Raw genomic sequence first — 56,082 nt, 5'->3', positions numbered from 1 at the left:
TTGTTTCTTGATTTTGTAAAAAACATGAGTGTGTGGTATTGCACCTTCAAGAAGCTGAGTATGTAGCCTATGATATGGTTGCTACTTTGGGGTCTTAGATGAGTCACTTCTGATTTAAAATTAGATACTTCAAATAAACAAGATCAAATCTTTTGTGATAAGAGAGCTACAATAAACTTGACTAATACTAGAGATGATGTTTTAAAAGCAAACATATTGAGGTGAAGTACTAATATGTCTATGATATGATAAAAACCTGAGGTAGCCTCAGTTGATTATTTACCTTCGTTGGATATGGTAGTTAATTCAATTGACAAAGGCAGTTTTTATAAATGGCTTTGCAAGACATTTATGTCAAATGGGATTCAAATATGTATAGTTTATGATGAGGAAATAGTTTACTTGAGGTGTGAAATTTTCTTATAATGTTCATATGATTCGTTGTATGCGTGAATAAAATACAAGTGTACAAATGCCAAAAGCCCGAGTTAATGAAACTGATCCTTGTGGCACATTATGTCCCTTATGGGCAAATAGGAGATGTAAGGATCATATGGTTATAAGGTCATTAAAGAAATCTTAAGAACGATTAAGGTAAAATTACTGTCAGCAATCCTGTTTATGGAAATGAATCCAGGACTGTTAAAGAAGGGCAACCTTTACGGCTTGGGGTCCAACGGCCCTGGTCCACCTCTCATGCGCATGATCAAATGTGTTGTGCATAGGTTAGAAATAACGACTAATTGAAATATATTAAGTTGAATATGATTAACCAGAATCCATTACATGCACAAATGTATGGATAGTTGCAAATACGAGAAAAGTTTTCCACCAAGATCCTTGGCACAAATGCAGGTCCAGGTACTATGAGCAGAAAGTTGAAAAGAAAAAAAAAATCAAAGAGAAGGTTCATTGTCAAATCAGCATAGTAGGTGGTGCATGCCAAAGGTGATGAGTCTCCTCCTAGCAAGTTTTTATGGACCAAGTTTCATTCTCTATAACTAAGAAGCTGCTCACTTTTGATAGATTGCAACGTGTGGGGTTGGTTCTAGCTAACAAATGTAGATTGTGCAAAAAGACAGCTAAAAATTATACGGCATGTCTTTATTGATCATTTGATTGTAGACTTTAGCTATGCGATTTACGGCTTCTTTGGTGGGGAAGAGTTGAGTTTGAGGGGAAAATGATCACGAGAAGCTTGGATAATTTGTTTTGAACTAGCTGTCTATTTTATCTAGGAATGTAGGAAGAGGGGTCGTATTTGATGGTGAGCATCACATTCTCACCCAGATGATTAATGACTAATGACTGTCTTAATACCATCAGAGAATTGGATAATTCTTATTTCAAAGGTATGGATCGCCAGATTGCACTTGCCTTGATTTTTGCCAGTAGATGGATGCCGCCACCTGCAACTTGGGTCAAGGTGCCTACTTTTTGTAAACTTCGGTCCTTCTGGTCGATTGGCTTTGTAATCCTCTATCGTCAAGGTAAATTTATAGAGGCTGGTTGGCTGATACAACTGTATATTGAGGGATATAGTGAGATTAATTGGTGGATAGATGTCATTAATCACACTAATCCTAACTCATGCCAGTTGACAGTGAAAACTTGGAACAAGCAAACTGTACATCGTGTGCGGCAGCTGCGTCGGACGGAAGAGGCGTCCAGAGATCGTTACAGAAAATGTTAAAATTTCTGGGGTGCTACTCGTAGTCGGTGCTCTAGATATCAACAGTATCAAGTAACTGCCTCAGTTAGAGGGAAGATCAGGTGGAATGTGATGGAACACTTTTAGTGTGCAGCTGCACCTGATCACCCACCATCTTTGGGGTACAGCCTGTCAGCTGTGGGCCCCAACAGAAGATGGAAGGTGATCAGATGCAGTAGCACACCAAAAGTGTGCAATCACATTGCACTTGATCTTCCATGATGACTCTGGCTTGATTTTTAATAATAATAATAATAATCTGCAAATGTTATTCTAGATCTTCCTCCTATTAAGGGACCTGCATTAAACACAAAAACTTCTCTCTTCAAATGTGTCTAGGTACCCCTCCGAAAGTGGGAATGCACTAATCAAGAACAGCAAAAAGCAGGTAAATTGGCCATGTTCCTATCAATCAGACCGAAGGAGAAATAAAAAATTTGAAAAAAATATTACAAACAAAAATGATTACAGCATGCGAGCATTGATGGAAACTCATCTTCCAGCAAGCCTAGGTGGACATGCAACAAGTTTGCTTCTTCACATCAGGTGCCGGCTCCTGACCAGGAACAATGATCTTCGTTCCTTCGAGCAAAGAAGCATTGCCACCTCCCTCACCATCCTCGTTGGCTACAAGTGCTTTCTTACTAATAATCCTGTAGATCTCTGTCAATACAGTAAGAAATGCCGTTTCTACATTGATGGCCTCCAAAGCCGAGGTCTCCATGAAGAACAGGTTCTCTCTCTCCGCAAACTCCTTGGCGTCCTCAGTAGGGACAGCCCGCAGGCTTCCCAGGTCACACTTGTTACCGATCAGCATGATGACAATGTTTTTGGCGGCATGGCCTCGGAGTTCCTCAAGCCACCTAGCCACATGATCAAAAGACTGGCGCTTTGTCATGTCATACACTAGCATGGCTCCAACGGCACCTCTGTAGTAAGCACTTGTGACAGCCCGGTATCTGCACATGCAATATCAGCAATGAATGAGTTTTGTGATAGCACCACACAAAAGAAATTTTTGCATAACCGTTCTTTTCAACTTTTCTGATAATCTCCACTAGTCGTATTTTGTTAAAATGTAAACTTATATATATATATATAATATTTTTTCTTTTTCTGTATTTTTTCTTTTTCTGTTTTTTGTTTTTTGTCATCTAGTTCAATTTGAACTAGAATGACATAACTAGTCAAGTCTTGAGACTTGACTAGCAAGAGTCGTTGGACTCTAGTCTAACGGCTCTATTTAGAGCCGTTGGACTGAGTCCAACGACTCTATTGAGTCCCTCATTCTCTCCCTCTCTCATACTGTGTATATATAGGGGTACAGCCCCTCTTGTAATGTAAGTAAAATGCTTCTTAAGCATTGCTTTCTCCTTGTTCAATAAAAGAATATTTTTATTCCTTTTTGTTTCCTTTTATACCCTTTTTAAGGGTTATGCTTAATTAAATGTCTTGTTAAGACATCATTTCGAATCTCAGTTCGTGTTTGGAAGATCATCATCTCATTTCATGGTATCAGAGCTGCGGAAGTATTAGACCCTAAAGAAAAGCTGCATCGGTTTTCATGCCCGTTTGCAAAAGTGTTCGCCACTTGAAGAGAAGTGTTTTATCACTTCGTTGGGAAAGATTCCACATCTTATTGTATTGTATCTCTTTCTTTTTCTCACTTCTCTTCTTGTTTCTCTTCTATCCCTATTCTTTCTCTCTCCTTGTAATCGATGGATGACAATGATAAAGACACCATCATGTCTATGAAATTGAACGATACAAACTATGTAACATGGGTTTCAATCATGAAGCACCACATATGGGGAAAAGGCCTATGGGGGATTGTGGATGGTTCCGATTCGGAACCTAAGCTATCTTTTACTAAAAAGAAGGAAGATAAAGAGGTTCTTTATGTTTGTTTAGATGTATATATATATATATATATAACTGATAATATTGTGTTTCAATTATATTATATATTTTTTATTTCAGCTATTATAATATTATATTATATATATTTTGTGTTTGCATGTTTTATTTATATATATATTTCTGTGTGTGTAATTCATATATAATTTGTTTGACTGTTCTAAGTTATATTTATGGTTGACTGTTTCTAAGTTATGTTTCTAAGTGATATTTCTGGGTTATATAACTTATATTTCTAGTTGACTGTTTATGAGTTATATATACCTGTGTATGTAATTCATATATAATTTTTTTTCCTATTTTTTTCCCAGTTCACACACATGCACACAGACAGATGCTATGCGTGAGCATGCGCGCGCGCACACACACACACACACACACACACACACACACACACACACACATATATATATATATATATATATATGTTTCAGAGTTAGTTGTATGGTTTGTTGATTCAATTGTTCATTTATTCTTAAGTTTTTTTAGTAGGTTATTTAATATAATTGTTTTACAGTATTAGTATTCGACGACGTGTGTTTTGTCTATTGCTTATTGTTGATTGATTTTATGCTGTATACATGTTTGTTATTAATTTTTAGCAGTTTGTTTACAATTTTATATATTTTGTGTATTTTTTAAAAAAATTTAATTGGGGTACCGGTAGTCCGCCTAGCCTAGTCTTTTTAGGGCTCACCGCCTAGGATCCACCTACCGCCTTTGACAACTAAGTAGGCACCTTAGCTTGACCTTAACAGATCCTGAAGTGTCCACAGGGTATTGACGACATGATTTTTGTCATACTAATGGAAGTAAAGGATGTTAATCATGTAATAAAACCGAATAGAGGTATCGACTGGAAGGAGATGACAATGTAAGAAAAATAACAAGCTAAACCTTTATTGCTTTATAAGGATGTTCTCTACAATAACTCTAAGAAATTGCACTCCCCAATTCAAAAAAATTGCCACCAAGCAGGTTTCCAAAAATTGTTCAACCAGCAAACTCCCAGCATCAAATAGCACAGAGCTTTAGTTCATACATTGAATAAAATCTGATCCTTATCAAATATTAGCTTCGCCTAGCCAACCTACCAATAAAAATCGCTTAAGAGAAACAGAATCTCCAGGATCCTAATTAACCTTTAACTCCATCATGCTAGTGAAATACACAGTGGTTAAAACTAGTATATCAGACCCAAAAGATAAATACAAAGCTTCATAAACTACCGAAGCTGAGAAGATGGTTCTTCAAGAACGAGCTAAAGGGTACTTCTACTTCAGCTCTGGTATTCCTAATAAATCACTGTAGCAATGTGGAAATCACTTAAAGAGGCCGTGACAGAAAGTAATGCATAAGAAGCAAGAAGAAGACTGAGGCACCAATATTTTGCTTCGCAATCCATGTTAATGGAATGGTAACAGATAACAGCATTGTGTACAGGAGACAATAGAATGGAGAAAGATTAAAAGCCATAAAATCAGAGGAATCACCAAAACAATTGATCAGTGTTGTAAGTATCGTAGCATATCACACAATATGCTATATGTATCGTATCTATTAGGTGTCCCAATACGATACACACCTGTATCTCAACATGAGTGTTTATCTAACTGTACCGGGTGTACCTTACAATATGTATGGAAAAAATATATGCCCATATATCTTACAATACATCCCAATATGAGGCACATCTTATGATACACTAACTGCAATTTAAGTTGCAGTTATTTTGATTTTTGTTTAACATATAAGGCCCCTTGAGGCAAATTTAAGAGTGATTTGGGAGATTTCTTGCAAAAAAAAAAAGATGATGATAATCATGACTGATATTATCTAGATCAAGTTTGTTTGAATTTTAAAAAACTTGATTACGTACAAATTGTAAGTATTGAAAAACAATTTATGATATTGTATTTGTTTATGTAATCACATACTATTATAACTCTTGTGGCTTGTTAGCTTAGTTTCATTGTTATATATATATATATATATATATATATATATATATATATAGTTTGCATTTTTCTTGTAAGATATGCATGCCATTCATAGCATATAATTGTTTTGATATGTGATATTATAGTTTTATCTTATCAAATTCATCATTGTTTCTTGTGTTATGATTTTTTTTGAATTCTCCTGATTTTTTTGGACTTTTTAGATGTTTTAACTAAAACATATGATTTTTTACGATATGATACTTATCTTTGGTCCTGGCCGATATGGGTTATACAATTTTTACAACCTTGATTTTGAGTGTTGAGAAGTCTTCATCTTCTATGCCTACTATCAAAATTAGAGCATGCATCTTTTGCAATGTCTACATTTCATGTATCTTGTAATGGTTTTTGCAACAATGTTTGTTGAAGCTAGTGTCCACATTATCTGCCAATAGTTAATCCAATATCGCAGAACCTGGAGAATTTAAGAAAATAATAGGTTTGTCCACTTCTTTATGCCCTTTCTTTTCTCTTACCATTAGTGCCGAAAGAACTAAATTTGCCACATTTAATGAAATGCCTGCCTCTACTTCTAACTCTACCATGGCTAGATTTGTCTACAAAGTGACGCCCCTGGTCGTATAGTGATGTAGGCATGCAGCTCGTTTTCATGATTAGAGTGAGATTGGAACTCTCACTGGGCCCACAATTCTTCTTTTCTTTGGGGATTCATTTCACAAGGACACCAACAACAACAACAACAACAACAACTACGCCTTCATCCCAAAACAATTGGGGTCGGCGATATGAACCAAAAAAGAAAATCATTCTGGGTCTTCCACATGAATCCTTCTCCTCCAATCATTTTTATCCAATGTCATGTCCTCAGTGAGGTTCAAAGCATTCATATCCTTTCCTATCATCTCCATCCATGTCTTTCTAAGCCTACCCCGACCTCTTTTAACTAATATATTTTCCCATTTCTCCATCCTTCTAACTGGAGCATCATTAGGCCTTCGCCGAATATGTCCAAACCACCGCAAACGATTCTCTCTCATCTTATTTTCAATGGGTGCAACGCCTACCTTCTTACGTATCTCCTCGTTCTGAATCTTATCTTTTATTGTATTTCCACACATCCATACGCATTTCAGCTACACTCATTTTTTGAATATGATGTCTCTTGGCAGCCCAACATTCCGTACCATATAGTAAAGCGGGCCTAATAGTCGTCCTATAAAACTTTCCCATTAACCATCCTTCCGCTAATTTCTCTTAAATTCCTAAAAATGTGGACAAAAGTAGACCTCTGCCACTGTAACTCCATTAACCATCCATAGAGGTGTTAGCATAACTCCTGAAAATATGCATCAGCCCATAAGTTTTTCTTCTCCTATGCAGTCACGTGATTCACATTTTACTCCATTGAGAATTCAAATTTACCTAGTCAACCCAATGTTCATATGCATCCTCAATCTGAATTGCCGGTTGTTTATTTGACTGAGGAGTATCAATCTTAAGTGTGTCTTTTCCTAACAATGAGTGTTCGTTGCATGATCTGAAGGCAAAGAAAATATTTGTCAAGTGTATAAAAAGGAGAATATCGCCATATCAAACACAATATCTATCTCCCAGCGCATATACTTTACCTCCTATTTCAACGAAAATGAGACTTGGTGACATTGGCATTTTCAACTTTCATCACTCCCTTATATCCTATCATCTTCAATTATGTTCTATCATTCTGCTTGTTGTGGTGGCCCGAACAAAAGCTTCAAAGAAGTATCATGTGAGAGCTTAGATTCATCCAAATATTCAATTCTCCCTTCAGGTTTAAATACACTATTCACCTACATGTTTGGATCAGTTGAAACCTATGTCACAGGGATTCGGCCAGACAGGTGCCGCACCCGCGTCGACGCGACGCGATGCGGGTGCGGCACCGGGTGCGGTCAACCCGACCCTGGGTGCGTTGACCGCACCCAGGGTCATTTTGGTCCAATTTTTTGATTTTTTTTTTAAATTTGCCCTGTGAAATGGGCTGCGGAATTTTAAAAAAAAAAATTTGCTGACAGCTGACCGCGCAGCGTGACCTGCCCCTTGCTGGATTTTGATTTTGATTTTGGCCTTGATAGCTTCGGTCTCTTTAGAGTTGCCTATTCCCTGACGAGGACTTTCAGATTCTTCACCTCTCCCCACCCCTTGCTTGATCCCTGCAGGTAGTGATGAGAGAATGAAAGGATGGAACAACCAATGCCTGCTTGCTGTTGCTGCTCTTGTTTTATAAAGGGGGCACTAGTATCCACAACATCTGACGAGCTTTGTTGGCATCCCATGCTATTTCTGCCTCCAAACAATGAATTCGCAGCGTTGGTTAACTTGGAAATGATGATCCATCTTCCTCAAAAATTAAAACCAAAATTCAAGAGCCTTTTGAAGTCTTTATCCTTCAACCATCCAGATCTTTCTTCGTCAAGGATTTTCTCTCTCCATAATAAATGATAATGGTGGTGGTAGCCTTGGTGGCTATTAGTATTCACTTTTCTCTTGACGAGATGGGTGCTCTAGCCGTAGCCTGGTGTAGACCTCTCTTTTCCACATGTCAAATCCAATAAATTTCTTTTAGCTGTCATCCAGAGTCCAGACTGGAGATCTGAGATGGGTGCTCTAGCCGTAGCCTGGTGTAGACCTCTCTTTTCCACATGTCAAATCCAATAAATTTCTTTTAGCTGTCATCCAGAGTCTAGACTGGAGATCTGTGTGCAACTGTATATAAAATGAAATTTGAAGAACCCTAGGCAGTGGCGTGGCAGTGGCAGTGGAGTCGTAGGCCTCGTGAAGACTCTCTCTCCAACAAACCACATCAAACCTTTCGCTTATATTTTTTTTCGTGAAGACCAGGGAGTTTCAGACATGATTGAATCATGACAGTTAGCAGAACGCAGCAGGCTGGGTCGATCAGATTGCCAATCCTTTCGGTTCATCAATTTTGTCCCGTTGCGCCAAAGTACACAACAAGCAGAACGTGGGTTACAAGTCTTCAAACAAACACACCAGCAAAAAAAAAAAACTGGTTATTATATATATATATATATATATATATATATATATATATATATATATTTTTTTTTTTGCCGCACCCCCACACCCAAGTTTTTTGGAAGTGCCGCATCCCCACACCCGCACCCATGTGACATAGGTTGAAACAATTCTGTAACTTGCTGTAGTGTACCCCAACAGTCATGAAAGAATGAAATTAGAAATGCATTATGAAAAAACACAACACATATATATATATATATATATATATATATATATATATATATATATATATATATATATATATATCTGACTGACATGAAAATGGAGAAGAAAGAATTAACTTGAATATTTACAGAGAAGTAACTCTGCTGGATCTAGAACATGGAAAGAACAGCTATATAGTCCACTCTATTGTAGAACATGGTTCACACGAAAGTACTCACATTGAGAAAAATGTTACAAAACTGCTTCATGACTTGAACTATTTTGATTAAACAGTAAGTTCAAAATAAACCCAACCATTGGGTCAACCTGGACAACCATGTGCATGTGCCCGTGTGTGTTTACGAACAATAATGCAGGCAATTTTTTGGAGAGGCAGTTATTTGTGAGGACATCAGAAGAAATGTCTTTCTTAGGATCTTGGCAACTTTAAAGAAGGAAAATTGAAAAAGAAGAAAAAGGAAGATTTGATGCTTTCTGCAATAATATAATATTAGGGAAATCCTTAAACCTTTTAAACACAATGAAGTAGACAAATTTATCATTTAAACTGGAACTTTTTTTATGATAATCCTGCAGTACATAGCAAATGGCAGATATTTTCTGGATTAACCATAGAATAGCTTAAATATCATTTTGTGAAAAGCTTCCAACAATGTTGCAATGTTTTGAATGTGTGTGTATATGTATGTGTGTGCATGTGTCTACATGCACATGCACCAAACGAAGACCGTCAAGTGGTCTACACTTCACTCCACAGGTATGCACCTCTCCTTTCTGGTCCTGCTTGTGAACTGATAGAAGTCGCATCAGGTTAGAGGCCTATAGAGTCTTATACCTGGGTGCAGATCAGTGGAAGTTGGTAGCACCACTGATAAATAAAGATGGAATAATCTGTATAACCTAAATAAAAGCCATAGAGGTGATTGGTGAATCATGCAGTCTGTATAAGAGTTTAAGAGATTCTTATAAAATGGATTTGTTTACTATTTTCTTAGTTATTTCTCAAGCAAATAAAAACCAAAAAGATAAGATTAAATAAGTGAAAAGGAAAACATAATTACATATTCAGGATTTGACCATCTCGCAACAACCAGTTCACCTGTATATGTCGAAATGTTCATTTAAGACAGTTCACAATGTTTTCTCAAACCAGGGGAAGGATTGTGTTCATGACCTTGTTTGCAGTTGACCATTCAATCAGCCCAGCCAGGTCAAGTCAAACACTTTGCTTTTAAGTCTTCAAAAGTATAGTTACATACACTGTTAACAAAAGAAGATCCAGTACTCTGCTCAATGAAATGCATGCCATACATCCATTTATGAGAACCCCCTCCCCAATGAATGGATGTGTCACATCCAGTGATTGGACCGAGTACCTTGCAATGTAGAAGGGTACTCAGTCCATGGTTTTAAAACTCGTTGACTCATCACTCGGCTCGTCCTTGAGTGACCCGTGACTCAGCCGGGTCATGTTAACTTTATATTTTATATAAAATATATAAATATATGTATATACTACGTATATTTTATAGTATTTTATCAATATATTATATATAATATGCATTATATGATATTTTATAATATATTTAATGTATAATTTTATTAATATACGTATAACCATATTTTTATATATAATATACATATATTTATATTATATTTCATATAATATATGTAATTATATATAAAATATATTATATATGTATATATATGCATGACTCGCCCATGACTTGCTCATGACTCGGCCAGGTCAACTCAGTGACTCGACCCGGTCAACTCGGTAACTCGGCCGAGTTTTGTACAAAACAAGTTTGTACTCGTTTTTGACATAGTGACTGGGCAATCCTGGCCGAGTCAACCAAGTCACTGGGTTGACCCAGCGAGTTTTTAAACTATGACTCAGTCCATTCGCTAGATCTCCCTTCGCTGTTACCCTTGAACATCCACATAATAAAATGGTCCAATTTTTCTTCATGGGTAATTTAACATTCCCTTTCTTTGGCAATCTATAAATTGACAATCTTCCAGATGAAGAACAGAAAGCCTTATATGGGGGCTCTCTTATCAGGTAATCCAAAACAAGAAAAATTAAATAATACCATGATTACAAATTTTAACAACTCAATGCAGAGATCAATGTCATATACGATCCTTAAATTATTCATAGTGACATTAATGTTGCTTTAAATGATAATGACCAATATTTTTGACACACATTAGATCCACAAACAGACCCTGGAAATTCAAACCTCCTTACTTTTTCATGCTTATTTGAATTATCAAACACTGAATTTGGTTAAGAAAATATTTTCTTTTCAGTTTTCCATTCAAAGCACCCAGTGTTAACGGTATCAAATAAATACCAGACCTACATCAAAGCCTCATTCCACATAGCTTCCAACAATCACAGCAAATGAAGTCACCTTTAAACTTCTCATATATTTCTGCCAACATTCCAAACAGGCTGTCGTCCACTTATCACCTTTAAACATGTGCCGGTCTGCCAAACAAACTCCAAGAAATATTTTAAATTTTCTGGATAGAAGACCGGCATTCAGAAATCTTTCTGGCTACCACTCCGAGAATGGAGCATTTCAGCACATTGTTAGACTGGGCCATGTGCATGAGAAATACTTAACCCTTGTCGAAATGATAACACAAGACCAAGAAAGGGCTCACACATTAACCAACCATAGAAAATATTGGCTGTACTCAATTGCACTTTGCTCTCTGGTAGAAACCAAAGTTTTTCGAGAAAGAGGGAGTGGGCGAGAGCTCTTGGGGGGTGGCCCTCCCTTAAGGCTTTTTCTCCCTCTTTCCTTGAGAGAGAAGAGGTTGCTCATGCTCATGTCCATGTTACAGAATCCCTTTCTCATGATGGACATCTGATGAAGGTTAAATCGTGGGTTCAGATTGTTGGTGCACCTTTGATCCCCCCTCCCAATAGAGATCTGACTCCTCCTTTGGATAACAAAGGTATGAAATCTAATTCACATACCACAACAGTTTTGAGGGAAAAAAGAGATGTTTCTCCTTTTCTTTGGTATGTAAGTGGGACTCGAGGCCAATGGAACGTGACTTTGAACTATTGAAGTTATGGAAACTTTATTCCAATCTATATTTCTCATATTTGCCAAGTTTTTGGTGGTTTTCGAGGAACGTGAAGATTTATTATTTGTGCTCTCTAGAGGCCTTTGGGTTGTGGCTGGTAGGACTCTCTTAATGGAGACTTGGGATGGGTCTGGCCATCCTAAGTTTCATGGTCTTAAATCCTTACTAGTTTCGTTCCGTGAGCATTGTTTACCTCCCGCCTTATGGGTTCATGATGTATACTGGTTGATAGCAGTCTTTGGAGGCTAAGTTGATCTCTGTTGATGATTGAACTAGAGCAGAGGTGAGATATGATTATGCAAGATTACTTCTTGAATTTCCAGTCAACATGGAGATGATGGATCAGATTCCTATTCATCTTGGTGAGGAGTTTATAAATGATCTTAAGATTGAATTTGAGTCATCTACTTGTATCTGCTCATTTTGTCAAGTTCGATCACATGGAGCAGATAACTGTTCTAGGAAAAGTGATGCAGTCGGGAGGATTGGCTGTTACGCTGTTGTTGTCGACTGATGAAGGCACGACCCTCACGGTCATGCGTTGTGCAGAAAAGGAGAGAATGCTCAACGTGAATGATGGGCCTTAAACTTTATTTGATAATAAAACCCAATGAACAATGTAAATAAATATAGAATGACAGGGAACGAACAATGAAATGAAAATAAAATAGGGAAAAGGGGCACGGCTGGAAGGAAAGACAATTCTGAAAATAAACAAAGAGAGGCTACTGCTAATCTTCAAAGTTCTCTGTCTTCCGCACGCAACCCTAGAGGGGATTTTAAAGGCCCCATCTGGATCCGGGTCTCGGGTCCAGTCCCGGCCCCGAGACAATCTTCATTTGCTGTATGGGTCTGGGTCCGTCCTGCCCTGCATCATTCTCCCCTGGTTGGAAAGAAGTCGGCTCTGACGACTTGTTGTCTCCACAGTAAGCATTTAGATCAGACACATTAAATGTAGGAGAAAGGTGCCAATTTTCAGACAGCCAAAGGAGGTAAGATCGGTCAAATAGGCCCGCTAGTCGGGGAAACCCGGTCTCCTTGGTGGGAAGGAGAACTATCTTATGACCCTTAAAGACAAATGTGTACGTGTTCCTACGACCATCATGGATGGTCTTACGGTCAAACTGCCAGGGATGTCCCAAAAAGATGTGACACACGCTCATAGGGGCCACATCACACCACACTTCATCATGGTAATGCTCCCCCATGAAAAACCAAACTAGACAACGCAGGGTGATGGATACCTCATTCCCTTTCTTGAACCATGCCATTTTATAAGGTTGGGACAATTTTTCCGTTTTTAGGTTCAAGGTGGATACGACACTCTCGGACACCATATTCTCGCACGCCCTGGTATCAATGATAACATCACATGCGCGCCCCTCAAAGTTACACCGGGTTTTAAAAATATTATTTTACAACCATTTTGTCGGTGCTGACTCTCGGGATGTGGTCAAAACATGACAGATGGTTAACAAATTTTCGATGTTGCCATCAAACTCTATGACTTTCATCTCGTCATCTCCCGCAACAAGCGACTCAGCCTCGCCCTCACTATCGGATGTTGATTCAACAATGCCCTCTGCCAGATTGGTGTTCCTACTCACGGTGGGACACTTGGACGCAATATGACCTAACTCTTGACACCTAAAACAATGAACGGTGGACTCACTGGGCTTACCTTTGGATCAGGTGTGGTACGCGGGTCCAGACTAATCAGGTTTGCTAGGGCCGACTCCAGGGGTAGACTTTGCGTCTTCTTTCCTAGATAGGGATGGCAGTGGACCGGAGGAAAGCGGGGCCCCGCCTCGCCCCGTTTGGACTGGGGATGAAGGGTATGAAACGGGGATGGAGGCGGGGACGAAGATTAAAATCCATCCTTGTCCGAGGGTGGAGGCGGGGATGGACGTGCACTTTTCCCCGCCCGCCCCGTCCCCGCCACGATCCCCGCCTCATCCCCGCCCCGACCACTTTTCCCCGCAATATCCCCGCCCCGCCTCGCCTCATCCCCGTTTGAACCGGGGATAGAGGACATGAAACGGGGATGAAGGCGGGGATGAAGGATAAAATCCATTCCCCGTCGGGATAGAGGCGGGGGTGGAGGATAAAATCTTGAGGCAGGGCGGGGGTGGAGACCTTGTCCCCCGCCCTGCCCCGCCCCACTGTCATCCCTATTCATAGGGGAGCTCGCTCCCCTAGTTGGGAAACTCGACTTAGGTTGACTGGACTGATCACTACGAGGTGTCCTATGTTCCTGCCTCCTTTTCAATTTCTCCTCCACATTCATGGTATAACTATTCGCCTGATCTAATGACTCGACTGTGATACAATTGAAGTCGTCAAAAATAGCAGGACGGAGACCAAAAATATACCTCATGACCTGCTGGCGGGCGGTCTCCTCGATCTGCACTCGTAGGGAAAGACGATGAAACTCAGCGGTGTACTCTGCCATAGTATTGGTGCCTTGACGCAGGGTCAGGTACTCCTTGTAGGCCCTCTCAGCGTGATCTGACTGCACGAACTTAGATTGCATCAACCTCTGCATCTCTTCCCAAGTCCGTACGTGTTCTAATCTCTGCTGCTCCCTCGACCTCTGCAGCTCAACCCACCATGTTTGTACTAGGCCTCTCAACCGGGTAGAGGCTAGGGAGACACGACAGTACTCGATGACATTGTGGTAGTCGAAGAAGAACTGGACGACATATGACCAATCGAAGAACTGCTCCTCATTGAACCGACCTGCGAACTCTGAAAGCTCCAACTTCACCCCATACGTGGAGGGGAGCTCTGGTGCTCTCTGCTGTCGGGCCTCCACCATTTCTGCAGGATGCTCGTTCTAGAAGGTGTCATCATCCCACACTACTTCATCTCTGTGGTCTTGTTCGCCTGGCTGCTGGGGTTGGCGAATTTCGACGACCTGTTGTCGGCGCTCTGGTTGCGCCAGTCCCTGCTGAATCTGCCTCAGTCTGGCTAGCCCGTGGGCGGGAGCCATCTGAGGTCGGCGTTGTGGTACCGGTATGACAGGGGGTCCAAGGTAAGGGGGATGGGGCTGCCAGGTCTGGGCTCTAGGTGGGTACAAGTCTGGGTTATGGGTTGGATTAGGGTAGGGGCAGTGGATTGGGTTTGGTACGGGATTCTGGATCTGGGTTGGGTTAAAGGCTTGGGCCTGGTAAGGGTACTGGGTTTGGGTACTGGGCTCTGATACCATTTGATGCAGTCAGGAGGATTGGCTGTTACGCTGTTGTTGTCGACTGATGAAGGCACGACCCTCATGATCGTGCGTTGTGCAGAAAAGGAGAGAATGCCCAACGTGAATGATGGACCTTAAACTTTATTTGATAATAAAATCCAATGAACAATGTAAATAAATGTAGAATGACAGAGAACGAACAATGAAATGAAAATAAAATAGGGAAAAGGGGCACGACTGGAAGGAAAAACAATTCTGAAAATAAACAAAGAGAGGTTGCTGCTAATCTTCAAAGTTCTTTGTCTTCCACACGCTACCCTAGAGGGGATTTAAAGGCCCCATCTGGATCCGGATCTCGGGTCTGGTCCCGACCCCGAGACAATCTCCATTTGCTGTATGGGTCTGGGTCCATCCTGCCCTGCATCAAAAAGTGTTGGTGAAGGAGGCAACGAGAAATCTGGTGATCGAAAAGATTGGCAAACAGTGAAAAGAAAAAAGGGTTCCAAAATCTGGGAAAGATTATGTGCCCAATGCTTCTCGTGCTCAGCTAGAGCATGATAATACTGCTCCGAAAGTTGATGCCAAGGCTGATTCACAAGTTGATGGAAATTGTTCCTCTCAAGGTAAGGGTGCTTCAGATAAAAGATTTTCAGCTCTAATTAACTTAGAGATTCAGGAGGATCTCTTGTTCAATAACAACAGTCCTAGAGTTAATCCACTTGTTAATGATGAAAGCCTTAATTGCCTTAGAGTTTCTGATAACTCTAATATTGATTCAGTTTTGGGATTGGCTGTGGAAGAGAAGTCAGAAGTTAGATTATCATCCCAACCTAAATTTGCAGAGTTAGTGAATGAAATTAATACTTCAGATGGGCATGATTGTGAATCTGATGTTCAGATCAAGGACAGATTAGGCATACAAATTCAAGATGAGAATTCAGGTGATTAGTTGCTTAATGAGGAAGTTCTTGTACAAGGGTTACAAGCTTTTCAGGACTCTTCCACGGAGACTCCTATACCTGTTGAGGAGGAGAGTTCTGATAAGACTATTCTGGAGGAGTCCATAAAGGATTTGCAATTGGATGGTGCTGTCAGAGGTTGTTCCTGGTGAGTCTGCAAAGTTGGATGTGATTAACGATGTGAATTGTGAAAGCATCTAGTGTTAATGAGGAAACTAATCGCAAGCCTGTTAGGATTACTAAAAATGAGCTGGTGGATATGTTACCTATTTTAAAATCTGTTTCCAAGGAAATTTCAGATTTTGAGGGAGGAAAGGCACCTAATGAGGGAATTTTATCTCAAGGAGGTAACTTCAGTGAGAAGAGTAAGGAGACTACTAATGTGGGCAGCAAGGATTCTTTACTAAAACGTGGTTTTTTATCTCCAACATCTAAAACTTCTCAAAAAAAAATCTGTCATCCAAAGAAATCTTCTCAGCATAACATTTTGGGGATACATGTTTTGGGTCTTGGGATCAATCAATCTGAGATCCAGATCTGTTCCAAAAAATGGATAATATGTTTTCTACTGTACGACTTGCTGTACAAACTTATTGATGCACAGCAATCATTCTTTGATATCCAATGGGGTTTTATCTCTAATGAATTATTTGTATCCATGAATTAGCTTCCTATTTAGGAAGATCAATGTAATTTGAACCTTTCATTAATGAACTGGTAAGGGTCTGCCTAACCCCAGCTTGCCTATCAAAAAAAAACAAAAAAAGAAACCAAAGTTTTTCACAATTTCATCATCTTTTGCAAATCAAGCCCTACAGATATTTTCTACATGGTTTGATTATGTAAGCAAGTCTCTTAAGAGATGAAAAAATCAATGGTCAATACTGTGTTCAAGTTTTCCAATTAAAAGAATGATGCTTTTACATCAAAGGAACTTGATCCAAAGTGTGATTATTAATAAACAAACCATGCCGAACACACCTGCAGGGTTAGATTGATCAGATGAAGCTCAGACCGATGAATTCCTACTAGAGAGTGTAGCCATACTTTTTTCTTTAATTAAAAAACAAAGACACTATAATAATAATAATAATAACAACAACAACAACAACAACAACATGGTTGGATCCGCAGTGAGTCAACTCGCGCCTTGGACAAAACATATAGGATCAGCACCTTACCAAGTCAACAAAAAGGATCTTACTTGGTAATAGCCAAGAATCAGCTGAGTCTCTTGCTAACTCAGCTGACTCAGCAGTCACAAATCACGCATGACTGGGATGAGTTTGAAAAAAATCATCTAGAATTGGCCCAAAATATGTCCATCTGTAGCTGAGTCGGCCAAGTTATGTGGCTAAGATGATGGCCAATTCAGTCAACATAACATTACACAAAAAAAAGTAAGAGTTACGAGAGAGGATGGTCAAAAACTCAAACCCCCTTCCCTCTCTTGTCTTCAACTCCTCATTCCTCTCAACCCTGTGCATCTGTCATGGTGTAACCGATGAGGTTTCGCCAAGGGAGCTCTCCCTCCCTCGAGTTTGATCACTCAGGGAGTCAGGAGTGAGGACTCTCCAATTGGAATAGCACATCGTGGAGGTTGGATCTACACAATGAGGAAGGAAACAAGGAAACGAGGAGCACCCAGCCACCCATTTTGTAATGATTCAGGTACAAGGAATCAGGTGAGAAGTTGTGTGTGTGTGTGTGTGTGAAGCTGAAACTGTGAAAGTGTGAATTTTGAGCTGCTTTATTATCTTGGTGTCTCCTTTTTCTCATAGAAATTTCAAATTTTCAGTTGTTCTATGCAATGGCTGATGGCTAACTTTTGATACACTCATGAAGTTATATTGGATATCTTATAGTTGTGGAGCTCTCTTGGATATCTTTAATTGGTGGAATATGCATTTGTGCATTATGTTAAATGATTGAATCAAAGAAATAGCAATGTCATTGTTTTCTGAAAAAGTTTATTTATTTCTAGTATCCTAATTGGATGATTGATTATCTTTTGCTTGTAGCGAATAATTAATATCTCGTAACTGGTAAATGGTTTGCTATTGATTTTTCACAATACACTTGATAAACATTATTTTCTCTGCAATTTGAATTGGCATTGTATTTTTGTTTTTTCTTGGAATTTAATACTTTTGAATTTCTTGATCCTTTCTGTAACGCCCCAAAATCGTGGACTTGAAACCTTTTATGAAAAAGGTTGAAAGCTTTGAAATCAATCATTTATCAGAGTTTAAAACAGAAGTTCAGCGGAAGATCAGGTTCAAAACAGCAAGTCCCTAGACCTTGGGCGCATTACAACACAAAAGCAGACTACCCCCTTACAAACCGATTTCAGTTCAAATATATATTTTATTGAAATGAAATGAAGAACCAAGTTTTAGTAATACAGTTTTAGAAATCCAGAGTTTAAATCAGAAGAGATGCTTTCAAAGAAACTTTATACCACATCTATCAAAAGTGTCCCCAGGAGCGCAACGTCAGGAAAGGGCATTGCCTTGAATGCATCGCGTCATCGTGCCATCGCAAGCTGTCTCAACCTGTTCACCACCTGCCCATGAAAATTGATCAGTCTCACAACAGACTAGTAGGGGTGCAAAGGACAAGAAGGAACAAAGGCTGCAATAAGCAAGATAAACGCTAGCTCAAGCAGGAACAAGCAAGACTAGCAAATCTAATCAAACATGCTATAGAGTAAGCAAGGCTCTAGTAAGGCAAACAGCTACGTACAAGAGTAAGAAGGATTATGGTGCTAAACAAACAACTATAGCAATCCCACAGATATAATAGGTGAAGAGTAACTAACTCTATTCACCAGTCAAGCAAAGCAATTGCATAAGACAGGTATTCATAACAACACTCGTACTATATACAAGTACCATTATATGGTTCAGTCTATCGGCCCGTAGCTATGATAGGCAAACATGTAGCAGTTATATCACAACATGCAACAACTAGCATAATGCTAGTATTATAAGTAATTGACTAGTATGAGAAGCTAGTCATTACTTAGCAGAACTACACAAGCAGTTTAACCAACAAGGGTAATGCCTCGACAGACGTACCTAGCTCAACGAGTAGCATACCTAACTACCGAGCTAACAAGCAAGCAAGCAATGCACGTCACAACATGTGTATCTCATGATCATGCGTATAAGTTATATCTTGTCTCATTATTGAACAGGCCGTTGTGGGTACGCACAAGGCAAAACGTAGAAACAACCGAGATCGATTCGGGGGTCTATTATGCTATGTATTTTTTTATAACCCGAATGACTGACTGAGTCCTCTTCCTAAGGGGACGGTCTGTGACCAAGAGAGTAAATCCCCAAAGGCCAAAACAAAGACCCAATGGATGCGCATCTGTACTTCTGCAGAAGTGGCCCAAAGGATTTCCCCTAACCTCCGATGACTGGGGAAGGTCGGATCTTTGCCCGAGATTGCCATTAATGACTGTCCATCGGAGTTTTGTACCATCCATCCTCTCTCTTGATGAACCATCCCGAATGAGCACGACGAAGGATTTCTTAACCGCCATCCCATTGTCATGCTCTGGTCTTTCAATCCAATCGAGCATGTTGCATGTGAAGGCGCATGATTATTATTTAGGTGAGTTATACGCGCCATTGCGCGTTCGAGGCAAGCACACAATTCTCATCCTATAAACTGCAGTATGCATCGTACCTATTCAAATGTACAATCACGATGAAAAGGGGTCAATCCATAGTGAGGGCAGAAACATCACTCTTGTGATCTCAAACACATACCATTGCATGTTTGAGGCAGACATAGACCTCTCATCCTACTCATCGTAGTACGCAACGTACCTGTTCAAAAGTACAACCACGATGAGAGGGGTATGGATCTCTCGCAGGAAATCTCAACACTTTTGCTTTACAGAAGTCTACAATGAACTCATTCCAGTTCCAATTGATCGTGCTCGGGTCCTTTAGACAATCGCAAGCAATCTGCCTATTAGGCGAAATCAATATAACAGGATTAACTTAATGTGTCAATACACGCTTAGAGGTTACTATAGACCTCTCGTCCTGCTCTTCGTAGTCCAAACATATCGTACGGAACTAAAGGTACAACTACAAGAGGAAGAACATGGATCCCTCATAAGAGATCCAACAATACCTTCACGAAGGAAGGCGCTACAATCATGGTTGAACCAGAAAGCCTAGAAACTAGGTCTCGCATCAGAGGCAAGGTAACGTCGATCTAGCGATGGCGCAAGTACCTCGCTAGGGTCCCTGCCCTACTCATGCGTAGGTCAATCTGAGTTGTATCAGATAGGCGAACTAAGGTTATAACACACCTATCCCAAATACATCGATTTAGGAGATTCAGTTGCTATCACTGCTTTACAAAGTTATATATCCTTGAAAGTAGGTTCACACCTAAGACGATGTCTTTGGAGAACCGAAGTGCATAAGTGTGTGTCGTAGCTTGTAAGACAAGTGAAACGATATACACTATGCACTCGAAGTTGCACTCAGGGAGTGCAAGCTGACAAGAGGCAAACTCATGCACATACTAATACAAAGGCAAATCGAGGGGCAAGACTCGTTGGACGAAACTGCACTACGAGAGTAGAACGCTAGAACTACACACGAGGTATGAGATCATACCTCGATCATCGTAACACACAAGCAGGCGACTACGTAAGCAACTCGTGAGGTAGGAGATCCTATACTGACTACGCAAGTGTAAAGGATAACTCACGAGGTATGGGGGTTGCACTTCGATCAAACGATAGGCGAAAGCAAGTAAAGAAACATGCGACAGGAATAGAATACATGCACGAAGGGCAACAACAAGGTAAGGACGATCACATGCAAAAGGTAAGTGCAAGAGCAAGCACGACAGCACAAGAAGGTAAAGTACGAAAAGTAAAGCAGAAGCAAGGCCATGGTGCAAAGCGCGGGGCAACAAGTAAATGCAAGAAAGTAAAGTGCAAGAACGTAAAAGAGGACCAGGATTACATCCTGGAGAACAAGGCAGACATAAGCAAGTAAACGTCAGGGCGCAAAGCGCGGGGCAGCAGAAAAGTAAAGTGCGAGAAAGTAAAAAGGACAAGGATCGCGAAACCGCGTCCTTGAGTTAAAAGACAGAAAATGTAAAGACAGGAATGAAAAGCCTAGGCACATATAGCGCGGCGACGACAGAAAGGAAAGTGCGAGAAAGTAAAGAGGACAAGGATCGCGAAACCGCGTCCTTGAAGGTAAAGACATACGTATATATAGTATACATATACATATATCATCCCCTTTTAGTTATCTTTTCTTATTTTAGCATTTATCAGTTCATTGTCCTTTCACGCAAGAATCCCCTACCTTAAGGGGTTGCGGGTTCTCGTACGCATGCAGCGTAGGCAAGCAAGAGCTCGAGCCACAGAGGGCGAGCTAGATCCACCGTTCAACCTGGAGAGCTTAGAACGTTAGCATATGTCGAAGATAAACAAGAAGCAACAAGGCAACCAGGCCTCCTGCCTGCAGAAGGCAGATACAAGAACTCTGCATCCTGCAGACAAGGGTGCCAGAGGTAGGGGCCTCAGCCCTGCTTGGCAACAACAGCAGAGGCAGGGAGCAGGAGCTCCCTGTCTGCTAGCACAAGGAAAGGCAGGGGAGTGAGCAGAAGCTCCCTACCACAACAAGGCAGGGGGGAACACCCCCTGTCAGAACACGAGACAGGGGCGCAGCCCCCTGCCGGCAACAAGAACAAGGCAAGGGGGCAAAGCCCCTTGCCGGAGAACAACAGAGATGCAGGGGGCAAGCCCCTGCTCGAAAAACAGGAAAGCAGGGGGGCTTCGCCCCCTGCTGGCACAATGCAGGAGGACAGAGCCCCCAGCCGAGGAGCAACAGAAGAGCAGGGGGGAGGGGGCTCCGCCCCCTGCTGGGACATCAAGAACAGGGGGAAACTCGCCCCCTGCCCAAGAGCACAAAAAAGGGACAGGGGGGAGGAACCCCCTGTCGAAAGGCGAATGGCAGGGGGACAAAGCCCCCTACCGACAAAAGGAATGGCAAGGGGGCAGAGCCCCCTGCCGGCACAACAAGGGCAGGGGGAAAGCGGATTCCCCCCTGCCAGCACAACAAGGGCAGGGGGAAAGCGGATTCCCCCCTGTCGACCCAGCAAGAACAGGGGGAAACGGAATCCCCCTGCGAAAAAGCGGCGACGACAGGGGGCTCGGTCCCCCTGTCGATCGACTCACAGAGGAAGGCAGGGGAGGGGTTAACCCCCCTACCGACAAGAGGTGTCGACAGGGGCTCAGCCCCCCCTTGTCGACCTATCCTGCACAAAGGAGAAAGAGAGGGGAGGGTTTACCTCCGAAAACGGCAGCAACAGGGGAGTCGTCGGGGGCTGGAAGGTCGTCAGCACAGGCTCCAAGGAGATCGAGGAAGACGATGGCGACGGCATCAAGACCTTCTTCGTCAGGCAAAAGGGGACGAAGGAAGGAAAGGAGGTTCTCGGGGTCACCGGCGCGCGCCCTCGGACTGGCAGAGGGAGCCGGAGAAGAGAGGAGACGAGTGGCGACCGAAGGCGAGTCGCCAGCGCTCGGCGACTGCAGGGAGGATCGTTGGTCGTCGTCGGCTGAGGATGTCGGCTGCGAGTCGTCGGCGGCTGAAGGGGAGACAGTGCAGAGGTCGGAGGCACGATCGGCAGCTGCTCGGGTTGCTGGTGGCTCCAGGGGAAGCGGCGGAAGCGAAGAGGTGGCAGTGTGCTCGAAGGTCGTCGGCGCTGGATGGCAGGTCGTCGGAGGTCACCGCCCTCACAACCAAGAGGGGGAAGAAACGTGGTCGTCGGCGGGGGATCGCTGGAGCTTGCATCGTCAGGAAGCCAGCCATACAGAGAGGTGGCCGGACGGAGCTGCTCGCCGGCGTCTCCAGTCGCCGGCGGCAGTGCGAGGGGGACGGAGCAGAGGAGAGAGAAGGGGAGAGGGGTTCTGCCCCTCGCCCGAGACGCCTGTGACTTTTAAAGTCACAGGCTTCTCGAACGATCGAGAAGTCGGGTCCGAGTTCGGGCTCGGGTCCAGCTCGGATCCGGGTCCGAAACGGCGGACCGACCGTGACACGTGCAGGGCACGTGTCTGACACGTGTCCGACACAGATTTTTTTTCACGGGCTTTACACTTTCTAAGATACCGATATGTGAAATGAGGTATGCTCTTTCTCTTGCATAGTTTTCTAGAGATAAGGCATGCGAAAGTGTTCAAAGTACAGTGTTGAATATATAATGCTTATTTACAAAATGATGGTTAACAATTGAATTTCGTCACTAGAAAGAATTACTATTAATTCATTTATATAATCTATTTTATTTCATTTTTTAAGTTCTTGCTTAGCATTCTAAATTTTGCCTTGATTATGAATGCAGTAAGTCAACTAATGATATATTGATTATCATCAATGTATGATGTTATATCTTAGATGTTCTTATGTTGGAAATAGAAAAATATGAATGAAATTTAGCAAAATTTTGTTTTAAATCTCTATGAATTGGGTTTAGGACATTAAGTTATTCGATTTTGAGAGTGAAATTATTATGTATATGTATATCATGAATTCTTAATAAATTAAATAAAAAAACATTACTTGCCTGAGTCACCAAGTCACGTGGCCGATCCAAGATTGAACTCTGAGAATGTCAACCATGACTAGTAGTAGTAGTAGAAATTTGAACGTAACTGGCTAAGGTATAAAGATTTTACATATAACCACTTGTACTATAAAAAATTACAAATAGGTGCCTAACTTATCTAAAAACTGGTGTCTTTATTCACTGCTGTTAATTTAACTATGATCAATAGTTCCTAATAACTAACAAAAATGACTCTCTCTCTCTCTCATGTTACCAGCCGTCCAAATCAAATTTGAGAGCCCGTACATCCTAGCGCATTTTCTTCCTCTTGGTGGAGAGGGAGAGTCATAGACGTGCCTGCCTGGTTATGCAGCTTCACATTTTCCTTCTTTCTATTTCTTTTTCCCCTTGCCTCTTCGCATTCCAAAGCCAACACCTATTATGCTATGCTGTGGAGCTTTACTGATCCTGACAACATCTTGCAGTGTTGGGAGTCCATGCACATGAACCTCTGCACTTGGCTCCACATCACCTACAATCTGGATAATTACCTCACTGGGATGATCTTCATGTGCGGAATCATATCTAATGATGGGTTTCTGTTGATTTGGTCATGGTGGGTGTGTTTGATGGGTATGCGTACACTCTGTTTTAGTTTTTATGGGTGGGGTCATTTTTTTAAATATTAGTTGATTCTTTGGGTCGTAATATGCTTGTTCTATTGTGTGGGCAGTGGCCGTTTGTTCTCTTCCTATGGTGGTCACTCGTTTCCATATCTTAGAGGAGCATCTACAGATTAGGATTTGATGAACGAATGATTAAAAGTCTAGGTTTTTCATGCAAGTCTTGATTTTGTTCTATGAATTAAATCAGGAAAGGAAATCCATCTCTTTTGCAATGAGAAATGGTGAAGGACAAAACAGTAATTCTACTAACGAATTAGCGTTTTAGGTAGGCTAACTTGATAGGTATTAACCTGAGGGGGAATGAAAACCTCCCCACTAAGAAACATTTATTGGATTTTCGGTGTTTTTTTCCGAAATTCTGACCACAGATGTGATCTATGTGCTTGTTTTTATAGGAATCAGTTCCTGGAGCATTTGATTCCCATGCATGGATATGATTTTATAAAGCTTCAAAAAACAATGGCCTACAATTTCATAATTTTTTTAGGCTCCAAATACCATTTTTTTCAACCAAAATGCATGAACGAAGTGTTGATTTCTAGTAAATCAATAATGCTGAACGCATCTGTAAGGTCAGAATTTCGAAAAAAACACCAAAAATCCGATAAATGTTTCTTATTGGGTAGGTTTGGGAGGTTTTCTATTGGGTAGGTTTTCATTTCCGTTTATCTGAGCATCTATTTGAGCAATATTTAGATAAGTGAGGTGTCTATCTGTAACTTTTGATAATACAAGCGGTTAAATGTAAAATCTTCATAAATTCCTCATACCTTAGTGGGTTATATGTAAATTTCTATAACAACAACAATAATAACTTGAATATATATAACCTGATGAATCCCAACGTTTATAAGAATGAAAAATTACATGACCAATAATTTATCGTAAAATCATCGAGACCATTGTCCTTTCATTCCCTTCTCTTCTTGGATCAATATGCACCAGAGTCCGCTTCTTGAAGCCTAACGAATTCCAATGAATTGCAAATTACATGGCCAGTGTTATATTGTAAAATTATCGAATATAATATTATATTTCCTTTTTCTAGTACATTTCTGAAATCCTAATTATGGTTAGACAGGTTTCCCAACAATAGAAATGAAAGACTCCCAAGTTCCACCCAAAACACTAAAAACGAACTCAGATCCGAATTCGAAGATGCGAAAGAGAAATTAAACAAAATTATGAAAAAAAGCAGGAATTCAGAGAGAGAGAGTGAGAGAGGCACCTCTCCTGGCCGGCGGTATCCCAAATCTGGGCCTTGACGATCTTGTGGTCGATGGTGAGGGTCCTGGTCTGAAACTCGACGCCGATCGTTGCCTTGGAATCGAGGCTGAACTCGTTGCGGGCGAAACGCGCGAGCAGCTGCGACTTCCCCACCGCCGAGTCGCCTATCAGCACCACCTTGAACACGTAGTCGATCTTCTGGTTGAAATCCCCATACAGGTTCGACATATTCCCCCACCCCTCCACCACAGAACCCAGAAACCCAAGCAAGAATCAGAAAAACAAACAAACGCCAGAAATCCTTTTCCTCGGAATTCTTCTTCTTCTCCCCGAATTCTTCAGATCGAGGAAAATGGACCTTCGGGTCTCTCTCTCATCAGGGCCGCCGGGGTTTCCTCTGTTCTCCTTTTCCGCGGAATTCTTTTTCTCTTTCGGAAAAGGAAAGGTTTGGACGATCACGGGGAGAGTCAAAGGAGCTTGGGAGCACGACGACGACGCCACGTCAGCACGAGACTGACGGACCCTGCGGACGAAAACGAACGGCTTCCTCCCTCCGTCATGGGTCCCCCGAATCGGGGGTAGGCTCACACCGACTCGGTAATCGGATCGTAGGATAAAGGGGTCGGACCTATGTGTATCCAGTGTCAAGGGATCGGATATGACTCGATCCAGAACCGTACCAGATCCTCAGGGTTTGGTTACAAAGAATGGGGTTTGATTAACTGCCCGGGACCGGGTCAAAGCTATGAGGTCCGATTATTAAATAGGTCAGGTATGGTTTATAAAAGTTTATACCAAACCTGAGTTCGACCGAGTTTCGAATAGGATCCACAATGTAAACAACTTAAAAAATATTATTTTACTGAGTATGGACTGGGTCGTTTATGTAATTCTTATCGGATCGGGCTATGTTTTTCTTATGAAAATTTGGTCAGACTCGAATCCAGATCCAATACCCACATCACTTAGCAGGGTCTGACCCATTTTAGCTGGTTTGGACCCACCCATTTTAGTGAGGGTTCCCATATGTCAGGACCCCGCTAAAATATCCAGCTGCTTCTAGTCCTCAGGAAGATTGACATGATTGATCTGGGTTTGGGTCCAATTACGTTTGCAGCTTACCGGTCCCAAACTGTACGCATCAGTAAGGGGTCAGCATTTGTTGAGTCCAGGAAAGGCTCAGTTAGGGAAACTAATGGGTCAGATACAGCCTGGATCATCAAAATTTTAGCAAGAATTCAAACATGAATCTGGATTCAAATAAGATCGGATCCAATAAGGTCGCTTTTGAGTCCAAATTTGATATGGTAATACCATATCCAGATAAAAAAGAAGAAGTTCAAGAACAAGACATGTAAAAAGCATCCGTGGATTGCACTACATCTGCATATGAGTACGGATCCAACAGAAAGCATTAGTCTGAGTCCGAATCAAAATCCAGAAAAAGATCTGATTGCATAAGTCCAAGTCCAATCCAAGTACACATTTGGACCATACTGCGAGATCCATATCTGAGAATAATGTATCAGATTTGTGTCAGAAGTTCACTCGTAGAACCTTGGGCAAAAGCCAGGCCTGACTGGGCCTGTCCTTGTTTTCATCAGGCCCAGATGTAGGCTCAGTCCAACTCGATCCCCAATCCCAAAATGGGAGACGAAATATCGAGAGGCCATTAAACTACCCGATCCACTTTACACCCCAAGTATGAAAGCCACCATAAACATCGCCAGTAGGCAGGTTAGGTTGGCCGGGTCATGCTTGTCCCAAGACTGGATTCGAATTTTGAATGGTATGTTGGTTTCAGATCTGGATCTGACATAGATCTTAGAGTAGTATCATGATTTGTTTAGAGATTGTGGTACTGGATCCACAAAAAATAGTCAAAATCCATTATCTTTTCATGTGGAAATTGCAAAATGGCTTGGGTTGGACCCAGTTTTGATCCAGAACCGACCTTTTGTTTACTTGATTTCAACACTCAGATGTGACTTATCTGCCCTGGGCATGTTTATTCCAGATTTGACCTGGATTCAGAATCTCAAGATGCACAGTGTCCACACTCCACACCCTACATTGAGCCAGGATCAGGTGCCATCACATGGCACACTTTGAAGTGTGCACCTGCACCTGATGCCCTCCATCTTTGGCTGACAGTATGTCAGTTGTGAGGCCCTAAAGCAGACTGAGGGTAGCCAGGTGCAGAGGCATACTCAAAGTGTGCCATGTGATGGCACCTGATCCTGGCCCCTCCTACATTATTTTTGAAAATTGAGACAGTGCTCCAACCAATTTGCATCCCTAAACACCTGTTTCACACGGTAAAAAGCAACACCGAACAGGTCATTTTTGTGGAATTTATTATTAAAAATCCTATCTTACAATTCCAACATATCATAAATATTTTTATTAATAGGTGCCAAATATTATATGCTTGGTAAGCTTTTTTAAATTGACATATTGACATCCCCACGTGTTCTAACAATGTTGTTAAAAATTTGTTTACACATTCTCTATATAGCTTGTGAAAAAAAAGGGAAATGACAGTAGTGTCTTCGAAAAACGATGTGTTTTATCGAATGCCTACAAATGTGTAAAAAAAATTTGTGTACCCAAAAGCGCCGATTCTCAACTTATTTAATACCATTTTGCCTTTTACATACAAAAATTTGTACATTGATGTATATGAGATACACAAGCAATTTGCATGGACCTACGGACATTCACATAAATATCTTGTGAATCTCTTTTAAACTAAAAGATATTCATGTGTAATTTGTTAGAACTCTAAAATTTGCATAAATATCTTGCATATTTTCGTAAAACTAAAAAAATATTTGTGTGCAATTTGTGCTGGTCATTCACATAAATATCTTGCAAATCTTTTTTAGATTAAAAGATATTCACGTGTAATTTGTGTAGACGTACTAACATTTATATGAAATATTTTGCAAAACATCTTGAAACTAAAAGAGATTCACAAGTAATTCATGTGAATATACCGATATTCACTTGAATATCTTGTAAATCTTCTTTAACTAGAGTAGATTCACGTATAATTTACCGTACCTACTAACATTCATAAGAATATCTTGTGAATCTTCTTCAAACTAAAAGAGATTCGTGTCTATTATACAAATGTTTCACGAACCTTCTTCAAACTAAAGGAGATTCATGTTTCATGCTCTGAATGAAAAGTTAGCTTTCCTTGATAGATCAAGTACTACATGGTCGCATTTTTTTAATCAAACATTGAACTTTTTTTCTAAGTTCATGTTAAATATATATGCAAAACCAATCTTAACTAATTTATAATGTTTACTTCAAACATGTTTTTAGTAGTGTGTATACAATAGGGTCATATTTTTTAACTAAACATAATTTTTTGAATCTTTTAAATATATATATATATATATATATATATATATATAGAGAGAGAGAGAGAGAGAGAGAGAGAGAGAGACGTGATTGTTGTTTGGACATGCACGTGCCAATCCCCTTCCCCTCCTCCTTCTCCCGCCCCATAATTGTAACGCCCCAAAATCCTAAACTTATAATCTTTTAGAAAAAATTTAAAGCTTGGCAATCAATCCTTTTTTAGAGTTTTAAAATGGCAGTTTAGCGAAAAAATAGTGTTAGAAATAACAAGTCAACGAACCTTAAGCGTATTACAGGCGAACTTTTATTTACCCAACAAATTTGTATTCCCATACAATTATTGAAACCATATAGATTTAAAATGAGGTTTTTAATAATTAAAGTTTATACAAAAAGAGAAATTTTAAAGAAACCCTTATACAAAATTATAAAACATCCTCGAGAGCAAAATTTTGATATCATCACATTATCGCCTGTCATACCAACCTAAACATCACCTATACCCCATAAAACAGGTCAAACTTATAAAAATCGGGTAGGTGCATAGATATCAAAATTAAGAATAAAACTAACATATGTGTTGTTCATTTCATGATGTATGATTTAGAATAAGTAAAATGAGCATGCTAATCTTGTTTTGATATTAATTGTCTTGAGGGTACACAAAGAAAAAATATAGAAACAACTGAGACAACTCAAGGGTTTGTTATTCTATATATTTTGATACCCCGGACAACTAGTTGAGTTTGCTCTTAAGGGGGTGACCAATATCCGAGAGAGAATTCTCGAGAGGCCATTTGTTCAAGGAGATGCATCTGAATTTCTGCAGAAGTCATTAGGATCTACCACTTAGGATAATTTTTTATAGCTCAGTCCCCTAACTCAGATGATCGAGGACACCGAGTCCTTGCTACTCGAGTAGCATAGTTATTAACAACTTGTTCATCAGAGTTTTTGTATCATCTCATCCTCTCTCTTGATAGAACCAAAGAGACAAATGAGTATGTCAAGTTCTATTATAACTGATGACCCATTCTACATGCTCTGGCCTTTTAAACCAAATCAAGAATTTTGCCTATGAAGGCAATTATCACCATTTATGTGATTTTATTTTAATCATCGTGGATTTTCATACAACGAGGTTACCATAAACCTCTAATCCAATCATTGTAGTACTAACATACCATACATATCTGATATCACCACTACAATAAGAAAGATATCGGTTTATTGGAAACACTACAACAAAGTAGTAGATTAGCGACGACCACATTCCGTCGCTAATCCGTCGCTAACATGGTTAGCGACGGATTAGCGACAACGAGGCGACAGTATGCTTACGTCGCGAATATTTCGACGCTAACTGGCGACGGAATTATTCCGTCGCTAATTGCGACGGAATAACGAGCGCTATATTCCGTCGCCAATCCGCTGGTACTAAACGGCGACCACGGCTTGGCGACGGATTTACTTCCGTCGCTATGCCGTCGCTAGATTTATATGAATAGCGACAGATGGTTCCATCGCTAATCCGTCGCAAACACAAAAAAAAATTAAAAAAATTTATTTGAAAATTAATTACCGAGAACTGTACAATTTCTATTTCCTGTACAATTTATATTTCCTATAAATAAAAAGCAAACCACACAAAAAAATTCATATAACAAGTATCTACAACAATTAATCGTTCCACCTTAAAATTAAGAAGTTTAATTATTTACAATTCAACAATTACAATTAGGAAAAATAAAAAAAATAGAACTTCTTCAACACAGTGCCCTAATCATCGCCAAGATTTGGTGCGTCTTTTTGTTCATTGTCTTTATCTGTCCTTTCAGCTCCACTACCCTGATTATCGCTAGCAGCCTACACAAGAAAAGAACAGTCAGTATTGATAAACAAAATATAATGAAATAAATTACACACTATATGTGATTCTATCATGTGCTCATGTGTGATCTAAGGCAATAAAAAAACTCTATATATGATTCTATCATGCTCATATGTGTGTTAAGGCAGTCAAAAAATTGAATATGTGATTATAGCATGTTCATATGTGTTCTAAGGCATCTAAAAAAACTCTATATGTGATTCTACCATGCTCAGATGTGCTTTAAGGCACGCAAAAAACTATATATGTGATTCGATCATGCTCGTATGTATGCTAAGGCAGTAAAAAAATTGAATATGTGAATATAGCATGCTCATATGTGCTCTAAGGCAGGCAAAGCCAAAAATTTTATATGTGATTCTATCATAAATGATATATAACATGTTCATATGTGTTCTAAGGCAGTAAAAAAACTCTATATGTTATTATAGCATGCTCATATATGTGCTAAGGCAGTCAAAAAACTGAATATGTGATTATAATATGCTCATATGTGTTCTTAGGCAGTCAAAAAACTGAATATGTGATTATAGCATGCTCATATGTGTTCTAATGTAGTCAAAAAAACTTTACATGTGATTCTATCATGCTCATATGTGCTCTAAGGCAGACAAAAAGTTATATATATATATGTGATTCTATCATGCTCATATGTGTGCTAAGGCAGTCAAAAAATTGAATATGTGATTATAGCATGTTCATATGTGTTCTAAGGCATCTAAAAAAACTCTATAAGTGATTCTACCATGCTCAGATGTGCTTTAAGGCAGGCAAAAAACTATATATGTGATTCGATCATGCTCGTATGTGTGCTAAGGCAGTAAAAAAATTGAATATGTGAATATAGCATGCTCATATGTGCTCTAAGGCAGGCAAAGCCAAAAATTTTATATGTGATTCTATCATGCTCATATGTGTGCTAAGGCAGTAAAAAAATTGAATATGTGATTATAGCATGTTCATATGTGTTCTAAGGCATCTAGAAAAACTCTATATGTGATTCTACCATGCTCAGATGTGCTTTAAGACAGTAAAAAAAACTATATATGTGATTATACCTGAGAGGGACCTGGAATCGAAGATCCCCTATCCTGAACAGCGGCCTTGATCTCATTTCGGAGAAAGGGGGCGATGGTGTATTGGAAGTAGTTATTCAGTGCTTCATTAATGATCTCGCGTACATCATCACCGGAAAGAATAGTCGGCTGCTTGGAGCTTATGTCGGCGCAAGAAGTCGGTGAGCCGTAACTGGAAGAACCAATAACTGGTGAAGTGTTCATATTACTCCCAAACCCGAACACGCGACCTTTTTTGGGTTCACCTGCTGCAGTCACCCATGCTGTAGGATCAAATGATGGATGCTGAGTAGCGTCTTCGCCATATCGCTCTACCATTTGTTACTCATATGCCTCCTACAAAATAATGTTTAAAGTATTCATTAATAATTAATGATAACATTATGATAACTTGCATATATATTGCAATGAGTATTAATAGAATTAATACATACTGTTGTCGTTCTCGCCTTCTCTGATACGAAGACTCCCGTGGTCTTCCGTTTATGTGTTTCTACAAACACATCCTTATATGGTACACTGCCTTCTTTTTCTGCTTCTTGCGAAGTTAAATGACAAAAGATTTAGTACACAAGTTTGCAACAATACTTATAAAATTAATATTATATATTGATGAGTTACCATTTTCTTTAGGTGGCTCCCAAATGTCTTAGATCCACCTGTGTGTAGATGGGCTTCGGGCATCTTCGATCGATTTTGTGAAGCCTTCGCAGAGCGATTTTTAAATGCATCTCCCGCCCACTTATCGCAGATTTCATCCCAATAATCTCTCCTGATAGTAATAGGACCATGGCCCTTCCACAGTAATGGATCATCTACTACGCCAGATGCTTTTTTTGCTGCAGTCTTCATAGTGTGCAGCATGTCTGCAAATCGATTGGCAGCCACCTTCTGCCACACCTTCCTTGCATCATTTTCTTCCACCGTAGTTGCGAAGCGATTTGAAGCCTACAAATATTTTCAGAAAGTTAGTAGACATTGCTTAAATAAATTAAATATGAAACACATTAACTATGAGGAACAACTGTATACCATGAATGAGGACCACAATCTATCTAACACCTCCTTTGGGTACTCTTTCCATTGAGCAACTGGTCCTGGTAGATGTTGAAGAAGTGAATTCCTAATCTCTCGTACTACTTCTTGTGGCTCAAACCTCGTGCTGCACATGAATTGTTACACAGTAAATATCAATATAAAATATTTAAAAGATATGCAATAGTTGAAAACAAAATACTTACGGTCGATTATCGATATACACTATTCGAATGAGTCTTCTTGTGCCAGCCTGAGAAGACCCTGTTTCCTGTGTTGGCTGTTGACTTGTGTGATCAACTGGTGTAGGTGGGTCATGTACAGGCGCAACATCATCTGTAAAAAAATACATTAGAAATTCTCAGAATATGCATTTGAACTAATCAAGCATCTAATTAGTTATATGATATACCTATCACAGGAGCCCGTGAAGATGAAGGTTGAGCATGACTACTACTGGATGAGCGACCACTATAACCTCCACGAACCATATTCTAACAAATAACATATGTCATACAATACATTCAAATAATTCACATCAAGTATTACAATGCATTCAAGTCATTCACACCAAGCATTGCAATGCATTCAAATAATTCAAATCATTGACATCAAGTATTGCACTAATTCAAATCATTCGTTAATTGCATAAATTATAATACATTCAGATAATTGAAATCATTCACATCAAGTATTACAATGTATTCGAATCATTCGTATCAAGTATTACAATACATTCAAATAAAATTTTTAATCATTCACACCAAGTATTGCAATACAACTCACATCAAGTATTACAATGCATTTAAATAGAGGTTTGTAGTATAAGATTTTGCTCACTAGCTTGAGAATTCTTCCTCGTCACTAGTTTGACTTTCTTCTTCTTCTTCTTCTTCTTCTTATTCTTCATTGTTTGCCCATCCACTTGGTACATCATTTGGATCACATTCCTCTATGAATGTTTCATCGGTCAATGGAGATATGACATGCATATCATGCGCAACATCGTGACCATAAGCGAAGTCACAGACATCATCTGATTGATAGTAATCACTGTCTTCAGCTAACTCATCTTCCTGTAACTGATCATACTCGAGGTATAGTTTGGATTTCACCTTGCAAACTGCCCATCATTCATTTCTATCTGACTTTTTTATACTCGGATATGAAGTATAATAAACCTGTTGAGCTTGTGAGGCTAATATGAATGGTTCATATGTTCCAAACCTGGATTTATGATTCACCTCCACAATGCCTGAAGCTTTGTCGAGTCTTGTTGCAGTTATTCCAAACCAATGACACTTGAATATCGTAACCCTGTTATTCATGCCTAAGTAAGTCAACTCCATTATTTCCTCTATAACACCGTAGTAATCATGTTCATTTTCACCGTAGCTGCTACCCTTGACACACACGCCACTATTTATCGTTGATTTGTTTATACCGTAGTCTTTTGTATGGAATCGATAACCATTTACAATATACCCGTTGTAGCATTGCACAACTTTGGTCGGACCATTTTCTAAATCACATATTCCTTGATCTTTAACATCACCATTGCGAACCTACGCACAAACATAAACAATGATTGTGATCACGATCAATTAAATAACTTAGTGTTGTTTATAAGTATAAAATTTATGTTAGCTTCTTTACCAACTATTTCAACCACTCCACAAACTTAGTTTCACGTTCATTTTGTACTTCTGCATCAGTGAGATGTGAAACTTCGTTTTGCAACTCCAGATCAAATTGTCTGCAAACCACAAATACTTATATTACCGAGTCATGTATCCACATATAGAACATAAAAGGATTTATAATTGGGTTGCATATACATATACTTACTCGATGTATGGGCCGATCGCTGAGCAATTAAAAAGAATATAGATGTGTGCTGCATCTTGCTCTCGATCTGTCAATAGCCTTGATCGGCAACTACCAAATGCATGCCCAAGTGGTCGAAATATCGACAGCTTGTCAGCTACAGTTACTTGTTCTCCATCATCGTTACGGGGCGGGCATGTGTAACGTGTTGGAATATGAGGTTCGAAGTACATAGATGAGAAATTTGAAATCTCTTCTAAAGTGTACGCCTCACAAATAGAGCCTTCTACTCTTGCTTTATTACGAACCTTTTTTTTTAGGTCGAACATGCATCTGACAAGAATATACATTTCAAATTTTAAATATCTGTCATTAAAGAGACAAATGGTCTTCACAATCATGCACAAACGGTCAAAACATGATTGACTCAAATTATACTCGGACTTCAAATTCATTAGTTGAAGAACTGCAGACAAGATAGTGTGACTCTCACAACTCTTCCAAAGTGGCTCATCAGCATCTCTAAGTAAATCATAAAATCTACTAGCTGCATCGTTTGGTGATTCTTCATCTACGGCAGTTCTTACATCACTAGAACTCATAGCAGAACCCAGTTCTGTTCCTGCAGCATCAAATATCAAATTCGTATATGGATTATCGTGCACCACATTCACCCGTGCATCAAAATCGTTTCTAAATTCTTCTCCATGAAACGTCAAGTTCTGATAATCACTCACAAAACCCTTCCTGTATAGGTGATGTCTAACGCCATGAGGTTCTACAAATCAATTATTCTTACAAATCTTGCAGGGACACCTAATCCGACCTGTGGGATCTACCGTACTGACACTTGCCGTTGCAAATTCAATAAAACTGTCGACACCATTCATATATTCATGCGATAACTCATTGTCCACTATCCTACGGTACATCCATTCACGGTTTGCAGTCATTCTGTCGTATGATGTTACGAATAATATCATAACCAGTTAAAAGAGAACCATCAGAATGCTATGATGAAGAAAATATCAAATTTATCATGCAATATATGATGTCATATAATCACAAGAATTATGATGCATGCATTGATAACTTAATATTTTCATGTGCAAACTATTCATGACACGATACATTCATTTGAAGCATGCTTTCAGTATACAATTTCACGTGGAAGACATAATCAAATTGAAAGTAACTACATGTAAGCATGGATACAATCACATCAAACATTGCAATACATCGAAATAATTCATATCAAACAAATGTCAAACATGTACCTGCAACAAACACACTTCAATATCTCACTAACTACTACCATGCATAGCATGGACTCCGTACTCCAAAAATAAGAACACTTCCATATTCATACATTAAAATCATGCTCAGCATGATCTCCGAACTCCAACAAAGCAGTCCTAGATATCAACAACTAAGTGAGTGTGTGAACAATAAAGTGTTACATTCAATAAATTAAATAACATGTGATGCGCTTGCATCACTTACTCACCACGGGTATTTACCCGATTTGCATTGTTTTTGTCACTTACTTACCACGGGTGGCGGGGACAAGCGAGTTCTGTTGAGAAATCTGCAAAAAAAAATGATGTTTTAAAATGAAGTCACCATGAAAACAAACTCACTATAAACAAATGATTTATAAAAAGGACACGCATGTTTATAAACTAATTGGTTGGCCATATATGGTTAGAAAAAAAAAAGGTTAAAATATTTATCTCTTATTCCAATAACAAAAGAACGTAAGAGTGGATATTAACAATGAAGGAAAAGGAGTAATTCTATACACCAAGTGGCTATTGAATTTTATCATGGATAAGCAGGCACTACAATGTAATAATCTAAAAGTTGAGCTAGTTTTTGCAAACAGAGTGCACAGGCTTTTGTAATTTATTCAAATAAAATAAAAACATCTATTTAGACTCTTAATTAAAAGCCTTAATTAAAAAAACTATGATTCAAATACCTAATCATAGAAAATAAAAATAAAAGCTCTAATCAAATCCAAGAAAACCCTAATCAAATTAACTATAAAATGCCCTAATTTTTAAATTTTGATTCAAAGCCCTAATAAAACAAAATCAAATAAAAAACCCTAATTAAATTAACTACAAATAGCCTTAATTTAAGAAATTTGATTCAATTGCCTAATAAATGAAAATCAAAATAAAAAATCCTAATCAATGAAAATCAAAGAAAACTAAACAATGAAAATAAAATAAAAACCCTAATTTCTGAAAAAAGAAAAAGAAGAGCAAGAAACCAGGGGGTCGACCCCCGGGCGGACACGGCAGGGGGTCGACCCCCGGCCGGACATCAAAAGGGGTTGACCCCCTGCCCGACAAGGCAGGGGGTTGACCCCTGGCCGGACACGGCAGGGGGTCGACCCCGGCCGGACACGACAGGGGGTTGACCCCCTGCCGGACACGGCGGGGGGTCGACCCCCGGCCGGACATGGCGGGTGGTCGACCCCCCCCCCCCCCCCGGCCGGACACGGCAGGGGGTCGACCCCCTACCAGGGTTGACCCCCGGCCGGACACGGCAGGGGGTCGACCACCTACCGGGGTCGACCGCCTGGCGGAGTCGACCCCTGTCGGAAAACGCAGGGGGTCGACCCCCAATCCATTTAGCGGTGAAATACCTGTGGTTGCTCCGGGCAGCGGCGGCGGCAGCGGAAGGTTGACGGAGATCGACTTCCGGCGAACGGTGGGGGCCGGCAGAGAGGTCGACAGGATGTATAGGGCGACCGAAGGAAGAGGGCGGCAGGAGGGAGAGGGCGGCGGGCGGGAGCAACGAAAGGAGAAAGGAAAAAGAGGGCTGGGATTAGGGGTAATGCGACATTTAGTGACGGCTTAGCGACGGATTAATTCCGTCGCTAAGCCATCGTAATTCAAAAAACGAAAAGGCGACATAAAATATTTCGTCGCCTAGGCCGTCGCTATGTTGCGATGGAATTTTAGCCGTCGCAATTCCGTCGCTAACTGCCGTATTTATTGCGACAAAATATTCTCTCGCACAATCCGTCGCTACTTAGCGACGGATTTTGCGAGGGAATATAATCTGTCGCTAGTTTCGTAAAATTCTACAAATATAGCGACGAATTCTTTTCTCTCGTTAATCCGTCGCTAAGTAGCGACGATATAACTCCGTCGCTAAATTCCGTCGCTAATCTACTGTTTTTTTGTAGTGAAAGAAACCCCAATATTTATTTAGAAAGTTCAATATTTTGTGCTTTAAATCGAAGAATATCTGAGTCATTTCAGATACCAAAGAGAATGATTGGATGTACGTACCACCTAGGGCTACGTAATTGAAGCATTTTCGTTATGTAAGTTTGAGGAAAAAACTCAGTTGCGAAAATGCAAACGCTAAATACTTGTTTTGCTTTTCGAGACAATGAATAATATGAACTTGAATTCTCGCATGTGAAATCCTTTTAAAAATAGAAACTTGGCAATGATGCACAAATCTACATCTTTAAATGCATACATAATCTAAAGTAGGCAGGAGTATGCGAAACTGCATACCTTATAAAGTTATATATATGTATATAGAATACATATATAGTAAAGCATAAGCATGTTCACATTGCAGTGCAGTGGCAAAGTAAATGACATAAAGTAATGCTCGATGTGCAAAACCATACATCGAGCTAAATAAATTGCATAAGTGATGCACAACGTACGAAACCGTGTATCAGCGAAGTAAATTGCATAAGTGATGCATGATATATGAAACCGTACATCGGCTAAATAAATTGCATAAGCGATGCATGATATACGAAACCATACATCGGCTAAATAAATTGCATAAGTAGGAGCATGTACACATTACGTCCTGACAACAAAGTAAATGATATAATTTAAATGGACAAGAATATGCAAATATATGTCCTTGAGTTAAAAGCATATATATACGTATAAGTTAGAAGTATTCCATCATTTGTCCTTGTATGCAGCTTTTCCCTACCTCGGAGATGGTTTGACTCACCAATGATTCTGAACATAGGTTTTTAAAGGCTTGTGCCTTAGTAAACATGTCTCGTCTATTGTGCCGAAGTGGTATGCTGCAAGTGATTTTTATTGTACTGTGTTAAGTTCTTGGATTTTGGTGAAAGCAGCGACGATTATGTCACAACAGTCAAACTTGAACCCAGTTTGAATGGATCGAATCAAGTTGGGCTTGGAGGAACTGAGTCAAACTCGGTGCACCCAAGCCGACTCGGGTGAGAAGGATCGAATTAGGCTAACTCGGTATAGCCTGACTTGAGATAGCAACAACAATAGCTATTGTTGCTTGGGTAAGGCAATGGGACGAGGGGTGGGCTCGGTGGTCAGGTCGTACCCAGCTTTGGTCTAACCATGTGACAGGACCGAGCCTTGCTTGGTTCTTCAACAAGGGGGGGGGGGGGGGGGGCTGACAGAAGGGGCGAATGGTAAATATTGGATATATATATTTATAAGTAAATAAATATTCAAAATTTTAAATTTTTGTCTACTAATTGATCTTCGTTTAGTTAACAGGAGACACCCAAGAAAAATTCTGTGAACATAGCTCAATTGACGGTCCAACATACCACTGGATTGACTTTGTACCTCTAAAAGTTTCATATGAGAGTAAGTTAATTATTCTCTAAGTTTTTTTTTATATAGTAGTATAGTGTTAAATATGTTTGATGTAATAGATTCTAAATTTGTTATTTGCAAACTCTTAAAATGAAAGAAAAAGAACCGACAGTGAGTGAGTTCTACTTAGAGAAGCACACCCATTCATATCGCAAGACATTCGTCTTTAGTGAAACATCAGATAACTATATAACTCACACTTTGTAGTGCTATTTTCATTCATTCTATTTTGTACATTATCATTAGTTATTGATAACCAATTATATATCATCGACGTGCATAACAAACTGCGGCCTGTGAAGATTGAAGATGACAAAACATGTTCTTTACAAGAAGGTACGCCGATATTGTAGCGAGAAGCCTTTGTGAAGGTCCTCGGGGAGCGGTCTGGACATGTGAGAGGGTTAAGTGCATTTTTTATTTCATCCAAAGGCAAAACCCAAGTTTCAGAGTGATCATGCATACATATTCGCATTTTATTTATCTTTATTTATGCATGATCCAATGAAAAATCGCTTTAAAAACTCATTTTTATCATTAGTTTTAAGACACCGCATTGAAATAGAAATTATCAAAAAATTGTGTATTTCAAAGCTTACCCTGCATTTTTCAGTGTTTTATTTAGTTTAAGAATTTTTAATTAGAGTTTTAATTAGTTTAGAAGAGTTTAAGTAGAAGTTTTCATTGGTTTAGGAAGTTTTGTTTTATGAAACATGTTTTTCAAAAGACCTATTTTTGAAAATTATTAAAAGTCTTTGGACTTGTTTTAAAAAACTTGTTTTAACCTAATATTATAATATAAATAGTACATGTTAAGGAGGGGACATTTTTTCCAGCATTAGAAAACACACCCCCCTTTCCTCCTCTCTCTCTTCTCTCTCTCTCTCTCCCTTGCTCTCTCTCTTTCCCTTTTTGTCGATTTCTTTCTCTACCTCTTATCCTCTTTTTCTTCTTGCTTCAAACCCCTTTCATTGCCAACAACTTCTTCTTCTTCATCGGAGAAGCGTGTGTGAAGCTGGGATCAACCATCTTCTTCTCTCTACCCATCTGTCGGGAGTGGATCGTCCGATTCGCTTCTTCTCTCTCTTTTTCATCATAGTTTTAATTCTGCATCTCATAAATCATAGCATCGCATCATATGCTTATTTAGATTAGTTTCTTGCATCTGATAAAAATAAAAATAAGCAAACAAATATATTTTGTTTTGATAGTTTAGTTGTTTCTTGATTTATGAATAGAAAAATCTTGATTTAGGTAGATCGTGGTTTTAATATAGGTTTATATTTGGTGTTCATTTTTTCTTGATTAGTTCTTGATTAGGTTTAGGTTAGATCTAGTCTAGAATAGCGTGTTTCATGTTTTGTTTATTTTGATGTTCTTTAGATCAATTAAATAACATTTTTCTTTAGTAGCGGATATATCTTCTTTTAATGCATTGTCGTTCTTTGTTAGAATAGCTTAGATTAAAGTTAGGTGTTTTCTTTTGTCAGTAAATAGTTAGTTTTATTTTACTTACAGAAATTTTCTTTTCATTATTTAGATTAGAAGTAGTCATTTTTTTACTCAATTAGCGTTTTTAGTTAGTCGGTTTTCATTTAGCCAATTTTGGTTAGCTGCAACATTGTTAGTTTCAATTCACATTGACTTTTGTTTTTTTAGAAATTAGATTAGGACTAATTATGTAGTTAATTTTAGTACAGATTAGATGGATTCACGTTCATTAATTTAATCAGTTTGTTCATCTGATTTACATATTTTAGTCTATCATTTGATTAGTGAATGGTTAGGTCAATCGACAGATCAATAGTTGCTTAATTAGAAATTTCTTTAGCTGATTTCATACAACGTGCAATTTTTGTTTTTGATTCATTCATTGATGTCATGTTTGTGTTCTATTCCAGCATGTAGTATAATGATTAGTTAGAAAATTACATTGCATTGTCACTAGTGTTTAATTTATTGTTTAATGGTCAATCAATTCTTGCTTTTAATTAAGATAGTTATTTGGTTCATTAGACAGCATAGCGAGGTAGTTTATTTTATTGAGTTTCAGCAGTTTGGTATTTGTTTTGTCATTCATTAGTTAGTAGTTTTAATCTTGCATGCGTTTAATGATGAGTCTTAATTAACTCGGATTAGCCGATTAGTATAGATTAGTATTAGCTAATTATTGTGCTTAGTTCTTGTTAATCTTTTTTTGTGTGTTTTGTTTGATTAGATGCCCTATTCAGCTGAGTGTGTTCTTGATCATTAGGTTTAGTTAATTTCTTACTTTCTTAAATTAGTTAAGCTTAGTTTATTACATTTAACTTATTGAATTATAGTTAGATAGGTTGTTTTGCTATTTTGTCTTTTAGTGTTAGGTTGTTACAAGTAGTTCATAGTTAGTTCTTGTTTTTAGTTTAGTTAATTCAAAACTTATTTTTACTGAATTTTTTTAGTCATTAGTTAGTAAATTCTTGTTTAGATCGATTCGTATTGCTTTGTTTCTTGTTTTTGTTTTTTGCAGTGAGGTGTTTGGATGTACGGTGAGCCCCTTTTCGTGCCCTCAAAGTACCCTCTGAGGTCCCCTCAAGCCCTCAAAAGTGCTCTCAGGGAGCTCTCAGAGGGCAAAAGAAAACACGCATTACCTGTTCCATTGAGGGAACAAAGAGGGGAGGACAAAGAGAAGCAAATCAATTCAAGATGGAACTAAAAGCCACAAGCACTGAAGATTATTTTTCTTTATTTTTAGATTAGGACTTTTTTTATTTAATTCATTTTGGTTTGTAATAAGGCACTTTAATTATTTGTTTACGCCCTTTGTAGGGGAAACACTATTTTGTTTATTTAGTTAATTAAATTTTTATTTTTCAAGGCAATAAAGCATAGTTTGGATTATGTGTTCGAATACAAAGTATTTCCTCCATTTCTAGAGTCTGACCTAGACTCCACCATTTGTGCGAGCCAGTTTTTATATTTTTGGTGTCTGGCTTTCACTTGATTTTGATTAAAGATATTATTTTAAAAAGTATTTTCCAAAACTCACACCACAGAGCTATCTTCTTAGTTGGAGACAATGCAGTCAGAGCTCGAACAACAATTGAAGTGAGAGAGAAAAGAAGAAAGGATGAACTAGTTGTGACTCGAACAACAACTGGAGTGAGGGATAGAAGAAAATAGAAAGTTTAGAGGACATATTGAATATAGTGGCGTCGCTCTGACCAAACCCCTCATCCTAGATCTCTCCACGGTTTTGGCATGCCCCATTTCCTCATCATCTCTTTATATATATATATATATATATATATATATATATATATATATATATATATAGAGAGAGAGAGAGAGAGAGAGAGAGAGAAGGGGGACTTGTAACGCCCCAAAATCCCGAGCTTGTAACTTTTTAGAAAAAATTTGAAAGCCTTGTAATCAATCATTTTTCAGAGTTTAAAATGATAGTTCAGGGAAAAACGGTGTTTGAAATAAGAAGTCAACGAATCTTGGGTACATTACAAGTGAACTTTCCTTTACACAACGAATTTGTATCTCCATACGATCATTGAATCTATATAGACTCAAAATAAGGTTTTTAATAATTAAAGTTAACACGAAAAGTGGGATTTCAAAGAAACCCTTATATCAAATTATAAAATGTCCTCAAGATCGAAACATCAAAGAAAGAGTGGGATCTTAGTATCATCACATCATTGTACCATCGCCTGTAGTACCGACCTAATCATCACCTGTACCCCATAAAATGGGTCAAACTTATAAAAATCTAGTAGGTGCATAAATAACAAAATTCAGAACAAGACCAACATATGTGTTATTCCTTTCGTGATGTGCAATTTAAAATAAGTAAAATGAGCATGATAATCTTATTTCAATATTAACTATCCTTAGTGTATGCACAAGAGAAATGTAGAAATAATTGAGACTGCCCAAGGGTTTTTTATTCTATATATTTTGATACCCCAAACAACTAGCTGAGTCTGCTCTTAAGGGGACAACCAGTGAATGAGTCGGTAGAGAGAAAGCACATACACATAGTTGACACAACACTAAGTTTTATGAGTCAGTCTGTTGTTCCCATAAAATACTGGACTTATACTTTTAGCACTGCAGTTTATTTGATAAATCGTCTCCCCTCATCTGTCATTAGAAACAAGTCCCTTTTTGAGGTGCTAGTTAAACAAAGAACTGACTATAAATTTTTTAAGACACTTGGGTGTGCTTGTTATCCATGCTTACTAGCTTACAACTCTCATAAACTTGATTTTAAATCTGATAAGCATGTTTTTCTTGGTTATAATAAAAATCATCAAGGGTACAAATGTCTGAATTTGACTTATAGTAAAATTGTTATTTCTCGTAATGTTGTTTTCAATGAAACAAACTTTTTGTTTCAAGGTTCTAAGAATTCGAGTCTCACTGAGTCATTACCAAGTAGTTATTTACCTCACCTAGTTCCTTCACATAATCCATCAATGCCTAATCCTTCACCTCCAGAATTCTCCAGTTCACATTCTAACCCTTTAGTTTAGAACCATCTTCTCCATTGATAGAATCCTCCTCCCTCCCAGTCAACCCACCAAGTCCAAGTCCAAGTCATGAACTACCTAATCTACCTCAGGCTCTACTTGAATCGTTTGTCCCCAATCAGCCTCTATGTACTCATGGTATGATAACCAGATCCTAGGATGGAACTCGAGTTCCTAAGATTTATTTGGCAATGTCCTACCCCCTATCTATTGTCTTGGTGACTCAATTTATTTAAGACTTTGAAATTAAAACATTCAAACATGCTAGTCAACATCAACATTGAAAAGATGTGATGACCAAGGAGTTTGAAGCATTAATGCATAATGCAACTTAGACTCTTGTTCCACCACATTCATCTCAAAATATTATAGGATATAAGTGGATTTATAAAATAAAAAGAAAGGCAAATAGATCATTAAAAAAGTATAAAGCTCGTTTAGTGGCCAAATGTTATAATCAAGAAGTGGGAATTGATTATTTTGAAACCTTTAGCCTTGTTGTCAAATCCACTACTATTTGAATTGTTCTTATTATTGTAGTCATAAATGGTCAGTTAAACAACTTGATGTACTGACTGAGTTCTTACATGGAGATCTTAATAAAACTGTATATATGGAACAACCTCCTGGTTTCAAAGATGTACAATATCCAAACTATGTCTGCGGACTTAAGAAAGCTTTATATAGTCTTAAACAGACGCCCAAAGCCTAGTACCAACGACTCATAAGTGCTCTCCTTGATGTTGGCTTTGTGAATTCTGGTACTGACACCTCCTTTGTTTTATAAAAATAAGGTGTGATAGTATGTGTTGGTATATGTTGATGATATATTGGATACTGAAAGTTTAATGTCCTTGTTGACACTCTCTTGCACAAACTCAGTGAGTCTTTTGCAGTGAAAGATTTGAAGAATCTTCATGTTTTCTTGAGCATTGAGGCAGTTCAGACTGCACAGGGGCTCCACCTTTCTTAGCAAAAATATATTATTGATCTCTTAAATTGTGTTGACTAAAACGTCTCTCTCATACTCTATTTCTTTGTCTGCTGGCACTGGTACTGCTTTCCATGATTTTTATATTATACAGGAGTATTGTTGGGGATCTTCACTATTTGACTATGTCTAGACCAGATTTAGCTTTTGTTGTGAATAAGGTGTCAGTTTATGGCAAAATCAACTGTTGATCATTGGGCAGTTGTCAAAAGGATCTTACGATATGTCAAACACAGTATTCATTTTGGTATATAAATTCAACCATCTCAGAGCTTAGCTTTGACAACTTATTCAGATGCAGACTGGGCAAGATGCCATGATGATCGAAAATCTATAGATGGCTGTGTTGTATACCTAGGTCCGAATCTTTTATCTTGGAGTTTAAATAAACAGTTTACGGTTGTCCTGAAGCAGAATATCATGCAGTTGCAAATATAGCTTCCAAACTTATCTAACTCCAATTTTAGGTTCAAGAACTTTGCATCACTAACACTTGTCTTGTGGTGTGATAATATTAGTGCTACTTATATGGCTGCTCATCATGTGTTTTATCGATGAAGTCATATCAACACGACTCCTCAAGTGATATGACTCCTGAAGATCAGATCTCTCCCTACCAGCAGTTATCAACAAGGTTAATCAAGAGTAGGACTCGTGGCACCACTTAGGAATCCCTATTATAGTCCAATACCTTCTTGTGATGGGACTCTGAACAAGATAAACGATTCAGAGAGTTGGTGGGCGTCTCCTACTTGTATATCATTGATTATAAATAGTAAAACCTCACACACATCTTTTCTATTGCTTGCGTGTCGTGTGTTCTTGCTCTTTTACCAATCTCATTTGAATTTTGGAATCTTTTCTAGCGAGGCAAAGCAAACGTCCCCTTGGTTTTTGTAAGAGTAGGTTGAGTGAAGCCGTTGAAAATTAATCAACCAAATTGTTGGAAAAATGGATGAAGAAAATACCTCCTTTTTATTTTGGGTTTTTTGCAAAATGGTCCTTGCCTTTTCAGAGATTTTCAAATCAGTCTCTGCCTTATGCAATTTTGCAAATCGGCCCTCATCTTTCTCAGCACTAAAACTAACCAGGGTGAATTGTTGACCATGTTAAATGTCATGTAAAATGACTATTTTGCACTCCCTATATTTTCTCCAGAACCCTCCTTCCCCAACAGCCTAGCTCTCCCAAACTCAGCAATCCGTCCGCTTAAGGAGTTTTGAAATCTTGGCAGGGAGAGAAAGAGATGAAGAAACGCCAACCAGTGGTAGCAAGAACGGCCGTGGAGGAGAACGGCATGGCAGGTGTGAAAAAGAAAGGTGTGAGATATGGAGAGTGTCACAGGAATCATGCTGTTATAGTTGGTGGTTATGCTGTGGATGGGTGCAGAGAATTCATTCCCTACTGTGAAGATGGAACCAATGCTGCTCTTGAATTTGTTGTCTGTTATTTCCATAGAACCTTTCACAAGAGACACGAGGAGGCTGAGATCGATCTGAGTGCCCTAGCTCTTCCAATAAACAGTACTTTTTTCAGACACAGTTCTCTTTTTCAGTTGGGCTTTCTAAGAGTTTGTTCTGTATCTGTTTACTGGGTTGGAATTGCCTACACATTGCTGTTTTCAGAATGAATGTAGGGCTCTTGAATTGGACATGTAACTAAAATGTTGTACCACCAAATATGATGAGAAATGCTACGCAGGTTTGTGGAATTTATCCATTCTCAGCGAGCTTTTTATCTCCTACTTTCTTGCCATATTTTCTTATTTATCCATTTCTTTTCTCAAAATAATCAAGGTGGTGAGGTGAAATCCACATATTTACAAATATGCTTGATCCCTCCAACGTAAACCATCCATCACTTTTCGTTTTTGTTTTCTTAAAAATTCTGAATATAGCAGTGGTCATTTCTGCCTACTTTTTCCTTTTTAGCATTTTGCAAAGTGATTCCTCATAAGGGCAGGACGGTCATTTCGTCTGTCTTTCACAGTTACCGTTAGAGAACATAACGGTTGTTAACTTGAGGGACTAATTGCAAGGGTTAATGAAAATCCGGGGATGATTTGCAAATTTGTATAAGGCAGGGACTAATTTGAAAATCACTGAAAAGGCAGGGACCATTTTGCCAAAAACCCTTTTTTCTATAGGCAATGCTGGGTTAGGAAGCACCCCAACCTGTATATTCCAAAAAAAATTGTACGAGATTTACAAAGCAGATAGGACACTAATAAGGCGGCTTATCCTTCTATACGGCCGTCATGGAAGGCTAAATGGATGCAAGAGAAAACCTGAGGATTGAGATCCAATCATCTTTCATATATTTGTTATGTTTTTCACTGAGGTAACTGAAGTTAGATCATTTTTAATTAAATATATAAAGCTCAAAGGATATGTACACTGGTTAATATTAGCAATGTTTTAAAGTTTCTTACAGAATTAGGACTTCCACAATGATCCCAATGGTTCTCGTTCTCTTCATATAACAATTAGAAGTTAGTATTATATAGAGAATTATTTGTTTCCTGAGAATTTGATCTGCTTGCTTTTCACTTCACACTGATAGGACTAAAAGGAATGCCTTACAACAAAACCATATATTTTGCAAGGAAGTTCCTGATGATAAAATTTTTATAGTTTGAGTTTGAAATATTATTGAATTTGAAAATGTTTTGCTACATCAACTAAGGGACTTTGGCCCAATTGGAATCAACCAATGATAGTTCTGATGTCAGGTTCAGAATGACAAAACCTTGGATCCTCTGTATCTGATTTGAAGATTTATTGATCTCATCATTGAATCTGAAATCCTTTTCATGGAAAAGCTTATCAAATTTCATTTTAGGGCTTCTGTAATGCACAATATGCAGTAACCATATTCCGTTTAACTGCTTAGATATTGCTGCATGCATTAAAATCTCTCTCTCTCTCTCTCTCTCTCTCTCTCTCTCTCTCTCTCTCTCTCTCTCTCTCTCTCTCTCGTGGTTATCTTGCTCGTGGTCGTTTCTAGCATCTGGCAGGGAGCTGACTATTTCTATAAGCCAACCAGCGGTAAATCATGCAGGAGGTATCCTTATCTTGGGAAAACAGTCTTTAAATTTATCACAGCTGGACGTGGGTCTTTTCTCTTTGTCTGTTGCTTTCAATTTGCAGGCAGTTGATAGAAGAGTAGTGGTTTCTGTTGTTTATGCACCTAATCTCGCCGCCATGAGGCCCGCTTTTTGGGATGATTTGGATAGGGTTGTCGTTTCCAGCGCGGATTGTCACCTTCTTATGGGGGATTTCAATTGTTTGTTATCTATCCATGACTCTAATAACCTCGTAATTCCTAATCCCTCTATGCGAGGTTTTCAAGACTTTGTTCACCGTCATTTTCTCTACGCTATTCCTTTAACCGGGGAGCGCTTCTCTTGGTCGAATATGCGGTCTTGTATGTGTTGTAGGGTCCTTGATAGGGTCTTTGTCACACCTAATTTATTAGACCTCATTCCCGACGTTAAGTGTGTGTTGTTTGCTCCCTCTATCTTGGATCATGGGCAGATCATCACTCATTGGGGGGATGGCTTTCAACCCACTAGGAGCTTTGCGTTTGAAGAATGGTGGCTTCAGGAGCCAGATTTTCTCACGGTTATTACTAATTCTTGGAACAAAACTGTTGATGAGCATTGGCCCGCGCTGCGTGTTCAAAATAAGCTTTCTCGTCTAGCTAAGGATATCAAAGCTTGGCGTTATAGTCGTAAGTTAGAGAAATTTCAGCAAATAGCCGCATGGGATTAAGAGATTTCTGAGTTGTATCAGTCTATGTCTTCTCCTGACTCTCTTTCTGATTTGCAACTTCTCAATCTTCAGGCCAGGTCCTTAGAATTAACTATGCTCTTGAAAAACTGGAGGATCAAAGAGGAAATTCGTTGGAAGCAAAGGTTTAAGGTGAAATGGCTTGCGGCTGGTGATGGCAACACTAAATTTTTTCACTCATATGCTTCCCATCGTCATAGGAGGAAGGTTGTTCCTTCTATCTCCATTGAGGGTGCTTTTTATCTCAATCAGCACGTTAATCCGGCAGTCTCGCTATACTTTAAGGACTTATATTCTGCTTCGTTAACTGCAGAGGGTGTCTTTGGTAATATCCTAGTTGGCTCAATTCAGCCAGAGCAAGCCAGATCTATGCAAAGAAGGTTCTCTGAAGATGAGATTTTTTCGGCCATTAAGGATATGTCGGGTTGGTAAGCGCCTGGCATTGACGGGTTTCATGTCGACTTTTTTAGAATCTTTTGGGACTGTGTTAAATCAGACGTGGTGAGTATGTTTGATGAGTTTCATCGTAACTCCAGACTGCCTTATCATTTGCATGTTGCTATTATTTCGCTCATTCCGAAAGATGATGTGGCCAATGATATTTTTCGTTTCCGACCAATCTCAGTTATGAGTGCTCTCTATCGGATGTTTGCCAAAGTTTTGGCGAATAGGCTGAAATCGGTGGCTAACCAGATTTTTTCATACTCTCAGTTCACCTTTATCCGTAATAGGAGGGTCCAACACTCGTTCATCATGGCGTCCGAGGTGGTCCATTCCTTGCAGCATAGCGGTCAACCTTACTTTGTCCTTAAATTAGACTTTCATAAAGCTTTTGACTCTGTGCATTGGCCATTCTTATTTCAAATGTTAGCAAATTTTGGTATTGGTCATCGTTTTTCTGGTTGGGTGAGAGAGCTGGTCTCAAATGCCCAAGCCATGTTAAATATCAATGGTATTAGAGGAGACCGGTTCAAGCTAGGGCGGGGTTTGCGGCAAGGGTGCCCCCTATCACCTTTGTTGTTCAATGCAGTTGCTGAGGGTCTTGTGGTCTTGCTTAAGCAGGCTATTGTATCGGGTTTCATTGATCTTTTGCAGGTTTCCGACGTCCCGGGTCATATTCTTACTTATGCTGATGATATGATCATTTTTTGTCATGCAAATGTTCAACAGATGCTTAGGTTCAAGCTTATCATTCAGTTCTTTCTCTCCATGTCTGGGCTTTCTCTAAATGAGACCAAATGCTCTATTACCATGTTCAATGTTAATGCCAATATGCTTGCAGCTGGAAAGAGAATTTTTAATTGCACTACTTCTGACTTGCCTATTGTGTACCTTGGCTTGCCATTACAAGTGAAGCCCCTCTCTTTAGCGGCTTGGGCTCCGACACTTCAAAAAGTGAAGCGCAAATTGCTTTTGTGGCAGTCGTCTTATCTCTCTAGCGCTGGACGTCTAACCTTAGTCAGACATGTTCTTTCAACTATTCTAGAATTTTTCATGTCTCTGTTTGTGATGTATGTGAGAGTAGAGAAGCAGCTGACGCGCTTGCTGGCAGACTTTCTATGGTCTGGGTGTAAATTCAAAGGTAAGCGTCACTTGATTGGTTGGCGTTCGGTGGTACTACCTCGGTGTATGGGTGGTTTAGGCATTCTGGTGCCCAGACTGCGAAGCATTGTTCTTGTCGCCAAGCAATGTTGGTTGGCCTACCAACCGGATAACCCTTGTGCTAGTTTTCTTCTTGCTAAATATGGGGATCCAACTCTTATTCCGGTTCGTCTGGGAACCCGAGGTTTGGTGCTCTCGCACTTGCGTAAATCGTGGTTGAGGGCTTTAGCCTGCTTAAGAGACCATTTTGAGGTCTCCGAAAATTTTGGTCAGTGATTGCAGTGGGCGTTGGCACCAAGCGGAGAGTTTCTCACCAAAAAAGTCTATAGATCGTTGCTACCGCCAGGGGCTGATTGGTTGCCCGAGGATGTGCTTTGGGCGAAGGGTCCTTCCCCCCGTTCTCGAGTCTTGGCTTGGTTAATTTTGCACGATAGGATCCAAACCCACAGTAATTTAAAGAAGTGGGGCATTCAACTCCCGAGTTGGTGTGTGCTTTGTCAAGCTGCAGAAGAATCTACGTTTCACTTGTTTTGGTCTTGCCCAATATTTATGGAAATCTTTAGCAGGACCTGGAGGCATCCGGAAGTATTTGTTAAGGAGGAGTCTTTTGCGCTAGATCTGATCTTAGGGCCGGTTTGTATTAAGCGCAGCAAGAGGTGAAGGTTCATCTGGCGGACGTGGTTGTTTACTTCTTGGTGGTTTGTTTGGATGGTGCGAAACAATGCTCATTTTCGTCATATTCGAGTTAACATTCAAAACCTGGTGCATAAAATCTTGGTAGATGTTTATGCGATCTTGCGTATGCATCTTAGTGATCTTCCACTCCCTCCTGCTCATGCTACCTATCCTTTGTCGCAATCTGGGCAAGCGGCTCCGACGTGAGCCCATTTTATCTGTCTAATGTTCTTTTCTCTTGTGCTTTCTTTATTTGTTTTGGCTTTTGTTCTTGTTCAGTTCATGGGTTCAACATTTTGTTGATCTTCATGAGTGGTAATGTTGAATTACTTTAGGCTCTCTCTCTCTCGTGCTTCTAATGCTAGAAAATGCTACAATATAATATAGAAGCAGTGGTTGTCTGCTCTAAACAGCAAAGCTTTTTGCAGCAAGTAGCTAATAGCATGGATAAACGCTAGTCACGTCCACACTGCAAAAAGCATAAAGAAACAGAACAGGATTCAGACCAATAGCAGCAGATCTGGCTAAAGTAATGTTCGTACTTTCATACTTAATTTAGCTAAAAAGATGTAGGGACGGGTTACTCCATAAAATGTTTACAATTGGCCGTTTACATCCTTTAATACAAAACGCACAAACTATAACTACTAAAATACTTGTGTTTCAGACCCATCTCTTCTCTGGGGCTGTACCCTTTGAGCCTGACCGATCCTGAAGACGTTGCCTTCTGAATCTTGGTACTATTGATGAATTTCTATCTTTTGAACCATTTTCTGCAGAACTTGAAGATCGTGTGTGGAAGTAGTCATTTTCTGAACTGTATGAAGTTACCTTACTTGAAGATTGTCTCTGAATTTTTTTAGAATTAGTGAACATTGAAAGAGGCTGTGGTATCTCAACCTTGGCTGGTGATTGATGTTTGCCAAGCTTGTCAGAGCAATCAGAATCAGAAGATGAAGGACTGGTGCTGCTGCCCATGTCGTACACAAGATTAGTCGCCATAAGTGGAAGCCGAGGCTGATTGGCATTCAAATCCATGAAAGATGGCCTTTGTTGCCTTGTAAGCTGCAGCACCTGATCATGGAAAGGAAGGAAGCCTAACTACATATATATTGCAAGTGCATATGACAAGTTCAGTTTATAGTTTAAAAAGCTGCAATTGCAGCTCTGTACCGTCTCAATTAGCTTGTTCTCTGTTAACAATAAACATCTGAAACCAATCTCTTGGTATCCACAGTGTTTCCAGGGACTAAGGTGATGAAACAAATCTAGGGATGTAAATGGGTTTGGTTCGGATGTGAGTATTACCAAATCCGACTAATCAGATGTATCCTAACCAGAATCAGATTAGGACTCAGATTCAAACTCAAACCGAATCCAAGTCCGACAGTAAACATAATATCTGTGTCAGAACCAGAATCCCACTAAAATTATGATTTTGGTTAGTGCTGCAGTTGGTATTTATTAAGAAAAATTTTCCACGTGCTTACAGCAAGCTGAAGGTGCATGGGTGGCTAAAGTATCCTGTTGAATATTATTCAACATTATGTCTCAGGTTCAACTTGCACGAAAGGCTACTTTTGAAGGATTTGGCAAGACTTCAACCTGATCTCTCTAAGAATCTGAATCCAGATTCAAATATGATAGAATTTGGTCCAATTGACTAATCGGATTCACTGTTTTTCTTCACTGTTTTTCGCCAAACCTGACTAAACAGATTCAGATCAGTTGGATATCTGACCCAAACCTGAACCGTTATCCCTAAACCACTCCCCTCCCTCCATTAATTTTACAATCACAGGTGGCTAACCAAATTCATATCCAAGTTCTACAAAAGTATGAATTCAGACTTCATATGATAAACTAAGCCATCCAACTCATAAACAAGTAGGCTAGGCTTTCTATAATATTTAAATAAATAACCAAAAACAAGTAAAAATTTTGGTGAGCACAGAACAAGTAGATTTTTCGCACCTTCTGTTCTAGAATCAGCATATCCTTCTTCAGTTTGGTGATCGTTGTGCTTTTACTTCTAATAATATCTTCTAGTTCTGAAATCCTCTGCAAACCAAACAGCTTTTTCAGGACATCCAGAAGGAAAAGTGTAGATTGGATTAAGTAATCAATCTTCTCTGTCTAAATAAGTTACCTTCGAGCTAGCAGTATCAGATGCATAAGCAAGTGCATAGAGCTCTTTAATGGCAGCATCCTTCTCCTCACACTGCTTTCGTAGATTATAAATTTCTTGCTCAATTGTTACTGTATGCAGCTACCCAATAAATACAGGTTTGGTTAATCAAGAAAACACCATATTCGTTATAATTTATACAACTAATAGTAAAAATTCAAAAGTAGGATACAAAACAAAAGAATCAAGAAAATACATGTGTGTGCACACACATACACACACACGCACACATGTATCCATGTATGTATGTATGTCCTCACATATGTATGTTGTGTTTGTATGTATAGAATTAAGTATCTTCCAAATATCAGCCAAAGAGGTCAACTGACAGGGCATGAATTTATTGGCCCAGAAACATAGTACCTGAAATCAAACTTCATTCTCCTTGGTATTTTAACTATAAAAGAGTTTGATAAAAATTAAAGTGTAGCACTAGCAACGGAATCACAAAGAAAGAAAAAGGCTCAGCACCAAGCCAGACTATCATGATGGCCTCAAAGGTCCAGCTCGATTTATACTGGTCCTGGCCTAATTAAACCCAATTCAAAGCTGGCCTGGGTACATGGAACTTGGTCAGTTGGACCTGGGCTAGTCTCACGCATGGCCTCTTAGGCCATAGCATGCCTAGCCTGATAAGAAACAAATAATACAAATAAGAAGGGAAAAAGATCTGCGCTTTAACTGATAAGGAACATTTGGATGAAAAAGGGACACTAAGAAAATTGTCAATGAGAAAAGTTGCAGGTCACTATGCTCTCACTTGTAGATCAGCTGTGGATGCAATAGAATACCAATCTGACAAATCTGACATCCGTCGCTCCTCTTGCTCCGCATAGTTTGCACAAAGCAATGGAAACATATCATCTCCACCCAAATCATTGACAATTGATTCCATCTGATGGAGAAACACCCATCAACTTGCATGAGACCAATGATTCACTTCTAAACAAATTGAAAAAACACTTGAATCTGATCTTATAAGCTCACCTTTGCACAATCTACAGGAGCCAGATAATGAACAGAGGATGGTTCCCAACTCTTAGCTTCAGAAACTCCATCCCCACAGATAGCGTCTCGGAGATCACAGTACTTTATGCTATCAAGTTTTTCACCATCATCGAGATTGAATTCTACGATGTCAGAACTCGATCTTTTCCTGAAAATTCCTGATTGGTGCTCCATGTCTCTCAGCCTCTCCACCAAATTGTCAAGCTTTTGTTGCATACCAAGCAGGATCTGATCCTGCATGGTTTTGTTCAACAAGAAGAAACTGAACTCATTTCCACCATTGCAACTAGAAACAATTCAATTTGGCACATGTTCCAATGCAGAAGAGATGGTAATGACAACACTAAATTCTACAACAAGATAACATTCTCCTGCCTGTAGTTTGCAAAACTCAGTTTCTTTTTCAATAAAATCTTGAAAAAACAAAGGGAACTTCATTATTTTCAATATATAGGGAGAAAAAACTCTTCCATTTGAGAGGAACACTTCGAACATGAAAAGTTGTATTTAGAAAAAATACTTTAAAAAACCTTCAAATATGAATCCTATTTTTATCATATCTTGGGTTAAGATCACATTGAATCTTAAAAGTCCTTTCGTTAACCTCGTTGTACAAAACCAAAACCAAAACCAAATCAATCCTATACACATTATTTTCCCTTTTTTTATAACTCATTTATGCCTTTTTCTCCATCAGTATTTCTGAATGGAAAACCTTTTGAATAATGTATTCATTATTTAACAAATTTTCTCCTTTTCATGCATTGCTAACTATGATACTGCCTGCATTTGTGATACCGAAAGAGCACATTAAAACATTTTTCATTTAAACTTTGCAAACTGATAGGCAATTTGAATCTTGTTAAAAGAGGACATCTTTTCTTTCTTTTGTTTAGCATTTTTTCTATTTCTGGGAGATAGACCATGAACTGGATTCGAGGCACGACCTCTGAGTTAAAATCTAAAAAGAGAAACGGAAAAGAAAAGATAAGCTAGAATCTACCCGTCCGGCTTCCACATTTGGCGCAGAAGAGGTATGCATTGAAGCCCTAGTGGGAGTTGTAGTTATGGGGAATTTCTTACCCTCATTTCGACGGATCGACGGAGGTGCATGATTTGAGAATTCTTCTCGGAGCCGACCGCAGCAGCAGCAGACACGGCGACTATGAGAACCCGATGAATGAGAGGGAACAGGTCCCAGGCGATCTTTTCCCCGATGGAGAGGTGGGCGGCGACTCTCGAGACCGAGCAGGCATCCTCCGCGCCGACGAGGCGGCCGTCAAGAGAGAGCCATGACAGGGATGGAGGCGTTGGTGGTGGAGCTCGGACGGGCCTGAAATGGCAAGATAGCCGCCGGGAGAATGGCGAGGAGGAAGTGGATCTTGGTCTCAGCAGGCAGACCATGGACGGCGCCATGAAGCCTAAATGGTGGCTTTCATCCATTGTTGGAGAGAGAGAGAGAGAGAAGGTCTCGCGTCTGCTCTTCTTCGTAGGAGAGGGTGATTTTTTTCAAATTTGGGGGAGGAGGGAAGCGAGAAAATACTTAAATAATGAGACTGGTGATGGAGAAAGTAAAAAACAAAGGGTGGGAATTGTGTGCCACGTAGCTCTTTAGTAATTTAGGCAGTCTGTACATGCTCGAGCCAAAGTCTCGAAGGCTCTGCTCGAGCTCGGTCCAGTGTGAACCACTACTGTTCATATAAGACCTGTAAAATTTTGATAATTTTTGAAATCAATAAAAAAAATTTGTGTTGCAGTTGTGGATTTTATTTTTTATAAAATATAGTATGAAGCAATTGAGGATTCAAAATACAAATTCAGGTGAATTTAAAGGTTTTGAACAATTTAACTTAAAA

The 56,082-nt window shown here is 39.3% G+C and overlaps 2 protein-coding genes across 2 annotated transcripts; both read right to left on the bottom strand.

Annotated features, from left to right (window-relative positions):
• Nucleotides 1-1,972: 1,972 nt before the first annotated feature.
• On the bottom strand, nt 1,973-25,981 carry LOC149827953 (ras-related protein RABA4d-like). The gene is made up of 2 exons (XM_090019743.1): nt 25,606-25,981; nt 1,973-2,670 (listed from the first exon to the last, which is right to left on the bottom strand). The coding sequence occupies exons 1-2, from the start codon at nt 25,830-25,832 to the stop codon at nt 2,220-2,222; spliced, it is 678 nt and encodes a 225-aa protein (XP_089875869.1). The 5' UTR covers nt 25,833-25,981; the 3' UTR covers nt 1,973-2,219.
• A 25,503-nt stretch (nt 25,982-51,484) lies between these two features.
• LOC149827952 (uncharacterized) lies at nt 51,485-55,642 on the bottom strand. Its single transcript, XM_090018610.1, has 7 exons — nt 55,310-55,642; nt 54,206-54,460; nt 53,979-54,113; nt 53,180-53,299; nt 53,005-53,091; nt 51,862-52,131; nt 51,485-51,499 (listed from the first exon to the last, which is right to left on the bottom strand). Exons 1-7 carry the CDS (start codon nt 55,640-55,642, stop codon nt 51,485-51,487), a joined length of 1,215 nt encoding a protein of 404 aa, XP_089874736.1.
• Between the last annotated feature and the right edge of the window lie 440 nt (nt 55,643-56,082).

The sequence above is a fragment of the Nuphar pumila genome, chromosome 10 (genome assembly GCF_984573655.1).
Source record: "Nuphar pumila chromosome 10, dmNupPumi1.hap1.1, whole genome shotgun sequence".
In the NCBI taxonomy this organism is placed as follows: Eukaryota; Viridiplantae; Streptophyta; class Magnoliopsida; order Nymphaeales; family Nymphaeaceae; genus Nuphar; species Nuphar pumila.
This window is presented reverse-complemented; position numbering and strand designations above follow the sequence as displayed.

What these genes read in the sequence shown, in the direction of transcription:
- LOC149827953 (XM_090019743.1), bottom strand. Translation starts at nt 25,832, where the DNA reads ATGTCGAACCTGTATGGGGATTTCAACCAGAAGATCGACTACGTGTTC. An exon ending in GATACCGCCGGCCAGGAGAG is followed by an intron (nt 2,671 to 25,605) that starts GTGCCTCTCTCA and finishes TTGCATGTGCAG; the next exon opens with ATACCGGGCTGTCACAAGTG.
- LOC149827952 (XM_090018610.1), bottom strand. Translation starts at nt 55,642, where the DNA reads ATGGCGCCGTCCATGGTCTGCCTGCTGAGACCAAGATCCACTTCCTCC. An exon ending in CATCCACAGCTGATCTACAA is followed by an intron (nt 53,300 to 53,978) that starts GTGAGAGCATAG and finishes TTTATTGGGTAG; the next exon opens with CTGCATACAGTAACAATTGA. An exon ending in TGCTGATTCTAGAACAGAAG is followed by an intron (nt 52,132 to 53,004) that starts GTGCGAAAAATC and finishes ATATATATGTAG; the next exon opens with TTAGGCTTCCTTCCTTTCCA.